At 58.1% G+C, this 63402-nt stretch overlaps 4 protein-coding genes across 4 annotated transcripts; 1 reads left to right on the top strand and 3 right to left on the bottom strand.

Moving 5' to 3' along the window:
- The first annotated feature begins 938 nt into the window (after positions 1-938).
- On the top strand, positions 939-21427 carry TMPRSS4 (transmembrane serine protease 4). Its single transcript, XM_084807091.1, has 14 exons — positions 939-1086; positions 2093-2164; positions 2267-2455; positions 2903-2952; positions 3624-3657; positions 13069-13182; positions 13529-13681; positions 13814-13943; positions 16543-16647; positions 17378-17455; positions 19559-19725; positions 19985-20083; positions 20649-20791; positions 21134-21427. Exons 1-14 carry the CDS (start codon positions 939-941, stop codon positions 21425-21427), a joined length of 1776 nt encoding a protein of 591 aa, XP_084663217.1.
- A 4230-nt stretch (positions 21428-25657) lies between these two features.
- On the bottom strand, positions 25658-29805 carry SCN4B (sodium voltage-gated channel beta subunit 4). The gene is made up of 6 exons (XM_084807092.1): positions 29800-29805; positions 28843-29015; positions 28299-28521; positions 26681-26927; positions 26159-26288; positions 25658-25748 (listed from the first exon to the last, which is right to left on the bottom strand). Exons 1-6 carry the CDS (start codon positions 29803-29805, stop codon positions 25658-25660), a joined length of 870 nt encoding a protein of 289 aa, XP_084663218.1.
- Positions 29806-45698: 15893 nt separating this feature from the next.
- On the bottom strand, positions 45699-53831 carry SCN2B (sodium voltage-gated channel beta subunit 2). The gene is made up of 4 exons (XM_084860606.1): positions 53583-53831; positions 50254-50420; positions 48193-48403; positions 45699-47874 (listed from the first exon to the last, which is right to left on the bottom strand). The coding sequence occupies exons 1-4, from the start codon at positions 53641-53643 to the stop codon at positions 47675-47677; spliced, it is 639 nt and encodes a 212-aa protein (XP_084716732.1). The 5' UTR covers positions 53644-53831; the 3' UTR covers positions 45699-47674.
- On the bottom strand, positions 45815-46759 carry LOC146340322 (uncharacterized). The gene has a single exon (XM_084860600.1). It carries the CDS (start codon positions 46757-46759, stop codon positions 45815-45817), a length of 945 nt encoding a protein of 314 aa, XP_084716726.1.
- Positions 53832-63402: the final 9571 nt, after the last annotated feature.

A 63402-nucleotide genomic window follows, 5' to 3' on the forward strand; every position in this document is an offset into this window, starting at 1 on the left:
TCGGCCGCCCGCCGCCCCGCGCTGACGGGGCCGTCCCTCGGGCAAGGGAACGCGGCCCGAAGCGGCCCGTAGGCGGCAGCAAAGGCCCCCGCTCCGGGCTGCCCGCCCGGCCCGCTGGCCGGGCCTGGGCGGCGGGCCAGCGAGGCCCCGTTCTCTGTCCCGGCCCCGGCTGGGTCTCCCGGACGTGTGAGGCAGCTGCGGATGCATCCAGCTGGAGCGGACCCTCCACCGGAGGAACTGCACAGCCAGGGCTGCCCTCCGGCCCCCTCCCCTTTCTTCCCAAACGTTGGCAGGGGTGCAGGATGCGGAGAAGGCGGCACCGTCCCGCCGTGTTCCCTCCGCAGAAGGGCGTTTCGACCGCAAGCCACCCTGCCCTCCCCGGCAGGTCAGCCCGCTCCACGTAGGGCGCGGGGGGGTCAGACTCTCTGGGCCCCAGATTTGGGGTCTGGGCATTGATTTATGTCTGTCTGCACAGGCAGGTTGCCTTCCTGGGGACGACACAAAATGAAGCTTTGGCACAAGAGACGTAGAAATAAGGGATGCTAGCAGCTAATTAATCACCAGCGGGAACTCAGCCACCCACCCAGCTAGCAGCTCCCGTGCAAACCCAGGCCCTTCCTTCGTTATTCTCTGCGCGTTGTTTGTTTATACATTTGCATTCTGCCTTTCAGCATGATGGCAAACAACACAATGTAAAAATACCAGTTTAAACCACAGTAAAACAATAACAACTAAAACGCAATAAAAATAGTATAAGCAGCAAGAGCCCATTGAAAGGTCAAGAAAATGAAATTGTCATCAACAGTCAGCTTAAGGCTAGTGGAGCAGGTGTCAGCGGAGTCTCCTGGGGAGAACATTCCACAAACGGGGGCATCACTAAAAACCCCACCCCCTATCTACCTGCCCCACTTCTGAAGTCAGGGCCACCTGGAGCCCCCATGAAGATCTTAAAGAATGGGCAGGTTCAGACAGGGGAGGTGTGCCTTCAGCTGCCCCAGCCCTATGCTGCTCAGGGCTTTCTTGGTCCAAGCCAGCACCCTGAATTGTGCCCAGAAACAAACGGGGAGCCAGGAGGAAATGTTCCCTGTGGGCAAACTTTGTTCCAGCTGGTCAGTTCCAGTCAATAATCTGGCTTCCCATCCTGAACCAGGCAAAATTGCTGAGCAATGTTCATGGGCAGCCTGACACACAAGACACGGCAGCAGTCAGTTCCAGATGTTACTAGGGCACAGATAGCTGTGGCTGTGCTGTTTCTAGTACCACTGAAGCCACGTGTGCCTCCAAAGCAAGGGCAGAATTAAGAGCATCCTCAGGTTGCAACCGTGATCATTCCATGGTAGGGTCCTTAAATGAGACCACCTCCTTCCTGGTCAGCTGACCCACTCACCAATAGCATCTTCATCTTGTGTGGACTGGCATGCAGTCTATTAGCCCTCATCCAGCCCATTACTGACTCAAAGGTACCTATTCAGCACATCGGCTGCTCACATGACTCCAGTGATGAGGGGAGAGAGAACTGAAAGTCCTCAGCATACTAATGACATCTCACTCTGAATTTCTGCATAGGTCCTCCCAATGGCTTCATGTAGATGTCAAGCAGCCTGGGAGACAAAAGTTGAGACCTGCAGGCCAACAAGTCTCCCAGTACCACCTTCCAGAAGCGAGCTGTCATGCAGGGACAGGATTGGTGGAGTGCCGTGCCAGCCAGCCAATTCCCAGTCACCCAGCTGGTCCAGAAGGGCAGCATGGCTGTGGCTGATGCTGGGATTGAAAGCACTTGAGAGGACCAGGAGAAGCCATGGGGTCACCCGCCCCCTGCCCCCTCCCTGCAGAAGTTGTCCATCCAGGTGGCTTCAGGGCCAAGCCCAGGTCAGAAACCACATCAAGATGGATTCAGATTGTTCTCCCATGCTGGGTGGTGGCGGTGTTCCGCCTTCAGGTGCCTGTTTGGCATCAACATGGGCCTCACATACAAATGCCAGGCCTCACCTGTCACGGCAGAATCCAAGGGTTGCAACCAGCAGGTAAATGAATGCTCTCGCCCAGGACCAAAAGGGACCCTAAAGCAATGATCGATGTGCTGTTTCTGCAGCAGCAGCAGCGCTGGAGAGGCTCTTGGCATTGCTGAGCAGCCAGTCTGAGCAGGATGTGCTCGGGCCCTTTGGTGAGCAGGAAGGGGGCTGTCCTCCCCAAGGGTGGGGGCATCCCTCCTGCGCCTTGCGGTGGTGTGCAAACACCTCTGTGCTCCAGGGCCTGCCTGCTGCAGGTGAGCTGACGCCGTCTCCTAGCAGCAGCCCTGCCTGCTTTTCTCTGGAGCGCTTGTCTCCAGAGCTCCCCCCGCTCTGCCCCCAGCCACCACTCTGCTCCTCCTCCTCCTCTTCCTCCCTGCTGCTCAGGCAACAAGAACCCATGATGGAGAGAAGCGGGAGACCCAATAACGGCCTCCCAGGCCAAAGTGAAGCTGGAACAAGGCAGCACCCAAGAAGCTGCAGCTTGCTGCTCAACCACCTGCCTGATCCACGTGGGCCTGGGGTACAATGTGGAAAATGGAGGGCGTGGCCTCCCTCTGGGGCAAGGAGTTGATGTCCAGGGGACTTGGCATTGCATGAGGTGAGAGGGGGAGACCTGGCTCGCACCTCCTTGCTATTGGTAGCCAGGAATCACAAGGCTGCAGCAGCAGGTGCTGGTCACAGCTGGAAGTGGGCAAGAGTGCCCTCTGGACTGGTTCGCATGTAACGACAACCCAGAGTACAGGTTGAGCATGAGCTGGTAATGAATCATGGGTTGTTGCTGAATTGTGGGATATTGCTGCAAAGCCTGCACTATGGTTTAACTATGGGTTGTTAACCACAAACAACCCAGAGTTCGCAACCCGACAATAAATCATGGTTTCTCTTCCTAGGTTGTTCATGGTTAACAGCCTATAGTGAAAACATAGTGCAGGGTGTGGATGTAACAACATCCACATTTCAAACAACAACCCAGTAAACGAGTCCAGAGAGTATTCTCGCTCACTGCCCTGCTGTGACCAACACTTGCTGCCACGGGCTCATGATTCTTGGCTTCCAATAACCAATACACTGAGAGCCAGTGTAGTGTAGTGGTGAGAGTGACGGACTGGGAGCCGGGAGATCCGGGTTCTAGTCCCCACTTGGCCATGGAAGCTCACTGGGTGACTTTGGGCCAGTCACAGACTCTCAGCCCAACCCACCTCACAGGGTTGTTGTTGTGAGGATACAATGGTGAGGAGGAGGATAATGTAAGCCGCCTTGAGTTCCTTGCGAGAGGGAGAAAGGCGGGGTATAAATGCAATAAATAAATAAATAAATAAAATACTATTGCTGCTAGTCCAACATATTCAGAGCAAGCCAGGCTGCTTCTCCCACCAGTACCCAACACAACCAGTCCAGAGCTATGCTCCGCCCTCCCTCCATCCCTCCACTGCAGCTTCTGCCCGAGATTTAAACTGACCCAAGGAGCCCCTTGGATTGCTCCACTTCATCATGAGCCCCACCCTGGAGCCAGCGCCTTTCTCCCTCACAGCCCGCCCTTTCCCTGGCTCTCTTGGCTGCCTTGCCCCTGATGGCCTCTCCCTCTTGATGGCCTCTCTTTCTGCTTTTCAGGACAAGGACACTGAGCAGCCACTCAACGCCAGAGGTAAGAACATCAGAGGAGCCCTGCAGGTGCATCAGGCCAAAGTCCCATCTAGTCCAGCATTCTGTTCACACAGAAGCCCCAATGGGAAGCCCACAAGCAGCACATGAGCAAAGTAGCCCCCTCCCAGTCAGGTTCCTCAGCAATTGGTATTCAGTGGACTCCTGCTTCCAATACTGGAATAATAACAGAATCATCATGACCAGCAGCTGCTGACAGCCTTATCCTCCACAAAGTTGTCTAATCCCCTTCTAAAGACATCCAAGTTGGTGGCCATCATTACATCTTAGAATCATAGAATAGTAGGGTTGGAAGGGGCCTACAAAGGTCCCCACCACAGACCTTTGTCGGTAAGGTGATGTCTCTGCTTCTTACTAGGGATGTACGAAAGTCACTTACCTTTCCGCGGATTATGTTCGGGGGGGGAGGCGTTCTGTCCCTCCCCCCCGGAATCCTCGACAGCCAGCTGTGCTCCATGGCAGCTCCATGGAGCAGCCAGCCAGGCCCAGGCCAGAGCCGTCCGCAGCCGGATTTACAGCCACAGAGGGCTCTGGGTAAAAAACAAAACAAAAAAAACCCGTGTACACACATGGCGGCGGCTACAGCCACCACCATTTGCATTCCTTATTTTTCGCCGTCTTAGTCTATGTAAATATTTACGTAGACTCTTATGGCGAAAATAAAGGGGAACGCAAATAGCATAGCGGGCGCTATTTGCGTCCCTTTTTGATTTGCCGTTTTAGCCTACGTAAATATTTACGTATTAAATTAAATAGCCCGTTCCCCTTTATTTTCACTGTAAGAGTCTACGTAAATATTTACGTAGACTAAGACGGCGAAAAATAAGGAACGCAAATGGCGGTGGCCGTAGCTACCGCCATTTGCGTGCGCGTTTTTTTTTTTGTTTAACCCAGCCATGATAGGCTACGTAAATCTTTACGTAGCTAATCACGTTTCTGTAAAAAAAAAAAAAAAACAACCCTCCAGACTGCAAATGGCAGTGGCAGCAGCCGGTTGGAAGACCAGCCGCTGCAGCCGCCGCCGCAACCGCCGCTGCAGCCTTCCGGAACATCCGCCCCAGGTAAGTCTCGTCCCGGGGGGGATTCGTGGGGGGGCGGCAGGACGTTCCACCACAGATTTTGGGGGGCTGAATACACTCGGCCTCACTGAGATCCATGGCGGAATTCTCTGAAATCCCTACTTCTTACTATGCTGTCTAGGTTTGCCATAGCTTTCCTCCCAAGGAGCAAGTGTCTTTTAATTTCATGGCTACAGTCACCATCTGCGGTGATCTTGGAGCCCAAGAAAATAAAATCTGTCACTGCTTCCATTTCTTCCCCTTCCATATGCCAGGAAGTGATGGGGCCAGATGCCATGATCTTCGTTTTTTTAATGTTGAGTTTCAAACCAGCTTTTGCACTCTCCACTTTCACCCTCAACAAGAGGCCCTTTAGATCCTCTTCGCTTTCTGCCATTAGGGTGGTATCGTCTGCGTATCTGAGGTTGTTGATAATTCTCCCGGCAATCTTAATTCCGACCTGTGATTCATCCAACCCAGCATTTCTCATGATATAGTCTGCATATAAGTTAAATAAGCAGGGCGACAATATGCAGCCTTGTCGTACTCCTTTCCCAATTTTGAACCAATCGGTTGTTCCATGTCTGGTTCTTACTGTTGCTTCTTGACCCTCATACAGGTTTCTCAGGAGACAGGTAAGGTGGTCTGGTACTCCCATCTCTTTCAGAATTTGCCAGAGTTTGTTGTGATCCACACAATCAAAAGCTTTAGCGTAGTCAATGAAGCAGAAATAGACGTTTTTCTGGAATTCTCTTGCTTTCTCCATGATCCAGCGAAAGTTGGCGATTTGATCTCTAGCTCCTCTGCATCTTCGAAACCCAGCTTGTACTTCTGGTAGTTCTCGGTTCGCATACTGCTGAAGCCTAGCTTGTAGGATGTTGAGCATAACCTTGCTGGCATGTGAAATGAGCGCAATTGTACGGTAGTTTGAACACTCTTTGGCATTGCCCTTCTTTGGAATTGGAGTGTAAACTGACCTTTTCCAGTCTTGTGGCCACTGTTGAGTGTTCCAAATTTGTTGGCATATTGAGTGCAGCACTTTAACAGCATCATCTTTCAGGATTTTAAATAGCTCAGCTGGAATACCGTCATCTGTGCTAGCTTTGTTGTTAGTAATGCTTCCTAAGGCCCACTTGACTTCACTCTCGAGGATGTCCGGCTCAAGTTCAGTGACCGCACTATCATGGCTATCCGGGACATTCAGATCTTTCCTGTATAGTTCTTCTGTGTATTCTTTCCACCTCTTCTTAATGTCATCTGCTTCTGTTAGGTCCCTGCCTTCTTTATCATGCCTGTCTTTGCACAAAATGTTCCCTTGAGATCTCCGATTTTCTTGAAAAGATCTCTAGTCTTTCCCATTCTGTTGTTTTCCTCGAATTCTTTGCATTGTTCATTTAAGAAGGCCTTCTTGGCTCTCCTTGCTATTCTCTGGAACTCTGCATTCAGTTGGATATATCTTCCCCTTTCTCCCTTGCTTTTCGCTTCCCTTCTTTCGTGAGCTACTTGTAAAGCCTCATCAGACAGCCACTTGGCTTTCTTGCATTTCTTTTTCTTTGGGATGGATTGAGTTGCTGCCTCCTGAACAATGTTACGGACCTCCGTCCATAGTTCCTCAGGCACTCTGTCTATCAGGTCTAATCCCTGAAATCTATTCCTCACCTGCACTGTATATTCATAAGGGATATGATTTCGGTCATACCTGAATGGTTTAGTGGTTTTCCCTACGTTCTTCAATTTAAGCTGAAATTTTGCAAGAAGAAGCTCATGATCTGAGCCACAGTCAGCTCCAGGTCTTGTTTTGACTGTCTGTATAGAGCTTCTCTATCTTTGGCTGCAAAGGACATAATCAATCTGATTTCGGTATTGACCATGTGGTGATGCCTATGTGTAGAGTCGCCTCTTGTGCTGTTGGAAAAGAGTGTTTGCTATGATCAGCGTGTTCTCTTGGCAAAACTCTATTAGCCTTTGTCCTGCTTCATTTTGTACACCAAGGCCATGCTTGCCTGTTGTCCCGGTGATTTCTTGACTTCCTACTTTAGCCTTCCAATCCCCTATGATGAAGAGGACATCTTTTTTTGGTGTTAGTTCTAGAAGGTGTTGTAGGTCTTCATAGAACCGATCAACCTCAGCTTCTTCAGCCTCAGTGGTTGGGGCATAGACTTGAATTACTGTGATGTTGAATGGTTTGCCTTGGATTCGTACTGAGATAATTCTATCGTTTTTAAGATTGTACCCCAGTACTGCTTTTCCCACCCTTTTGTTGACCAGGAGTGCTACTCCATTTCTTCTAAGGGATTCTTGCCCACAGTAGTAGATATTATGGTCACCTGAATTAAATTCTCCCATGCCTGTCCATTTTAGTTTGCTGATTCCCAAGATGTCGATGTTCAATCTTGCCATCTCATGTTTGACCACCTCCAGCTTACCTTGATTCACTGATCTGAAATTCCCGGTTCCTAAACAATATTGTTCTTTACAGCATCGGATTTTCTTTTCACCACCAGATACCTCCACAGCTGAGTGTCCTTTCGGCTTTGGCCCAGCCACTTCACTCTTTCTGGCGCGACTTGGAAATTCCCTCTGCTGGGAAATTCCCAGTAGTATATTGGACACCTTCCGACCTGAGGGGCTCATCTTCCGGCGTCATCTCTTTTAGCCTTGTGATACCTTCCGTGGGGTTTTCTTGGCAAGAATACTGGAGCGGGTTGCCATTTCCTTCTCCAGTGGACCACATTTTGTCAGAACTCTTCACCATGACCTGTCCGTCTTGGGTGGCCCTGCACGGCATAGCTTATGGCTTCACTGAGTTACGCAAGCCCCTTCGCCACAACAAGGCAGTGACCCATGAAGGGGAATATAAAAGTATGCCCTTCCCTGATTCTCTCCATTCTACCAGGTTTCCATTGTGTCCACTGTATCTCTGCTCTCCATTAAAACCAAGCACTCCAACCCCTTATCTTGGCTCGGAGGCTTCTGGCATTAGCACAGAAATGCCCGTACATGGTGTCCCTCTCCAAATGTCTCTGGCATGTACATCTTCCCCTTCAGCTTTTCCCCAGCATCTCCAGGTAGGGCTAGGAAAGAATCCTTCCTGAAACTCTGGCTCAGGACAAGGAGCTGCCTCTGTTCCTAAATGGCCCTGAACTGCACAAAACAGATTCGCCTGTCCAATCTTTGGAGGGCTGTAGCGTAGCGGGAGAGCCCCTGCTCTGCATGCCGAAGGTCCCAGGTTTGATTCCCCAGCTGCATCTCCAGGGAGGGCAGGAAAGGCCACTGCCTGAAACCCTGGGGAGCCATTGCTGCCAGCCAGTGTTGACGGTGCTGGGCTGAACGGACCAATGGTACGACTCGGTACAAGGCAGCTCCTGTGTCCCTTGCTTCCCTGCAGCCGTTTGGCCGGCTGGCCGGCCGGCTGGCATGCCCTACCATACCTTCATTGCTTAGTTCTACTCCAACCCTGTCTAAATGATCAGAAATATGCTAACCCTCATCCCCTGCGGGTGTTTGAGACTGGACACTCTCCGGCTCCTGCCAGCTTTCCTCCATGGGTGACTTTAAAAACTACTCTGCAACCTTGTTGATGTTAAGCACCAGCAGTCTGGTTCCAGCTCAGGTCAGTGGAGCCTGTCCTTTGTCTGTAGGCCCCGCTTGTTGCAAAATATTCCCCAGTGCAAATCCCTCCTCCCAACACCAACACCTCACCCAGGCCTTGAGATGCTCCTTCAGCTTCACCTGTCTAGCTAGCCCTGCGCCTGGATCAGGTGGCTATTTTTTTATTTGCCATATTTATGGACACCTGTCAACGTACGTTCTGTGGTGGCTTACAAAATGGCATTTCAGAGAAAGCCTCATTGGAGGTCCTGGATTTCAGCATCCTACAAAGCAACCCAAATTTTGCCTCCATGACTACATTTCCTCATGTCATTGGTGCTGACCACGGAATTCTCCCCAGCACTAACCACCAACCTATCTAGGAGAAGGCTAACAGCTGCTACCTTCATGCTAGGATAGCAAGCCACCAGGAAGTCCATGCTCCCAGCACAAACCATCTCTCTGTGTTTCCAGTGGCTGAATTGCCCACTACCAAGGAACCCTGTCCCAGCGCCCTGGAGGCATATCCTTGCTGTGAGAGGGCATCAGTTTGTCCCCCAAAGAACGAGACCCCTTCCTCAGAGGGACACATTTCTTCCCCAAGTCCCTCATTCTCCCTGACATAAAAGGAGCCACCACCCTGGGACTGGGATGTCCCTGAGGCCTCTCCCAAAGACCGCTTCTCTTAGCTTCTGCAGAGCTGCAACCTGGGCTGCAAAGGAACGACGCCTTCCCTCAGGGCCAGGAGCTCATTGTACCACACACACAACTTCTGTCCAGTGGGCAGATAGTTGTGCCTGTGGCACTTGGCGCAAAACAGTGGGTAGCGGCCCCCACACCTCTGCCAGCTTTCTGCTTTCATAACTGGTCTGGTTTATTGGGCTTTGAAGTTGAAGTTCTGGAAGCTCAAGATGGGGATGTTTGTTGGTTTCGACTCCTTGCCCTCTTGCTGAACTGCCCTGGTACATAACTCACCTGTCTGCTTACCTTCTTACCTCAACACTTTGTCGCTGGAGCTGAGATATGTCATCCGCTAGGGCTCCCCTCATGCTGGTAGAGTTGGGTTCCCTCTCAAGCCTCTCTGAGTTTGATGCCCCTGGCTAGTTTCCCTCAATTTGTGTTGTAGCCACTTAAATTAGAAGGGTCTTTAAAAACCAAGGGGGTGCATGGATCAACTACTGGGCCACACTATACCCTAGCGAGTGGAAATGTAAAGGGGGATTTTGGTCAGTTGAGCCTCCTGGGAGTGGACAATGAGTGGGGATTCAAGAGAAGCAGTGGGCAGTTTGTGCCTCTTTGGGTCTGTAACGTCTGCCTATATACCGGCCCCAATGTACACTTTGCGAAAATTACACTCTAGTTTTTAAAACTAAACTAAAAATGGTATTTTATATTGCCCCGAGGTCAATACTTTAGCTTATAAGATTGGGGCAGGGGGATCCAACCTGCAAGGAAGCCATGTTGTCCACCTGCAACCCACTTCTTCCTAATCCCCGACGTGTGTGTGGTGGTTGGGTTTACTCAGTGGCATTGGGAAAGGCACTTTGCACAGGCACAGACGTGGCCCCTTCTTCTTTTGTATTTCTTCACACATCCCACGGTTGAGTTTCGACACTGAAAATAAGTTCTGTCCTGGTTGCATGGGGATCAAGGCTGGAAGAGGTTTTAATGCAGAGTCAAAAGCAGTCAAGGGTCAAGCCAGTAGGGTTCACACAAGGAGCCCAGCAACAGGCAAAGAAAAGTCCATATTAAATCACAAGTTGATCTGGGGCCTACTCACAGGTCTGGCAAGGCCAAGGCCAGGCCAGGCAATCAGGGGACAGAGCTGATATAAAGAGGCTATTCCAGCAATGTGCTGAGGACTGAGGCTTATCTGCTGGAACTTCCAGGACCCCACCCAGGACTCAGCTGCAGCACATCACAGGCCTCTGGATGTTCCCCTCTACTCAGCACTGGTTATAGAATCATAGAATAGTAGAGTTGGAAGGGGCCTACAAGACCATCGAGTCCAACCCCCTGCTCAGTGCAGGAATCCAAGTCAGAGCATCCCTGACAAATGGCTGTCCAGCCTCGTCTTGAAGGCCTCCAGTGTGGGAGAGCCCACCACCTCCCCAGGGAATTGGTTCCATTGTCGTATTGCTCTTACAGTCAGGAAGTTTTTCCTGATGTTCGGCTTGAATCTGGCTTCCTGTCACTTCAGCCCATTATTCCGTGTCCTGCACTCTGGGATGATGGAGAAGAGATCCTGGCCTTATTCTCTGTGACAGCCTTTCAAGTACTTGAAGAGTGCTATCATATCTCCCCTCAGTCTTCTCTTCTCAAGGCTAAACATGCCCAGTTCTTTCAGTCTCTCTTCATAGGGCTTTGTTTCCAGTCCTCTGATCATCTTTGTTGCCCTCCTCTGAACCCTCTCCAGTTTGTCTGCATCCTTCTTAAAGTGTGGTGCCCAGAACTGGACACAGTACTCCAGATGAGGCCTAACCAGTGCTGAGTAGAGGGGAACTAGTACTTCCCGGGATTTGGAAGCGATGCTTTTATGAGTGCTGCCCAAAAGAGCATTGGCCTTTTTTGCAGCCACATCACATTGTTGGCTCATATTCAGCTTGTGATCGAAAACAATTCCAAGATCCTTCTCACTTGTAGTTTTGTTGAGCCATGTATCGCCCATCTTGTAACTTTGCTTTTCATTTCTTTTTCCTAGGTGCAGAACTTGGCATTTGTCCCTATTAAATGTCATTCTGTTGTTTTCTGCCCAGCGCTCCAGTCTATCCAGATCACTTTGAATTTTGTTTCTGTCTTCCAAAGTATTAGCTATCCCGCCCCATTTTGTGTCATCTGCAAATCTGATCAGCATTCCCTGCACCTCCTCCTCCAAGCCATTAATAAAAATGTTGAAGAGCACTGGGCCCAAGACTGAGCCCTGCGGTACCCCACTCGTTACCTCTCCCCAGTTTGAGAAGGTCCCATTGATAAGCACTCTTTGAGTCCAATTCTGTAGCCAACTGTGGATCCACCGGATCATTGTTTCATCTAGCCCACTTTGAGCTAGTTTGCTCATCAGGATATCATGGGGCACTTTGTCGAAAGCTTTGCTGAAGTCGAGGTATATGATGTCTACAGCATTCACACAGTCTACAAGGGAGGTGACTTGATCAAAAAATGAGATCAGATTTGTCTGGCAGGAGTTGGCTTCGAGTCATCACGGCATTGTTTTCAAGGTGCTTACAGATGGATTGCTTTCTGATCTGCTCCAGAATTTTCCCAGGGATTGATGTCAGACTGACTGGTCTGTAGTTCCCAGGTTCCTCCTTTTTACAGATAGGACAACATTAGCCCTCCTCCAGTCATCTGGCACTTCCCCCGTCCTCCATGATTTCTCAAAGAGAATAGACAGCGGCTCTGAGAGTTCTTCTGCCAGTTCCTTTATGACTCTAGGGTGCAGTTCATCTGGCCCTGGAGATTTGAGCTCATTCAAAGTAATTAGGTGTTCCTTGACCATATGCCTATCGATCTCAAGCTGCAATCCTGCCCCTTCATCCTGCACTTCGCCTTTGCCAGGGGGGTCATAGACCCTCTTTTGGGAGAAGACTTATATTCAACCTTTTCTTGCCTTGAGTGGATTTTGGTCGGCACTTATCCAAATGCTGGTAACCTCACTTTCCCTGAGGCAAATCTATCTCACTACTTGATTCAGACAGCACCCGGGGTCTCTTGCCCCTGCGGTCCTTTGCCAGTAACACATTTACACATTTACACTTCCGTAACTAAGGGGGATTCTTTCCACACCAATTCAACCAACAATCAATATAGGGGAATTGATCCCATTGCCCATTATTCACCACATTTTTATATACAGCATTTACAAGATTTACATCGAAGGATCCTATGTCTGGCTAACTAATTCCAAATGCTGGCCAGTCCAGTTGGCAAAAGAAGGTCAATTTACCCTTGGCCATCTTAACTCTAAAATCTCTTTTGAACTTCCTAAAGTTCTTGAGCATGCATTCCAGTGGGGTTGCGGAGTTTCCTTAACGGGAGCTACCTGACCCCATTGTGCCTACCTCTATTCAAAACCACACACGGAGCCTGACAAACCTCAGATGCTCCAAGGCAACTCAAACAGAAAGACACAAGGGAAATCAAATACTTACTCCGCCCAGCACCCTGGTGCTGTCCCTTTGGACCCGTTCAGCCTGGTTGACTCAATCAATGGAGTCCACGCCTTTAACCTCCCGGGTGTCCTGACCCCCATTCTCTGGTGCCGTGGCAGACCTCAAAGGCAGTCTGGCGCGCCCCATGGGCACCTTCGCTGGTCTTGTCGTTTGACCCCAGGGTGGTCCAAGGGGACTCCTGACTAGCTCGCCAGATGGTTGCACAAAATGCTAGTGTCACCCCCTGGAGGCTAGTCCAATTTGCCCCAAAGAGGAGAGTCCACTTCAGGCTGGGTCCAACTCGATTTTATTGTTTGCAAACAGTTCAACAAAGGAGCTCACGCTCAAAAGCAGAGTCGACTCTGGGCAACTCCTGCACTAGTTTTATCACCTCAGTTTGCATTCCTTAGCTAGCGTGTCGCTTTGATTGCTTGCTAGCAGTTTGCCTGGCTACCTTATCTTAGGGTTACTGCTCACTCATTCCAGGCATGCGCAGCTCTCACAATACTATGTGCTGCTTAAGACACATACAATGGCTTTTAGGTTACATTTTTACTACAGCCTCACCCCAACGGTTTCTCTCTGTGTTCACAGATGTTTCTGTCATGCAAGAGGCTCCGACAGCCAAGCAAGCGTTCCTGCACATTGGCGTCCCCGTCATTGCAGCCCTCCTGAGCGTCACCACTCTCGTTGCAGTCGCCTTCCTCAGTAAGGGCGTGCACCCTGCATAGGCAAGGCAGGCCTCCTTGTGCCTCTGCTGACAGCCCCTCCCCACCCCCTCGCCCATGCTGCCTTTGCTTTGAAACACGAGATGCAGAGAGAGCCAGCAGCGCCCACATATGCATTCCCCCTCGGGACCCATCCCACCCAGCCATGCCAGGCCACGCGCCCCGGCCTGTTCATGCATCATGTCACATGCCTCTCAGCTGGCATCAAGGTGTGGGGCCAGCCAGGCTTTCCAGAGAGTCTACATGGGGTTCCAGCCCTTCCCCAGACTTTAGAGTGTCCTAGGACACCCCCCCAAAGTCACTCACTGTTGCTCTCCTCCTCCTAGTCAAGATATCGGTGGGGTCATACTACTTCTTCTGTGGCCAGACCTTCAAGTTCATCCCCCTCAACCTTCTGTGCGATGGGCAAGTCGACTGTGCCTGGGGGGAGGATGAAGCCGGCTGTGTGCAGCAGGTGCCTGATGGCCCCCCAGTGGGAGGTGAGTCCTTGGCTTGGCCCCAGAGGGAGGGAAGCAGGTCTCTGGGCCTGCAGCTGTTGCTGGAGCAAGGATACTCCAGGCCAGGAAGCCACGGACTGACTGCCTCCTGCTCCTCTGCTTCTTTCTCTCCAGTTCGCCTCTCCTGCGACAGATCAAGCCTGCAAGTGCGGAACAGAGAGACAGGCGACTGGGCCTGGGCCTGCCATGATGCATTTGACTTCACCATGGCCAAGGAAGCATGCAAGCAGATGGGCTACAGCAGGTATGGGCAGATGGCCCTGAGGCCAAGGCCGAGTCAAAGTCTCCCCACCACCACCCTGCCTTCCTAAGCACAGATGTCCTGCAGAAGCATCCAGCCACATTGTGGCTGAACAGGGCAGGATCCTTCCTAGTTGTGCCAAAGAAAGAACTCCAGCAGGTGCAGTGGGTCTCCACCCCCCCACACAGACACATACAACAAACCTGCCAAAAGCCCTTCTTCTGCACAACAGTGAAGGACAGGGGGGTCGGGGACTCAGCTGTCCTCCCTTGGTATCAGGTAATTTTATTCTCCGCTATGCCTACTACATTTCCCAGAATCCCTCAGTTTTAGAACAACACAGTCTCACTTGGGACATGCTGGAATTCTCCCTGCCAGTCATCAAGCTGATGGCAGGCACAGCTTTGCCACACAATGCCCCCCCCCCCGATCCCGAGCTGTTAACAGCTGCAGCACAAGCAGAAACAAGCAGGGGTGGTTGGTGACTTCCGTCACCAGCTCAATGCATCTGTTCCCTTTCTCCGAGCAGCTAAACCCAGGGCAGGCCATGCAAACGGAGTCATTCCCCCGACGGCCCTCTTCTGGTCAAGGTGCAGCCCCCAGAATGTGCTTCCTTCTGGCCAGGACTGCAGTGATGGGGGGGCAGGGATGAGAGAGCAGCCCCCCTCCCCCCCCAATTGGAATGCAGCAGCCACCGCCTGTGGGTCCCTGCTGTCTCCTTCTCTGCACGGCAGCCTGCATTCTGGGGCTGGCTGCCTGACAGCAACTGCTGCAGCCCCACAGCTGCCGTTTTTGGCTGCAGCATCTCAGCCCAGCCAGATCCAGCCTAACTGCCAATCTCTGTCTCTCTGCCAGGCTTCTAAGGCATAGTGAGGAGTCTCTGAGAGACACGGACAGGCAGATTTTGCCTCACTTTGGTGCCCCGCACCATCTTGCAGCAAACAGAGCAGCCAGGGAAGGCTCCTAGTTGACTGAGGAGGCTTCCAGATGGAGGGCTCCTCGTGCGGACAATCAGAAGGCCTTGCGTGGCTCCTCTGTCACTTCCTCCTTAACGGATTTTCTGTGGGAGGGTTCTGCATAGAAGATGTCATCTGGACCTTTCCATGAATGAGGCATAGAGAGGGCACCATAAAAGCCTCATCTGGAACCACCTCTGGTCCTTCAGCTCTGGATCCTCCTACGTTTCCCAGATGAAAGCAGGGGCACCCTAGCACACTGTTCTCACCCCATGCATCACTGCCTGAGCTGCCCCCTTCCCCCTGCAATGACATGCTGCTGAAGAAGTCTGTCCTTGTCCTGTTGCACCTGGCCCACAGGTAAATCACCTGCACATTTTCTGCAGCCGAGAGTGTGAAACTGATCGTAGCAGTTTAGAACGCACGCAGCTTGATCCCAGGCTTGTTTACTTGGAAGTGATGTCCACAGAGTGGGATGGGATATACTCCCAAGTAAGGATGTCTCCAGACAGACGGCTCCTAGAACTACGGATCAAAAGGCATTGTGCAGTAATCCTATTGTTTCCTCTTTATAATTTTTTTTTGTGATAAGAAAAAAGGTAGAAGAAATGGAGGGAAAACATGGGAGGATTACAAGATGAAGACAATCTCGTCTGGACTTCCATAAAATTCCATGAATAAGGCAGGGCGATGGCAGGATGAAGGCCTCACGTGGACGCACCCTAACTGTGCATAGAACCACAGCCAAGAATCTCACAGTGGACCTAGTAGTGCTTTGGGCATAGTTGCCCAACTCGAGTGCATGGACTGTTTGGGTCGGTTTCTGGAGTATGGGAGGCAGGCATCTTGTGTCCATCTGCACGGATGCATCTGCACTTGCACCAGAAGGAAGATGTGCCTCCTCCAGAGAAGGGGCTGTTATGCGCATCAACAAAACTGAAGGAGGCATCCCCAGCAACTCCTTTCCAAATGGCAAAATAGACTGCCTTTGGCAAACAGGGACCCGCCGCCACCACCACGGGAGGGCCTGAAGTTAGCTGCTAGTGCCATGATGAAGTCAGTCCATGCACACAAATCTGGGGGTGGTGGGGAATCCTTCATCTGAGCCAGAACTTAGACCCAGATCCCATTTCAGCCCTGGAATATGAGAAGTAAAGAAATGTGCCTCTGAGCATATGCAAAGTCCATTTCTCTGGCCTCTGAGTGTGTTGAGCTGCTTCCAAGTCAGACCATTTCAGGGCCAGGGCCAGGGCCAGGGCCAGGGCCAGGCCAAGCAAGAAAGAAAGTCACTTCTTTCTATGGAGAGGAGGCTTTGCAATATCTCCCTCTCTTTCATCACTGAGTACAGCAGGATCCTTCTTGGGGAGCAGTGGCAGTGAGGGCAGGGGGAGCGGATGTGTGAGCAGCTCAGCCATAAGACTCCCTTCCCCAGCCAGCCTCTCTGGAAATGCACCGCGCTCTGGTCACCTGCTGTCTGACTGCAGCCCTCCAAACCGTGTGCCAGGCCCAGCAGATCCAGCTGCAAGGCAGAGGGTGGCCTACCTGCCCTCTGGTGTCCCTTACACCTATGGAAGTGTTTGCGGGGGGAGGCTACAAGCCCCTGGATCATGCCACTGTTGTCACCAAGCCCCTGGCCTGTTTTGCAGTGCCCCCACCTTCAGGGCTGTGGCGATTGACAACACACAGGGGCTGCCTCTCACAGAGGTTGTTCTGCAGCATGAGGAGCTCCGTTGGCAAGACTTCTCAGGAAGGTGAGGCACAGCAGCGGGGTTGGGGGTGCTGCTTTCTGGGAGGGGGGGCAGGGCCTGGCTTCTGCCTTCAGAACATTCGTCGACTAATCCTCCCCCCACACGCACTCACGCCCTGCCATCGTATTTCCCCTCCCTGCCCCTTACAGAAGAGGGCGAGTGCCTTGCAGAAGGCCACAGAGCCTCCCGGCTGCGGGCTGCCCTGGCCCTGCACCTCATCCCTCTTGTTCCAGCCAGCACCCAGCCTCCACAGGTAGCTGCCAGGGGCCCAGCAGGGCCCGCCGCGAATACATTCATGGTGCCACAACAAGAAGGTGTGCAAGCGCCCCTCGCACCTGTTGTGGTGGCACAACAGAAGTGTTTGCAAGCAGGTCAGCAGGACTGGGTGCAGGAAGGAGGAGCCCAATGCTGGCCAGCCCCACCAAGATGAGCCTGCCGGGGGAGGGCAGGGCAGGGCAGGGCAGGGGGCTCAGGGGCCACCTGGCTTTCAGTGGCCAAAACGTGACCAAGCCCAGGGGGCAACGGTCTTTCTCTGCTGTGCCCACAGAAGGCTGCACAAGGCCCAGCGTGATTCAAACTGTTTTAGTTGTCAGGGCGGAGGCAAAGGGATGGTGATCTAGGGTGACCAGGGGCTCGTACAGCTCTCCTTGCATGCGTGAGGCAGGCAGAATTGTGCAGCCTCCTGACCCACCAACACCAGGCAGTTGCTTTCAACCGGCCCTCTTTGTTGCAGGCAGTGCCTCTCCGGCCTCCTTGTTTCACTCTCCTGCTCCAGTGAGTATGACGACACTATTACTGTAATTACAGAACAGTAACCACACATACAGCCTCGATTCAGCAGCAGCCTGCAGCCCACAAAGCCAGCTCACCTGAAGACCCAGAGGGGGAGTGGCTGGATCTGTGGGGGCACCATTCAGGGTGCGATTTCATTTGGGCGGAGCTGCCCTGCCCAGCCACAACAAGGCATGGCGTGTCCCTTTCTGTATTAGGATCTCTGGGGGAGGGAGAGTACAAGTGCGGGGGAGATTGGGCAGTGGTGATGGAGTCAGGGCACCCATGGGGGGCACAGTAAAGGCCTGGGGGGTGCAGATTGAGCACCCCGATACAGAAGGACAAGTCTTGCTGAAAGAGACTCAACATGGCTTTTGCAAAGGTAAGTCCTGCTCTCACTAACCATTAGAGGTCTTTGAGAGTGTCAATAAACATGTGGACAGGGGTACCCCCTATGTGGGAAGAGGTATTTACTTGGACTTTCAAAACGGCTGTTGACATTGGAGAGCTGTAAGGACCTGAGGCCTTTTTGACCACCTCACGATCCTACTTCGAGTCACCAGGCCAGGTGCTTTGGTCAGTGTCTGTCCTCACACGGCCACCTTTAGGCCCTCACCCACAGCCCTCCGTTGGTGTATTGTGATGCTTCACCACTCTCTCAACTGTTGCCACCAAGAACCCTTTTAGAGCGGCTTTCTTCCTTTTGGGTAGCACAGACCAAGCAGCCGGCGTGTGGGGGAAATTCCTCAAAACCCTCCCTAACAACTAAAAAGGAAACAGTCTTTTAAAATTGAAAACAAAGCAGGCTTATTTGGTACAATAGGACTGGAAATAGGAACTGGGTTGGGATGAGGAAAAGATATCAGGAATGATGATTAAAATAAGGCAATATTATAAACTGCACAATATAACTCTTGCTTTTAGTTCTGTATTCAAAACCTCTCACACCATTTGACACACTCTCTAACCCACAGACTATCTCACTAGATATTCCCACTCTTTTCTCCCAATCTAATCTCAGACTTATCTACCCCCAGACTGATCTGACCCTCTAGAAGCCCCCCACCTTTTTCTGCCCGAGCTGTCCTCCAATCACCCTGCATTCGTTCAAACTCAGCCACGCCCCCTTTCTTCCACTTGCCAAACTGTCATTCTTGCCCCCACTGCCAAACCCCGCCTCGCACTCGCCTGTCAATCACTCCAGATGCATACTAGCTACCATACATGTATACAAACCTTTACTGTTGACATATTGTGCATGTGGAATTGCCACAAGAGCGATACCTGGGTCCTGCTCTCATTGGCCCAGCCAGCATCTGGCTGCCTTTGCTACTTTTTCTTCCTCTCGGCTGTTACCTAGAGGGGGCTGTAGTCTGGGGCAGGTGCTGGGGGCACTCAAGCATCCTGGGGCTTTGGGGGTGAGGTCCCAGGGTCCTTTTTGCAACAAATGCAGGTTTGGAGAATGACTCCCAGCTTGTGGAGGACCTCTACTCCCCCTCCGCGCCCCTCCCCCAGTTCTGTGTTCTCATTTGGGGAGGGCTCGGATCCTGACAAGCTGGGGATAGAGAGTTTCTCAGATTCTCTGTGTCCCAGCAGGCACTTTGCAGGGAAGCTCTCTTGCTCTCATCCACATCAGAGATCCAGCTCATGATGAAGTTTGCCAGCTTTTGCACTGGCTCCTGCTCCTGTTCCTTTAACAGGAGCTGGGCTGCAGCTGTGAGTCAGTGATGGTGCTCAGCTCCACTCACCTGCCAGTTCCCACAGGCCAAATGGCCATTCAGGGCCCAGGAACCAACCCAGCCAGCTGATCTCCTTTCCCTGGCCCTCCTGCCCATGCCAGCCACCCGGATTCATAGAATCATAGAATAGTAGGGTTGGAAGGGGCCTACAAGGCCATCGAGTCCAACCCCCTGCTCATTGCAGGCATCCAAGTCAGAGCATCCCTGACAGATAGCTGTCCAGCCTCGTCTTGAACACCTCCAGTGTGGGAGAGCCCACCACCTCCCTGGGGAACTGGTTCCATTGCCATACTGCTCTAACAGTCAGGAAGTTTCTCCTGATGTTCAGCCGGATTGTGTCCTGCTTAGCGCTCCTCTTGCCATTAGAGGGGAAGGACCCACCAGCAGCCTCTGTCTGTTCTCAGGAACCACCTCTTGACTGAGCAGTGGCAGGTGAAAGGCAGCTCTGAAACCCTCTCAAGCGCCACGGCTGTTCCTGTGGAGAAGGTCTTTGTCATCGACATCAAGTCCATGTTTCCCAAAGACACAGACATTGCCCTGGTCAAGCTGCAAGCCCCCTTGAGGGCCCCAGGTAAGAGAGTGTCGCTCTTGGCCCCTGAGCCGGGGAACAAAGGGAACTGGCTGGGGAAACAGCCACGCCCAAGGTGCTGCTGCATGAATGGAGCTGTGCCCCCCTCAAGTGCACATACAGGTGGCCACTCGTGTCTCTGGCCAGCCCGCTCAGCTAGGACAGGAATGCGTCGCCCCTGCCAGACTGAGCCCCCTGCAGGCCTGGCGTGGCGTTCAGGGCTCCCCCTTGCGAACTCCAATCTCTCCCTCTCTCCCTGCAGCCACGTCTGTGAAGCCCATCTGCCTGCCCTTCTTTGACCAGGAAACGGCCCCCGGAGCCTCCTTGTGGGTCACAGGCTGGGGGCACACCAGGCAGAACGGTGAGTTTGCTTCCACGCGTGCGTGTTCTCCTGACTGAGCAGAGGGATCCCACCTCTTCTGCGGTGGAAGGCCAGGCCAGGCATTTGGGTCTTGGCTGCAGCTCCCTTAGGACCAAGCGAGGAAGCAAAGCTCTCAATAAGACACTTGCCTTTGCCCCAGAGCTCCAGCAGTGTCCCCCATCTGGGTGCAGCTCCCCAGAGAGACCAGCCACAGAGACCAGCAGGTAGACAAGTGCCAGCCCAGCTGAGGCAGCCCCAGGTCTGCTTCAACAACACAGAAACGTTTGCCAGCCCATGTGAGATGAAGGGATTGTGGGTGCTCTGCTGCAGGGCGGTCCCCTCAAAGGCAGTGCAGTCTTAGTGGAGCAGGACCCCAAGGGGAGGGCCAGCTGGGAACAAACAGCTCTGACCATACATTTGGGAGTGGGGGTGCTGGGATGGGCAACCGGAACGTTTCAGAATGAAACGTGGCCTCTGGGCCACGGCAGCTCAAGCCCCTCCTCATAAATGGGCTTCCTCCCCCTCCACACTCAGGACCAGAATGTAAGGCTTGTCCCTTTCACAGGTAAGCTGTCCAAGATGCTGCAGCAGGCAGAGGTGGAGTTGGTCAGCATCAGCACCTGCAACGTAGCTGATGCCTACCAGGGGGAGGTCACGGGAAAGACGCTTTGCGCGGGCCGCAATCGGGGCAGGGCCGACACCTGCCAGGTAAGCAAAGGTCAAAGGCCTCACCTCTGCTCTGCATGTCCAGCTCAGCAGTCCCAGCAGGGGAGGTTTGGGGGATGCACCTGCTCCCCTTTTCTAAGAACCAGGACAGTGATGCTGAGCTGAGCTTGGAGTGTGGGTGGGGCTGACATGGGATGGGACGAGGCTCAGCCAGCCTTTCAGGCAAATTGGGAGGGCTGCTTGACCTGCAGAGCTGTTGGCCTCCCAGACTTCTGTCTGCACACACTTGAGCAAAGAGGGGCTCGGCTGGGTCTCGGCCACCTCTTACACAGAACCCTGCACACTGCTGGCAAGCAACGGCGGCCGCTCTGTCTTCCCACCCAGGGAGACAGTGGGGGGCCGCTGATGTACGAGCAGGAGCAATGGCACGTGCTGGGCATCGTCAGCTGGGGCCATGGCTGTGGAAGCCCCAGCACCCCAGGAGTCTACACCAAAGTCCAGGCCTACCTCAACTGGATCTACACCATCCGCAGGGTCAGTAGCATTCCTCTGCTGCCCTGCACCAGTGGGGCGGCTCACGGCTGCCCTTGCACTGGGAGCACAGGACGCCAGCGGGTGGCTGCAGGGGGCAAAGGGATCCTCCGAGGAGAGGCTTCTTATGGCTGCCTTGGTGACTAGCAGGCCAGGGTGACGGGTCTTCCTCTTTCCAGTCAGAGCCCTGAAACATCCTGCACCAACCTTTGGAGCAACGTGTGTAGGCGAGGGAGTCCTTCCAGCCATGCTGCAGCCTCCGCTGGGGACGCAGGGAAGCTCAAGGGGCCAGCTGAAGGGAGGGGCTCTCGGCAAGGGGCAGGCGGGGTTCCCAGAGAAGGCCTAACCGTAGGGCTGCTGCTGCCGCGGTGGCAGAGCAGACCGAGACAAGGCCACTGGGAGCCCTTTGCCAGCTGCTCTGCTCCCTGGCCTGTTTCCTGCCAACTTGGCAGAGCCTGGGCAACAGGCACCACTCGTTTCCCTGGGACCGGACACGGACAGCAGGAACAGCTGCAGAGTGGGCCGGGCCCAGGCCTGACCAGGGGCACGCAAGCGGCATGGCCAGTGCTCTGCCCGCCTCTGTGCCTTTCCACTGTCTGTCTGCAACTCCTGGCCTCAGACCTTTTGGCTTCTGCTCACTTCCGCTTGAACCAGTCCAAGGAAGCCCAGTCCAGCCCAGCAACCCTTTCTCCTGTTGCACACGGACAGATGCCTCTGCCCCAAATAAATCAAGGAAGGATTTGCACTGTAAGGCTGTCGAGTCCCTGGCCAGACGGGGCTGGGCTAGGAGTGCTGGTGGTTGACTGTGCCTCCGTTTTGGCATTGAGAAGAAGTGGGGGCTTGGCACAGCTTGAGGGGGAACTGTTGTGGAGGAATCCCCCCCCTTTCCTCCCTTGGCAAAAGCACATCCCCCTCTTCTCTGGGGAGCACCTCGTGCACCTCAGCCATAAGGAGAAGCGGGGCTTTGAAGCATCGGACACAATGGAGAAGCCAGGCCAGCTGGGGCTGCGGACCAGCAAGAGAGGGCAGACGGCCCAGGCTTGGGGTCAGGGCCCAGGAGCCCAGCAGCCCCACGTGCCCCTGTGCTGCCCCCCAAGAGATACAGTAGCTGCACTGCCTCCAGTTCTCAGCAGCAGCAGGAGGAACAGAGGACAGGTGAATGCAGCACCCCTTCCCCAAGGGCATGGAAGACAGCAGGAGTAGCTCTTGCGGCCTGGCCAAATCCAGACCAGCCCAGGTCCATGGGAGGGGGGTGGGAGTGGGCTCCTCTGGAAAGTCTGGCTCGGGGGGTTGCCCCACATTTGGTGGGGCCAGGTGATGCCACGTGCCTGTCCCCACTCAGGACCAAGAGAGAAGCTCCAGGGCGGCTCCCTGAGTGTGGCATGCTCTAACCCAGGGCCTGCACTTTGCACGCACATCCACACAAGCGCACATTCATCTCCCGCGCCCTTGACTCAAAAGGAAGGCAGCCTGGAGGAGTCTCAGCAGTAAACACAAACTCTTTATTTTATTCACGGCAAAGAAGCCACCTACAGCTCCAGGGTGCAAGGGAGCAGTCCTGAGGACAACACTGGCTGTCCAGGGGCCCCTGCGTGTGGCCCAGTCTTGGGGCTGCCCTGCCATGTGCGCACATGCAGACGGAGGCCCAGCAGGCTCCAGCAGAGGCAGCTGACCAGGCGCCTCTTCAGCGGGATAGCGGAGAGGCGGCTTTTCGGGCAGAAGCAGTAGAGCTCCGCACCAAACCACCCTGGGCAACTTTCTTCTATTCATGGAGCCTGTGCAGGGCGGGGGCATGCTCATGATAAGAGGGACAGGAGGGCCCTAGCACAAGCCAGCTTGGCTATGCAAAGCCTTTCCAGGCCTCTCCACCCAACCCTCCGCCTAAAATCCAGCAAGGGGTGGCGGGGCACTCCCACTCCGGCCTGGAGAAGGGTCTCCGAAGGCAGCTGTGGGCAGGCGGGGCAGCGCCCAGCATCCTCCAGGCAGGGAAAGAGCCAGGCCACGAGGAGGCGGTGGCAGCCGCAGGAGGGCCTGCCTGCCTGGCCGCAGCTCCCCTAGCGGGCCCAGGCCTGGCACTGGAGCAGCGCTGCCCCCTCTCCCCAGCAGGGCAAATGTGCAGCTTGAATCAAAGCACGGGGGGTGGGGTCTGATAGGCAGCCAGGAGCTCCCCCGCCCCCGACTCTGCTATGGCCGACGCCTGCCTAGCTTCTCCCTGGAGGAACTGGAGCGGCTGCGACAGGAGAAGTGGGGGGTCTTTCTCTGGATCTGGCGTTGCCCTCGCGGCACCCGACTCCATGGCCTGTTGCCGGCTCAGGCTCGGCTGTGCTGCTCTCGCCGCCGTGCGGGGGGTGGGGCGGAAAGGCAGCTGGCAGCGGGGCAGGCGTCGTCTGGCCAGCGCGGGGGGGGGGGGGGGCTGCCTGCAGTCGGCGGGTCCCTGGCGTGCCGAGCCGCGGAACTGCCGGACCGACGCGGCCCTGCCCCCGCCGGCCTCTTCGCCCCGCCCACGTCGGGAATCACGCCTCCTTATGCCCTCCTGCGAGGTAGGTCAGGATTATTACCCCCAGTGTGCAGCTGGGAGACGGAGGCGCCGAGGAAGCCTGGGCCTGTTTCAAAGGCGCCCCAGAGCCAGAAGGCGCGGCAGGAACAGGCCTCTGCCCAGGCAGGGGAGCGGAGGTCCGGCCGGTCCTGCTCCCCGAGCGGGGCGGCAGCGCAGCCGCCTTCCCGCACGTACACGGGCGCGCATCTCCGGCCACGCACGGCCTCGAGTAAGCCGAGCGCGAGCGGGGCGCGAGGGCGAGCCGCCTCCGGCCAGAGGCCGCGGAGGGCGGGGCTCCCCCGCCTGCCGGCGCTCAGGCTCTGGGAGGGCCGGGCCGGGCCGGGCCGGGCGCCGGCGCACAGCGGGCGCTCGGGCGGGCCTTGCCGGCGCGGCTTCGTGACGGGAAGGTTCCGGCCCGCGGGCTATGCGGGGCAGCGGCCAGAGGCTCAGCCAATCCTGCCGCAGGCGGGGGGTCAGCGGGCGCGAGCGCCGCCCCGCCCGCCCTCCAGCGGGGCGGCAGCCGGCCTCCGCGGACGCCGGGCGGCGCTGAGGGCGCCGCGCCGGAGCTGCTCTCCGCGCGCCGCCCCGCGCGCCCCGCCTGGCCGCCTCCGCGCAGCTTCGGCTTCCGACAGCCCGGGCCCGGGCCTGGCGGGCTTGCGCGGCGGCCCCGCCGGGAGGCGCCGGAGGAGCCGAGTGCTGCTCCCGCGCCGCGCCCGCGCCCCAGCCGCGACAAGGGGCCGCGCAGGCACGGCCTCGCAGGGCCCCCCGCCCGCCAGCAAGCCGCCGGGGCGGGGCGGGGCGGGGCGGGGGGGGCGCCCGGGGGAGGCAGTCAGGCCGCCGCGCGGGCTTGCTTCGCGGGGAAGGCGGCCCGGGCGGAGGGCAGCTCCGAGGTGCCAGACCGCGGCCACGAAGCGGCCACGCCGCCGGCTCCCCTTTCGTGCTCCGTCTTGCACCCCCGCTCCAGGAGAAAGAGCCAGGCCTGCGGACGGCGAGCGTCAGGAGAGCAGCCCAGAGCTTCAGTCCGGCAGGATCCGGGGGCTCACCTAGCCCAGCCGGGCCGGAGGAAAGGAACCAAAGGGCCTGACGGGGGTGGGGGAGGCCCCTCCACGCCGCAGCTCCAGCCACTGCACTGGGCACTGCCTTTCGAGACCGCCAGGCGGATTCCTCCCCTCCTGCCGGACCGTGCAGGCTTTGGACCCTCACCAAGCAGTTGGGGTGGGGGGAGAAGAGCAGGTTTATCCCTCCCCCATCAAGTTGCAGGAAAGACAAAACAATCCAGTGGACGTTCAAACCAAAAGGTAATGGGTACTAGACATGGCAAAAGCCCCCGGCCCCCTCTGCACGGTTCCTAGCCCAGCCGCCTCGGCCTCCAGGTGCTCTAGAAAGGCAACTTAAGCTCCACAGCCAGGCAAGCAGGCAGGAGCCCCCCCCCCCCCCGCATTTCCAGAAAGGATCTCTGCCCATTCACATCCTTGGGCTGCTCCGTGGCCAGGAGGGCCCAGTGCCCAGCACCTGCCCGCCCAGTGCCATTTACCAGCCTGTTGCCAGGCTCACATTGGCTGAGCCCCACCTGGCACAGCTGCAGCCCAAGGCCTGCTTGAACCACAGCCCCCCACCACCACCTCAGGCTGTGGGCAGCAGCTCCTGGCTCGCCCACCTGGTGTCTACAGTCTTATCTGAGAAGCAGCGCTGGTTGCAGCCAGCTGTGCAATATAGTCGTATCTCAAGCATCCATCATCTGGAAATGGTTGATTCTCCTCCCCCCCCAGGCCTGGATTTCAAGGCCCCACAGGTCACTGGATCCAGGGGTGGTGGGTTTCTGAGCCCTGCTGGTCCTGGCCTCAGGCCTTCGGGTTGGATTTTTGCTCAGCTTTGGAACCAGCCAGCCCGTTCTCCGTGTTGTCGTTTCCTGAGGAGCTCACTAGACACTCCCTGCTGTAGGCAAAGGAGAGACTGGCTATGCCTGTCCCCCATTCCATCCCCCCAGCCCAGCCCAGCCCAGCCCTGGCTTGTTCCAAAGGCAGTCGTGGGGTGGATGTGGCTCCCAAAGGGCTCCCCCATTCAGCAGGCAGGCCAGCTCAGGAGCTGGAGCCACTGAGAGGGTAGGGGCTGGGCAGGAGGTGCAAGGCAACCCAGGGCAAGAGCCAACGGACCCCCCCCCCCGCTGATCCTTAAAGGAAAGAAGCCCAGACCAATTCTCTGCCCCCGTGCCCAGGCAGCCGTGCCTGGAGCACCAACGTGGCCCCACTACATGAAGGGGGCCTTCATCCTGACCCGCCTAGCCCAGGAGACGCTGCCCACACTCTAGGAAGGCGGGGAGTGGGGTGACAAGCCACACTCACTTCTTCTGCCGTGTCTTCTTGAGGATGAAGAGGGTGACTTTCTTGATCACCATGATGAGGCTGAGCAGCCCAATGACGCCCCCCACAATGGACAAGAGGATCAGCGTCACGGTGTTGTCAACCTTCTCCACTGGGGGAGGGCAGAGAAGACATGACGGGGGGAGGCCAGAAGAGCCCCACATGTGGGGGGCAGGGATGCAACAGCCCTACCTGCACCCCCATGCCAAGCCAGGCCATGAGCCAGCCCAGGGTCTTAAAAAAACCCACCCAGGGAACTTGAGTTACTGAATGATCTAAAAGTATAGTTAAATAATTTTTAAAAAAATATCGCAGCACTGGGCTTAGGTGATCTGGTGCCTTGGAGACAGACCCAGACCAGTCCTGTCCCCCACCTCCCCCCAATTGCAGGGCCCGGAACGTGGCCCAGGATGGCTGCACCCAGGGCTGGAGGCTTAGCTAGTGTAATGTGGTACACCGTGGCTCTGGGGGCGGAGCAGGGGGCGTTGCCTGGCTGGTACTCACACTCCACAACCACATTGAGAATGATGGTGTCGCTATGATTGGCGTATTTCTCCCTTGGGTTCTTGACAAAGCAGGTGTATTTCCCTGAGTCGCTGAATTCTGCATCCAGGAGCTGGAGGGAGATGTTGAATTCCCGGTTGTCCTTGCTGGGGGTGACATCAGGAGGCAGCCTATACTTGAAGATTTGTTTGTAGGCCGGGTAGGGCTCTGGCTTGGAGTCTTTGTTCCTTACAACCCCTTTAAATATCTGCAGTAGGTAAACGCCAATGAATGAAAGATCTCAGCAAGGAGAAGTCTCCTCCGCACCATCACATAGATCAGGCAGGAAAGGGTGGTACTTCCCAGGGGAAGATCTGCCTGATGCAGCTCACAAAACACAGAACTTAGAAGGGGCCCCTGGCTCAGCTAAGGGCAGGAGGGCTTTGCAGCAAAGACCGCCTCTGGAGGAAGTGCCTCTGTAGGCCCAGACAGAGGGAGGAGAGGTCTCCCCATCAGATGCAGGAAAAGATGTGGGAAGCTCCACCTGCTCTGCGTCCTGCTGCCACTTTGCCATGGCCAAGCAAGCCCCTTGTCTCAGAGCTCCAGCGTCTTCCCTCCCCACCTCCCACCCCACATAGAGACACACACACGGGGCCCGTTCTCCTGGGCAAGTTGTGGCAGTGACTCTGCTTCCTGTCAGGGGCCAAGAGTCATGACTGGTGGCCAGAGCTCACAACTGAAGAGGGACGACTGTGGGATGAACCTTCTGCTATCTTTCTCATGCCCCAAAACCTGGATGACCCTGGCTCCAGACGGTGACAGGTAGGGATGTCAGAGAAATCTGCAACAGAACCAAATGAGTTTGGATTTTCATGAATCCAACCCATGGATTCTGCAGCAGGCTGGCTTTTCCCCTGACAGGTGGATTCTGCAGACTTCAAGCTGGCTTTTCTAACATTCCTGAATTTTGTGAAATCTCACCATTGAAAAATACGCAAAATCAAAAATACTCTGGCTAAAAATGCACATTTCCTCCATAGGCTAAAGTGTGAAAATGGCCCCCTGGGGGAATTTGCACATTTTTGCATGTGTGAATTTGTGCAAATGGAAATTTGTGCCATTACGAATTTGCACAAATTTGGGAACAAAACATCTGATTCCATTGACAGGCAGATGGTGGAACGAAAGGCCTCTGACAGTCTGCAAAATATAGATGGAATGGATTTTACACAGTCTGTACATCCCTAGTGACAGGGTGACTGGCCACCATTTCCAAGCTTCAGAAACAGGAGGGCTAAATGGGGGTGAGCCATCCCTCCCTGACCACAGACAGCGAAAGCAGGAACAAAGGGACAGCTCACCATGCCCCAAGGTGGCTGAGAGCTGGTCAGGTGCACAGCCAGAGTTCTGTGGGGCTGCCATACAGGGATGGGATGAGGTGGGAGACTTGGGGGGGGGGTCTTTATTCATCATTTATTTCTTAAAATATGTGTGCCCTATCTTGGTGTCTCAGGACTGGGACCTCAACTGAACCACTGCCCCACCAGCTGGAAAACAATGTCATCAGCAGTTAATGCAACTGGGAATGTCCTTTGGCTTTTCCAGCCAGCTCAGCCCCAAATGGTTGCAGGAGACACACCTCTGTGTGGTTGCGGATCCATGAGAAGTTGGCCCTGTCAATGCCGATGCAGGAGGTGAAAGTGCAGGGCAGGAGGACGTCGGTTCCGTTCTGTACGTAGATAACCCGAGCTTTGCCCACCGAAACCTCCAAGGAGTGGGCCACAGAGCAGAGCTGAAGGCCTGAGAGGGGGAGGACAGAAGCGCACTCACAGCCATGGCTGGGCAACTCTGCTGGAGACCCTCTGGGGAGGGGGGGGGGCAGATGGAGAGGAGTGCAGAGCAGCCATGCTTCCTCAGGCACGCTGTCCCTACTTGCCCATTGCCATCACTGCCTGCTCAGCCACCACGGGAAAACGGGAACCTCCTCCAGGAGGGATGCAGGGAGCTGCCTCACCCCAGGCTGCGAGACGCTTGGCCCACCTGGGCCAGCATTCATGCCCACAGCCAACAGCTCTCTGGAACAGAGGCAGCTGCCTTGTCCTGAGCCATCCCCTCCATAGTCATCCAGCCCAGCGCTGCCAACGCCTGACCGACAGCAATGGCTTCCCAGGCAGGAGCCCTACCTGGAAATGCTGCTGGGGACTGAGCCAGGGACCTTCAGCCTGGAGAAGCATGTGCTCGGCCACCATGCCATGGCTCTCAGGGCCTCCGCCTGGCAGAAGGGGCCACTTCCATCACCTGCAGCTGCCTGGTCACTGATGGAGATAGCCAGGATTCCACCTGATACCTTCTCAGACTAATGTGTCATGGGGTTCTGCAGGGTGCCAGCTGTGCAACTGCCCCATAGAGTAGCCATGCTCTCACACAACACGCGGCAATTGTCATGGATGGGAATGAGCGGAGCTGGTTCGTTGGAAGTGGTTTAATCCAAGACAGATGCTGCAGCCAGCACTGGTGGGGCAAGTGGCATCTTGCCCAGTGGCTACTATCCACAGAGCCCACCGTGCGCCGGACTCCCTTCAACAATGCAGCTCCACTGCTTCATTCTCCTTGTGTGGGGACTGCAATCCCATCTGAATCCAGCCATCGTTAGTGCTTGGATTTGTAGAATAGCCCTGAAGTCCCCAAAGACCAGCATGCCTTACATCTGGAGGTTTGCAGCCACGTGTGGGGTGGTGTCTACAAACCTCTGGCATCAAAAAGGCCACCCAGATGTCACCACGGGGACTTCCCGGCTGTACACAACATTCCCACTTCTTTCCCAGAATGTGTTTTCTGGTCAAAGTGTAAGCACACTTTTGTCAGAAGAACTTTGAAGGATGGGACACTTTGTTCACAAAGGAAATGGTGCGTATAATGGAGGGTGATCAGACACCGTCTTCTCCTGTACCAAGAACATGCCCTCAGCTGAACATGCATGCATCTAAACTGGGCAGATGCAAAACTAAAAGTTGACCTGATGCCTCCACCAAATATGGATATGGAAACATGTTGTGACCTCTTGACCACCAACCAGCAAGATAACAGGAAGACCAGAGATCCATCAGAAACCTGCTTAGCAGAACATTATCTAAACCTACCAGCATGGTGGACACTTGTTCACCAAAGGGTATAAAAATTGATTAACAGACCAAAGATGGATGGGCAGGAAAAACACTCACCACCTCAAACCACCTGCTGTCTTGGCCTGCTTGAACACAGGTTGCAGCTCAAGTACCTTCCAGAGCAAGAGGCCACTGCAAGATGTGGAGACTGGGGGTTGAAGAGCAGGGACCATTGGGCTGTGGGGGGGCAGAGAAGCCAAGCCATCAGCTGGGCTAAGAAGCCGCCTCATCAGGCTTTGCCTCTCCTCCAGCAGCCATTCCATCAGGCTGCAGCAGAGGGAGAGGCAGGAGGCAGCAGGACCACTCAGTTGGCTCAGCTGAGAGAGCAGCAAGGGCTGGTTCCTCCGCTCTTTGAGCTGTGTCCACTCCCAACTGGTCGTGGTAAGAACTGTGTAGCTAAACAAGTAGCTAAGTGTCTGACTTTGCTTTCCCCCGCTTCCAATCCCTTTTCCTTTTGTCATGTCTTTGAAATTGTCAGCCTGAGGTTTCTTTTTTGCTGAAGAGGCTCCAATTACATAAATAAATAAATTGAAAGTTCAAGGAAGGCTTCACTGGATCATTGTTAAACCAGTCCGTAGGATGTGTTCCAAGTAAAAGTACTGTAAAATGCAATGCCTTTAGTTATGCAGACCAGAGGTGGGCAACCCATAGCTTACATTTGCAGCCTCCAATGCCCCGAACAGCTTTTCTCACCCAGCAGGGGCTGCTTGCCTTTGAAGAGCCCTTTGGAAGTGCAGATCCCACTTGCGGGGTGCAGGTGAATGGACGGGTGTCCAGGGGTGGGGTGTGTATATGTCTACATGTATGTGTTTGGATGGATGCATGGGAGTCTGGCCCCACCCAAAGGGTGGCCCCTGATTTCAACTGAGGAAATCCTCATTTCCTCCATGGTGCAAAGGCTCTCGTGATAAAAGGGCTGCCCTCTCCTCCCCTCTCCTCTGGGAAGGAGTTATTGGGACTTTAAGAAAATGCTGACTGTTTAAACTTTCAAGCTGACTCAGCAGTCTCTGCTTCTCTTCACTGCTTAAAGGTTCTGAATATGCAATTTCAGCATGAGTCCTAGATCCAAACACCATTCCAACCTAAAGGGCTGGGGGCCCTAATTCGGCGGAACGGGAGTAGAAGAAGCGTCCCTTGGAAAGGGAGCTGCATTGCCCCAGGGAGGGGGAACTTCTGCTTTGCCCAAGGTTCTTCTGAACAGCCACTGGGGTCCTTGGGGGCAGGGTGGTGGTGCTGTGCATTCCGAACACACTGAGAAGGCACCACAGAGGCCTCTGCAGAGGGTTGCTAGGAGCATGTTTAGCTGGTGCTCAGCCGGCCTTCTTGCTCAAGGGCCCCCTCTGAGCTCTGTAAAATGGGCACAGGTGGCCTGCCAAGGCATACTCATCCACCAAGGGGAGCGTGGAACCATCACACGGGGGAAAGCCAATGGCCGCCTCCTAAGACCAGCCGAGGGGCAAGCCCCAAGTCCTTGGCTTGCCTTCCCGATGCTCCAGGGAGAATGACAGAGGACGTAGAGCGGCACCTCTGCGAGGGATGTGCAAATGGTAGGATGAAGTGGAAGAAGCGGCAGGGGGAGCCCAAAGACCCCTCCAAGCTCCTGCTCAGTGCACTTGCCTGCCACCACATACCTTCCCTGATTTCCACCAGTCATGCTCTTGCCCAGGCAGGGGGGACCCTTTCCCACTGGGATGTTTGTGTCCCCACAAAAGACCTTAGCCCAGGAAAGCCCAGCCTCTTCTGCAGAAGCTCCGCCTCGCGCTGCAGCTGACAGATGACCTTCGGGCTGACGGCTCCAGAGCTGCTGCATTACACCTCCCTCCCTCCCTCGGACAGGGAGGAAAAGCAAACACCGATGTGATCCCATCCAGGCCTGAGCAAAGGACCCAAGTTCCCTCTCTGGCCTGACAGAGCTTTGGCGCTGAGCTCCCCCTCAAGCGGGGCTCAGCCAAGGACTCCAAACTCCTTGAATCTGAGCGTGCGCACCGCCCCCCCCCCCCGGCATGAGCTGGGAACAATGGGGTGCACAAGGAGTGCAGCCCTCCCCCGCTGCTCTGCAAGCCCCAGTGCCAGGCCAGAGTGCTTTTCTTCCCCACGGCCTCCTGGCGGGATCTGCAACCCCTCTGGCTGGATTCCAGGCTGCTCCAAGAAGATAGCAAAGCGGATGCAGAGGCTGATGCAGCAGCCCCACTCCATCCGAAGCCCCGGCACGGCACCAGCCGGAGAATCAGCACCATGACAGCTCCATGGCTTCCAAGCCCAGTTCCCCCTGAGGAGGAGCCCAGAGGAAGGAAGGGTGCCCCCTGCTGCATCAACCAAGCTGCAGGAGTTTGGTCAGCCATGGTGGGCCTCAGTGCCTTGGCCTACTTGCTATGGCTTTGGGGGAAGTTGTCAGAAACCCAGATTGCTGCAGCAGCTCCGGCCAAGGGCCAGCAAGAGGCCCTCATCCATCTGCAGGAGGGAACGCAAGCAACTGGCTTTGGATCCGCGCTCTGCAGCTGCAGGAGGAGCCCAGTCTGAGGCTGGGGTGAGGGAGCCAAACTGCAAGTGAAGCCTAAACCCTAGGGCTGTGCAGATTTCGTAAGGTCCGTCCTGTCCGTGTTTTACAGATCTCCAGGCGCCTTTTGTTCCTTTTCCCACTCGCTGATGAAATCGAATCCCCCTTTCCTAAATTTGTGCAAAATTGCACTTCTGCAAATTTGCACTTGTGAAAATGGGCAGATTCCCCCCAAATGCACATTTTCATGCTTTAGCCTATGGGGGAAATGCATGTTTTTTGGTGGTGTTCTTTATTTTAAGTATTTTTCTATGACTAAATTTGCATACAATCCTGGATTTTTTTTTAAAAAAACCAAAAAATGGTCCATGCAACTTGGGAGAAGCTGGTCCACTGTGGAATCCACCGCTTCTCGAGGCCCCTTCAGGAAGCAGCAGCAGGAACCCCAGCTGGCCCACAGTCTGTCCCTGGAATGCATGATGACGGGCTGCTGCATGCAAGTATCCCACATCAGAGGAGAGGAGGGGTGCGGCGTAGGTGTGGGAGGGAGGACTGGCTGGAAGCTCCCCTCAGGCACCTGGGAAGGGCACTGGCTCAATGGGTCAAGGGCTCGCTTTGCATGCCAAGGGCCTGCGGTCCAATGGCCGGGGGGCTAGGAAAGGCTTTCTCTGCCAGAGACCTGGGGAAGCTGCTGCTGCCAGCCCATGCAGCCAAGTGCAGCTGAGCTAGATGGACCAGAGTCCGACCCTGCCTAAGGCAGCCTCCGATATTCCATCATGTCCTGTGCCCTACAGCACATCCTAGCACAGGGGGCAAAGCCCAAAGATCTGGCTGATTCACCACCAGCACATCCCATCTCCCACTGCTGACTCTGCGTTTGGGCAAAGGAGTCCTTGTGTCCGTCTCCCTGCCCTTTCGCACATCCCCAAATGAGCCTGGGGATGCTCTCCGGACAGGACTCGGAGCCTGGTGCGTCGGACACCTGCACTGCATGAGGAGCAGCCTTTCCAGAGCTGCAGGCTCCCAGAGCCGCCAGAGGGCCACGGGAGGCGCCATGTCTTCCTGGAAAGGGCTGCTGAGCAAGCAGTCCCATTAGGAGCAGCCATGAGCTCAGACCTGCTCCGGCAGGCGAGAGCAGTGCAAGGAAGCCTCTTGAGGCTTCATTGCCTCCTAGAATAGCAGGCGCCTCCCGTGGCCCTCTGGCAGCTCTGGGAGCCTGCAGCTCTGGAAAGGCTGCTCCTCACGCAGTGCAGGTGTCTGACGCACCAGGCTCCGAGTCCTGTCCGGAGAGCATCCCCAGGCTCATTTGGGGATGTGCGAAAGGGCAGGGAGACGGACACAAGGACTCCTTTGCCCAAACGCAGAGTCAGCAGTGGAAGGGGCCTACAAGGCCATTGAGTCCAACCCCCTCTTCAAATGCAGGGACGCCTCCTCACTTTAGCTCCTGCCAGAAAGGCACAGAGAACTCCCAGCCTCCCGAGGCACATCAGACTCAGGCCTCAGGCCCCCCAGAAGGGTCAGCCAGCCAGCCACAGAGCATGGGCACATGCCACCAAAGAGCAGGGGCATCCTTGGGGGGCATCCATGAGCCCCTGGACAGGACGCTCATTCATCCGGACAGGGAGACATCTCTGCAAAGCCTGCTCTCTGCCCCGGATCTAAATCCCCAGAAGCTCAGCTCTGAGGGCTGCTATATTTGGTGCAAGCAGAAATCAAGTCCCCACCCCCAGGTAACCCTGCCTGGCCTCCTCTCTCTCTGTTTTCTCACATGGCACCCACATTTAGAGTGTACGCTGTTCTGTAAAACAGCATCCCAGACGGCGAGGGCACGCTGAATTCCTCACTGCAGCTCCACTTGCAGCTTCAGGGTGGCTGAGTGAACATCTTCTCTGCTTAATTTACAGCACAGGACAGGCAAAGATCGAATGAAATGGGTGTGGCAAAGGGCACCACTTTACAAATTCCATAAAGAATTTTAAATAATCACAATGAGATGTATGCATTTGATGACCTCTGTGTCTTCCTTCCTCATCCCAATCCCAGGAGGCTGATGGAGAGGGAGCCCAAAAGTATGCACCTTCCCAATGACCTTGCCAGGAAATGTACCATGCAGAATGAGTTTAAGAAAATGTATGAATGGCAAGATTAAGCGGGAGCTACCATTAAATACATTTTAATAAAATAACACATCTGTAATGCAAAGTGTAAAAAGTAGTTATAAAAATTTAATTATCTGACAAACCTTATAAAATGATACCAAAATGGAAAATTGACAGTCCCAAAGCTTATTTAACATTCCTGATTTGAAATAATCACATCGTAGGTTATACTGATACACATCAACCTGTCCCAGATCGTATAATTTTATATGGTTTGTCAGATAATTAAATTTTTATAACTACTTCTTGCACCTTGTATTACAGATTTGTTATTTTATTAAAATGTATTTAATGGTAGCTCCCTCTTAATTGTGCACTTCATACATTTTCTTAAACCTGTTTTGCTTTGTGTATTGATTTTGGTTTAAGATAAGACCTTTATTAATATTTGATCAGGAAATGCACCATGCCAGCCAGAATTTAAACTCCAGGGTCCTGGGACCAAGTGCTGTTCTCACGTTTGTTTACTTACTAAAAAGAATGTGCATTGCACTTTCCATACTAGATGCCCATGGCAGTAAACAGTCACAAAACCACAACATTACATTACAATAAGACAACATATCAAAAATACAAGGAGAAAAAATAAAAATGGAAAATGAAGCAATAGAAGAAGCAACTACAAAGGCCAAAGGCAGCATGACTTTGCATATCAGCAGAAGGCCACCAGAGAGGGGGTAGGTGTGGGCCTCACTGGGAAGGGGATGCTTGAACCCGGCTGCAGCTGCTGAGAAAGCTGCCCCATCCCTGCATCCCAGCCAAACGCACCTCAGGGCTGGCAGGATGCAGGGGAGAGCCGCTCTGGGCAGGTTCGCAGGGGAGGACACAGCCCTGCAGGTAACCTGGCTCTAAAGTGATCTAGGGCTTTAAAGGTTGGAAGCAATACTTTGAACTGGGCTCAGGAACAAACTGGAAGCCAATGCAACCACCCCTGGGAACTGGAAGCTGACACACTCCCTTGCAGGAAGCTGATCCTGCCCTCCACAGTCCAGCTGCAGCACCCTGAACGAGCTGCACTCCCCAGCAGTTTCCAGCTCCAGCCCCAGGACATGTTTGGCCCACCCAGAGGAGACGTGGCTCACACCGCGGCTGGAGCTGAGGGAGCAGGTGCCGCTGCTGCTGCTGCAGCCTAAGGTGCACAACAGCACCCCTGGCGGCAGCCATCACCTGGGCCTGGCGCAGCGCTGAGTCCAGGCGCAGGTGCTCAGCCCGAGTCCTCCGAGGCAGTGGAGCACTCTCCAGCCAAGACCCCTGCACGCCCTGCCTTGTCTGGATTCTGCTTCCATGTCTCATGTCAACCAGACCATGGCCTGCCCTCAGACACCACCAGCACCCTGTTCATCCTTGCCTAGAAACTAGCTGTGTGGCCTGCTTGCTCTGGAGCAGCCCGGGGGGGAGTGGGGGGGAGTAATGGAGGCTGCATGGTAGGGATCCTGGCCCCTTTCTTGGTGAGCCAGAGCTAGTCACTGGAGGCACCTATCCTGCACCAGCCCCAAGAAGCCAGGAGGAGAGAGGCAGCCCCTGCTGCCCTGGAGCCAGGAGTCTGTAGATGGCGAAAGGTGGAAGAGTCCCAAGTGAAGTGGTGGGGGGCGTCTCCCCAGGTGAAGGCTGCAGAGGCCTTCCTGGGAGTGAGCTAAGGCCGCAACAGGCCAGGCCTGCCCAGCTCATGGGGGAGGCAACCGGTGCCATCCGGATCTTTCGGGCTACAACTCCCACAATCCCCAATCACTGATCATGCTGTCTGGGGCTCATGTGAGTTGAAGTCTCAAACATCTGGAGGCACCACCCTGTTGGAGCTGCCGCGGCAGAGCACCTGTCAAACATACAGCAGGCAGGCTAAGAGGGGGGGACTCCTGGGTCCGCAGGTGTGCCATGAGGAAGAAGCACCTGTCTTAAAAGACGCTGCCGGAGAAGGGCCAGGAACCCTGGCCAGATATTACGATGCCCAGGGGAGTAGTTGTTTTTCTTGCATCAAAAACAATGGAGAGCGTTGTGGCACCTTAAAGACCAACACATTTATTCTGGCATAAGCTTTCATGGACACTCCACGCTTTGCTGGATCCATCAGATGACACGGCAGTGTCTGCAAAAGCTGGTGCCCAAATACACATGCTGGTCTTTAAGGTGCCACAACGCTCTCCGCTGTTGTTTTCTGGTACTATGGAACTCTTTGGGTACCAGAAGCATTTGGCACATGTGGAAGAAAAGTCCCGTGACTGACACTGGGTTCAGGGAATACATTCAGGTTCTTAAGTAGAATTTATTCAACCTTCCTATTATCCAAACTTGCACTCGCACCAAGTGGAGGGGCCAGCTCCTTGTGCTTATTTTTGCTCCCCCACGCCCCCCCCTTCTTTAAGAGAAAGGCGGGGGTCAGGAATGGCAGCAGTTGGGCTCCTCCTAACTCGGCCATTCCTGCAGAGTTTCACCACAGAGATACCACAGTCACAAGACTGGGGAGAGAGCAGCTTTTCTGCGTTATGCTTGAACAACCCTTTTATGTGTAAGAGTTCTTTCTCCTGAAGGCAAATGTATATATATGTATATACTTGTTGTATTGAATCTAGATACTTTTTCGCATCGCCTAAGACACAATCATAAGTTCAAGAATTTAAAAAGAAAGAAAAGCACGACGTCCATGCCGCTGGGCTTCCGCGCGGATTAGAGCCCCAGCAGGAGGGGGCGGGGAGGGAGAGGCCGTGGCAACGCAGAGCTGGCGCAGGTGCGCCGCCCCCACCCCAGCCGTTGCCGCGTCTCGGGCACTTGCGCTCGGGACGGGCCGGAGCCTCCAGCGGGGCTACGGAGCCGGTGCGGCGGCGGCAGCTTCTGCCTTGTGCGGAGCGCAGGCGGCAGCGCGCGGACTGCGGGGGCGGAGGGAGAAGAGATCCTCCCGGGAATCCCCACCTGCAGCCCCCACCTGGGATGCCCCCCGCGGGAAAGGGCGCTTGTCCACGGGCGGGGCTGCCTGAGGCAGGGCCCCGCCACCGCAATTGCGCGCGCGCTCCGCCTCGCTCCGGCCCCTGCTGGGGGCGAAGCCGGCTGGGTCCCCGTCCGGGCCGGGATGTGCTCTTCCTCGCTCGCCCCCGCTTCGCCGGCGGCGGAACCGGCCGCTTCGCCTCTCCCTTAACCGGCCGGCCAGCGCCGGCCCCAGCAGGACCTGCCGGCTTCTTCCCTCGTCGCCCGCCACGGCCCGCCACCACTTACCCAGCAAGACAGCCCGCAGGCAGCGCCTGGCCCTGCCGGCGCCCTCCGCCATGTCTTCGCCGGCTGCAGCGCCGCAGGGCCGCCTCGGCCGGTCCCGAGAGAGCAGGCCGCGGCGGCCGAACTTCGCCTCCTGCTGCTGCGCCGCCGCCGCCGCCTGCCCTTGCCCGCCGCCGCGCTTCTCCGGCTGCAAAAATTGCCGCGCGCGTCCCGCCCCTCGAGCAGCCGCCTGGCCAAGGAGGCAGCGAGGGGCGGAGGCAGGCAGGCAGGCGAGGGGGCTGCCTGGCCTCTGCGCGCCGAGGGCCGGAAGGGGGAAGACCCCTCGTGGCGGCGCTGTGTACGTGTGTGGGGGGTCTGTTTAGGGGCGGTGGGAAGACACGCGAGATTCTCGGCCCCACACCTGGGTCAGCCCTATCCTCCCCCGGGAAGAGAGCAGGGCGGGGCAGTCCCCTTGATTTCAGGGGGCTCCAAATGCGCCCCGAGAAAGAGGCGCGACAGCTGAGCTTGCTCAGGCCCCCGGAATGCCGGACCTCTCGCCTAGCTCGCTTGGCGCGGACTCGGGGCCCCGCCCCGCCGGCCGCCTCCCGCACATTCGCCGCCAGCTGGCGGAGGCTGCAGCTTGCGGAGCCGCGGGTGGGGGTGGGGGTGTCGGGTCCTTTTCCGAGAGTGCGGCCGGGTCATCCGCCCATGCCTAAAAGCCCAGCACGGCTTGGCGGGCCTCATTCCGGCGGGCCCCTGACCTGGGCTAGGAGAAGAGCACGGTGTCCAGGCCGGCCTCCGGGAGTCCGGCGAGGGGTTCGCAGGCCTCTAGGGGCCTCCTAGGAAGGCGCCTCGCGCCGAGTCGGGCCCGCCTGGGTCCGTCTCGCCCAGTTTGCCGACAGTGACTGGCCGCCATGGCTCCGCGGGGGCTCAGCCAGGGGCCTTTCCCAGCTCTGCCTGGAGACCCTGCCGGGACCGAGCCGAGGACCTCTGCAGGCAGAGCTGGGGCTCGGCCGCTGAGCCACGGCCCCTCCTGTCGAGGTCGGGATGAGCAGAAAGGGGGACCCGCACGTCCCTCCGAGGGCGCCTCCATTAGCAAAGACCTCGGCGGCAGAGGGACGGGGCCCCGAATGGAGGGGGCCCCCCGAGCACTGCAGCTGCATTGCCCCGGCGCATGATCCCCCGCCCGCTGCCAGCCCGCCCCCCCCCCCCGCAGAGCTCCGCCTCGGGAGACCAGGGGCTGGCCAAGGGGAGCCCGGCCGGAGCGGGGCTCACGGTTTGCTCGGAGCCTCAGGGTTAGGGCAAGCCTGAAGCACGGGAGCCCGCTCGAAGCGGGATGGCAGCATTCCCTCGGGGAGAAGCCGCCGGCACTCGCCCCGCCCTGCGAGAGGGTTTGCTGCTCCGTCTCCGCGAACGGGGGGAAGACGCGGAGGCCCTCGAGGCTCCGGCGCGCTGCAGTTCGAAGACGCTGCGGCCCCCGACAGGTCCGGAGGTGCGCGTCGCTGTCGCCGGAAGCCGTGCGGCCCGTGGAGGGGTCCTCTCGGCTGCTGTTCGGGGGCCTTCGGCACGGGGCTGGTCCGAGCCCCATGGGCGCCGCACGTGCGGCAGCTTCACACTGACCCAGCCCCGCCCCACGCAGAGGCCGGGGCAGCGGCGCTCGCTTGGCGCGGGCGGGCCGCTGGCTCGCCTCGTCGGGCCGCCGCCGCCGCCGCCGCCGGGGCGCCGCTCCTGGGGAGGGAGGCTGCAGGGGGCTGCGTCTCTCGGCTGCTTCGCTGAAAGGTGGCTGAGGGGCCGGGCCGGGCCGGGCGAGCTGGGCGGCTGCTGCTGCTGCCGCAGCTCTGAAACCTGCAAGGAGCCATGACTCAGGGATTGTGCTGTGAACGAAAGAGCTGCGCCGCTGCCAGAAACGCACTGCAAGCGCGGGGGGGGGGGCGCTTCCATCCCGCGGTGCGGGATTGCCGCTGCGGAGACTGCGGGGCGAGCAGGCCGGCGCCGTCCAGGGAAGGCCGTCCTGGGGCTACTGCTCCGCCCCGCGCGAGCTGGCCGGGGGTTCAAGGGCTGATGGGCCCAAATACCCACCGTTCTGAAGCCAAAGGCGCGCGTCCTGCGCGGGCTGCCGTTGGGGCCCACAAGGGTCCTGTGCTGCGGGCAGGAAGGGGGCCCTTCGGGGCACCCGCTGAGCAGGAAGTGGGTTGAGCGGGCAAGGTTCCCCCTCCTCCCGCACGGCTGCCTTTCTCTCTGAGGAGCCCTGCACCGCTTCAACCAGGATCCCAGTGACCTCCCATCCAGGAACTGGCCGGGCCCAGACTGGCTTGGTTGCGTAGAAGGCGGGGCTGCATCAGGGCCGTCAGAGGACTCTCTGGACGTGCAGCTGTTTGCTCTCGGTGCGCCCGCTGACCCGGCGTCTGCACTCTCTGCGGCCTGGACGACAGAGGTTCATGTATTTATTTCTTCACTTTAGTAATAATACTTATATACTGCATAATATAATAACATATAAGTGGTTTGCATATAAATATTAAAAAATCACATTTAAAATATACTGAACTGCCGACCGGAAGGTCGGCAGGTCAGCAGTTCGAGACCCGAGTGCCGCGTGACGGAGCGAGCTCCCGTCTTCAGCCCCAGCTCCTGCCAGCCTAGCCGTTCGAAAGCGAGAAAGTGCAAGTAGATACGTAGGCACCGCCTCGGCGGGAAAGGCGGCAGCGTTCCGTGCACCTCGGTGTTCAGTCCTGCCGGCCACATGGCCACGGAAGCGTCTTCGGACAGCGCTGGCTCTTCGGCTTAGAAACGGGGATGAGCGCCGCACGCTAGAGTCGGACACGACTGGCTGGGGACACCTTCACCTTTTACCTTTATTAAAAACAATGCCAACTACAATAACAATAAAAAGCAATCCGTGGTGCTGGTGCAGACCAAAGATCTGCCTAGCCCAGCGCCTGGGCTCCAACCGTGGCCAGCAGCCAGCCAGACCCCTTAGGGAGGCTCCTGAGCAGGGCAAAAGTGGCCAGACGTCCCCCCTCCTCCCCCCACCTGTCTGTCCCCAGGTCCTGCCCAGAGGGGCTCACAGGCCATCTCTCTCTGGCTCACGTGGAGGTGGAGCAGGCCGGGAAGTTGCCGGTCCTTCCACAAAGGAATAAAAGCCGTCTCTGCTGGGGCGGTCACGACATCCAGTGGCGATGTATTCTGTTGTTGTTGTTGTTTATTTCTGTACCTCCCAATAGCCGAGGCTCTCTGGGTAGTTACAACAATTCATTAAAAAATGAATAATAGTACTTTGACAGATCACTGTGGAGTGGGTCCTTCCTTTGAGCAGAGTGGGGAGGGAGGGCTGTTGCTTTCCAGCGCTTTGATTTTCTGATCCGAAACGGGGGTTGATAGCACGGAAAGAGCCTCCCCCCCCCATGCACCATGAGGGTCTCAAATGCACAGCGACGCCAAAGCCACCCATTGGGAAGGGGGCCCTCTAGGCGGGGCTCCCTTCTGCTCTCGCTCCAGTTTTGGAACTCAGTTTGCACCTTGACGGGAGACGCGGGCTGTGTGCATCTCCTTGGAGCCAGGTTCAAGGGTTGATGCATGACATCAGCCAGGGTGCCTTCCATGCTCTGTCTCTGACTGATGTTCACAAGGTGCAAAAATAGAAGTGGCCAAGGATTAAGTCCAGCAGGTGTTTCAAGAAGCACTGACTGAGCAATGTCCTCCAAAGGCGTGGAAATCGGGACATCCCAGGATGTTTGCAGGGCTAACCGGACGTTGGGCACCTGCAGAGGGCCCACATCCCAGCAGGGCCCCCAGGCAAGAGCCCTCTGGTCTTGGTCCCCCTCTTCGCCCTTGCGGCCTGCTTGTTCTCCTGCCGCCCACTTTGGCCCAGGCAACGATGGTGGCGACAAGGAGGAGCCAGAGGTGGCGACAAGGAGGAGCCAGAGGTGCTGTGGCCTCCGGGCTCCCTGTGCTCTGCCTGTTAACCAAGCAGGTGAGAGCGGTGAGGAGAAAGAGGAGGAGCCAGAGCAGCTGGTGGCAATGGCAGTGAGAAGGCGGCCTCACTGGGGGGGCATTGAGGGAGTCTCACCCAGGGCCCCCAAAACCTGGAGCTGGCACTGGATGTTTTGGTCCTTGCAGGATTATGACTCCATTGGTGCAGTTAGATTTCCCCGGGGCAGGGCATAATGTCAAAAGGACGTTAATTCCAGACGTTGGAAGGAAAGGTTCTCTGTGCATGCTCAAAGAAACAACCTTCTTTATACTCTGGGCCCTAGCATGGGGCTGTGCCCTGACTCAGGTAAAGTCCCCTGCTGGGCCTCCCATGATAAGACTCTTCGCTGGCTCACGAGGACTTGGAAGCAACTGCTCCCACACCCTTTCCTGCACACTGTGCCTCCCCCCCCCCCAGAGACTGCCCCTCCCTTCACATCCCTTCCTGGGAGATGTTGGAAGACAGACACTTTTGCAGGGTCTCTTTTCTGCTGAGTCGTGCACCAGGCATGGGTTTGATTCCAGGACAAGCCAAGCATCTCTGGATCGGATGCTCTCAGCTTCTGAAGACAGCTGTCACCTTCCCAGTGCTGCAGGAAACCAGAGACCTGGGTTCCTTCCGGCTGGAGTGGGGAGTGGGGGAGATGGGAGGCTCATGTTTCTAAGGCTATTCTGAGAGCAGGGTGGCGGGAGGCAGGGAGCAGTGTCAATCCCGGGTGCTCCTTCCCTCGCCTTGGTTTTGAGCCACCTCCGCCTGCCCCCCTCCCAACTCAGCCTAATTCTCATGTGCAACTTTTTCCAGGCCAGAAGCAGTGCCCCGCCGCAACACACTGGCGTGAGCAAAGCAGCCCCACCTCTCTGGAGAATCTCTTCAGTGCGTAAGGCTGGAAGAGGTCACCGTGCCTCTGCTCCGGCTGGGCTGGCATGGGTCCACCGGGCGCCCGGAGCAGAGCTTTTGTCGTGCCACCTGACCGCGCTTCCAAAGGCGGTGAGGAGCAGGCTGGTGATGCCTGCGGGCTGAACGGCTGCACTCAAGGGCCCTCCTTAGAGGCCCTCCCTCCGCAGCCTGGCATGGGGGGGCACACAGCAGGCAGGCCTGCCCTTGCAGGAGGAGCACTTCTCAGCTCCCCGCCCAAAGAGGGTCCTAGGCGTCCCAAACACCCTCGCCAAACCTCCAAAGAACAAGTACGAGGGTAAAGCTTTTAAAATGTAAACACTTTTTCAACTCCCTTCTTCAAAAACCCTCATCCAGTCTCTCAAAAACCAAAACACCAACTTCCCTAAAACGGAAACAACCAGTTCTTTAAGCCACTTGAGTTAATTTGAGCCGGGCCTAACAGAGCCATGACTTGGTCCTGGAAATGAACAAGTACCTTTCACCGGCTGAATAATCTCAACCAGCCTTCTTCCGTTAGAAGGGGGGGAAACCTATAAAGACGATCCAGGCAAGGAGAAGGGCACAAGCCTCGGAACGAGGACAGCCTCGAGCCGCAGCGCACCCCTCCGAGTGCCATGGGTGGCCCTCCAGCGCGCCTGGGAGCTCCTGGAAAGCAGGGCGAGCCCCAGTGTAAAGGACACAGCTGGCGCCTCCGCTGGGCTGGGCTGGGCTGGCGAAAACGGCTCCTTCTCCCCATCCGGGTTGGTCTGCGGGTGGCGGGACGGAGCTTGGCCCTTCCGTACTCGGGCCCCCGCTGTGGCCGGGGGGGGGGCTCATCTGATGACAAAGGCTGCGCTGCTCCTGCCGCGGCGAGCTGGGGACGCTTCAAGGCCAGTCAACGGGGGTGGGGCAGAGGAAGCCGCCTGCCGCGCATGGAGGGCTCTGACGGTTGGCTCTCCCTGCGCGCCGGGCGGGGCTGTCCCTCGGCCTGCTGATGAGGCGGAAAAGGCCCCCCCGCGCGAGCAGCCCGGAGCCCCGCCTGCGACAGTCCAGCGGATCCAGCAGGCGCACGTGCACCTTCGGCGGGGACTTGTCCTGAGACTCTGCCTGGAAAGAGAGAGAGCGAGCGAGCGAGCGAGCGAGCCCGGGCGAGGGAGACGCGCTAGGCCGGGCCGGGCCAGTCTGGGCCGGGGGGCACTTCCTACTCCGGCCGCCTCGCTCTCGCTCCTCGTCTCGGGCTCCGCACAGCCTCTTCTCTTCGGCGCGGGGAGAGAAGGGGCCCGGGCAGGGACGCCCCCTCCGCCGCCCGCCGCCGAGCTGCCCTGGCCCGTGCCCGTCCTCGAAGCAAAGGGCGGCTCTGCCAGCAAGCTCTCCAAGCCGCGCGGGAGGCCGGGGCGAGGCGCTGGCTGGCCGCGGGGAGGGAGCCGGCCGGCCCGCCCAGAAGCAGCAGCGGGTGAGCGGAGCGCTCAGCCCGCCGCCTTCGGCCTCCCGCGAGCGGAGGTGCGGCGCCCTGCCAGGACCGCCCCGTCGGAGGCGACCTGGAGCGCGGAGAAGGGCGCGCCGCCCGGGGGCCGGGACCTCTGTCCCGTCCTCCCGGGGATCTAGCCTTCCCTAGCCCCGAAAGGGGGCAGTCCCCCCGCCCCCGCCCCCGGGGTCGCGCAGCCTCGCTGGGGCGGCCAGACAGGAAGCCCGATCGGCAGCGAGTCGGGGCGGGGTCGCGCTTCCCCGGCGCCTGCTTGCCTGCCTGCCTGCCGCAGGTCCGAGCAAGACCGGCGAGCTCGCGGAGCAAGCGCTCCCCGAGGCTCCCTGAGCGAGTCCCTCCCTCGACGGCGGAGCAACGCTCTCTCGCTCGTCTCCGTCGTCCCCGCGGTCGGGAGAGTCGCTGGAACGGCCGGAGGGGGCGGCCGGCCGGGCGGGCTGTGACCTTCCCCGAGGGAAACCTTGGGGCCGCATTGCCTAGTGGCTTTCCTGAAGGGCTGCCCTCGGGAACACGACCGGCTGCTCTGGCGGAGAGAGGGGTGGAAGAAGGGGCCGGGCCGGGCCGGGCCGGCAGGCTGGGTTCCTCACGTACCCTTCACTTCTGCTTTCAGGTGGTTTTAAGCGGCGATCCTAGACTCGCGGCGGCGGCGGCGGCGGCGGCGGCGGACAGTGGCTCCTGGGCAGGCAGGCGACGTGCGGCCTCCACGGCGCGGGGCAGGCGGGGCGCCTCCCAGTGCCGGCTGCTGGGGCCCCTGAGCAGGAGGCCCTGCTCGCGCGGGTGTCTGGCCACGGTGGGAGCGGACCGCCGGGTGAGGCGGCCTCGGGTCTGGCCCACTCGGGCCCGCAGGGCGCTTGTCTGTTCCTGGAGTCATCGCCCGCCCGCTGCCCCCTTCTCTCCCTCCCTGCTCTGTTCCAAGGCTGCTCCCTTCCTGCCTCCAATTGTGTCTAATAATTCCACAAGCGCTTAACGAAGAGCAACTGAACCGGCCGCCCGGCATCCAGGGGCTGCCCCGGCTGCAGAGGGGGTCTGTCGGCCTCCTCGGGCGTGAGGGAAGAGCGCTCCTCCCGGCACCACCCGGGCCCCAGATCCACACGAGGTCCCCTGCTTGGGTTTTTGCCTGACATTGTCCGGGACGCAAAACCCGGCGTCCGGCGGCTGGCGGAGCGGAGGCTGGTGTCGCTCCTGGCCGGCGCCAGTTCAGCAAGAGGCCGTGACCTCGCTGCCCTCCCCACAGCCGCTTCCCGAAGTCCTCCAGGCTGCCCTTTGTCAGGTGCTGTGTTTCCAAGACAGAGGCCGATGGCCGCCTTGGCTCACGAGCCCGGTGGGAGACCCGAACAAGCGGTCGAGACTGGCCCAAGCAGGGCTGGGCTCTGGCAGGACCCTTCTGGCACCACCACAGGAAGATCCCCTAATCCTAGATGTGCAGGGGAGGCTGTGATTATTCAAAGGCACTCTGCACCTGTTCAGAGGCACTATGAACTTTATTGTTTCATATGCTCTAGAAGTAAGGCCTTCTGTTCCTCTTGCCTCCCTGTGGGGCGGGGTGGACCAGATGGCCTTCAGAACCCTTCCACCTGAGATTCCACGAGCCAGGCGTCCCTGGGAAGCCCCCAGAGGTCACCTCGTCTACGCCACTCAAGCTGAGGGAGGGATGCATTGGACTCGCCCACTGTACAGTCGCCCCAGGAATGAAAGGGAGTCACATCTGTTCTGAGAGGCGCGTTCTGCTTTATTTCACGCAACTCCTTGATTCCCCTGGACAGACTCAGGCGGAGAAATAATTCCCAATACATCGCAGCTCAAAAACCAGTCAGTGCAAATTGTAACTAAACTGCTTCCTGTGTATGCACAAAGAGCAATGAAGCCATTCCGTATTGAGGCTTTTGTGAGAACCGAACTGCAGATCTGGCAAAACAAGAAAGAACAGAAAGATGGCACAGCATCGTCGAGCAGGAGGCGCGTCCTCGGACGCCGCTGGCCAGACCAGCAGGCGGTAACGTGCAATTCCGGGAGGGAGCCGGAGCCGGAGCCGGAGCCAGAGCCGGAGCCGGAGCAGGAGCCGGAGCCGGAGCCGGAGCCGGAGGCAGCTCAAGGGAGGCGAGGCCGGGCCCTGACACCAGCCCACGCGCGGAGCCCCTTGCCTGCCCTGCAGGGGCTTCCCGGGAGAAACGACCCTCCCCGCCCTCCTCTGAAGGGGGCCAACCAGCCGGCCCCCTGGGCAGAGGCGGCGGCGGCCTTCGCAGGGCTGCTTGCCACAGAGCTACGCCAACCAAGGGCAGCGACAAGGCAGCCCAGGCGGAGCGGAGCGGGGGGAGGCATGCGCTGGCCGCCAGGACGGCGGGCTCTGGGCCTCGGGAGAGGCTCGTCGCCATTCCTTCGGTTCCCAGGACGGGCGGCGCGCGGGAGGAGCCCGGCAGGCGACAGCCGCTTGGCCGAAGGTCCACCGGCCTCTGAACAAGAAGGGCGGCAGCAAGGCCAGGCAAGGCCGAGGTTTCAGGGACGGCTGCCAGCCCTCGAGCCCAGCTGGCGCTGCACGTCAGGAGGAGCAGAGGGGTCAGGACGGGACTGCTGGGCCGAGAATGCACCAAGCAGCGAGGCGGCCTGATCCAGCCCTGCCATGCCCAGAGCCCGAAAGAGCTTCGCTGGCAGCAAGCGGCTGGCGGACCTGCCCTGGCCAGGTGCGCGCGTTCAGAGGCCAGGGCAACTTCTGGGGGAAGGGGTGTCCAGGAAGAGGAGCCGGGCCCTCCGTTCAAGCTGGGTCCCTGGTCCATCTCGGGGGGCCTTTAGCGATGATCGTTCCCATGGCAATATGCAGAACTACCTGGGAACCCACGCAGGAAACAAACCAGCACTCTTCATCCCCCCTCTCCAAAAAGACCCTGTCTCCCTCCCAGCTGTGCGTGGGGCATATCAGCAGGTGGGGGGGAGGGGAGGGGATAAGCGGATCCCGTTCCAGCAGTGCCAGGTGTGAGCTGGCAATGCCCGGTTCGGGGGCAGTCACCTGGGGATGCACAATGTGCCCTGCAGGGCGGGCCATCATTTTGCCCCGCCCACCCTCCTGGCAGTGAGTTGTCTTGGCAGTTGTGGGTTGTGCTTGGCTCTTGTAGGGGAAGGCGAGAAGTGGCAGTTTCTGCGTCGGAGAGGAAAGCCCCCCAGCCCCCGTCCTCTCCCAAGCGCGAATGCTCCCGTCCCCCCCGCACAGCTGCTCTTCCTCTCAGCACCGCTCCCACCCCATGGCATCGGGATCGGCCCTCCTCAAAAGACCCCCCCACACACACACTCCTTTCGGCCGAGCTTCCTGCGTGGACGCCCCTGTGCCCGGTCTCCTGGGGCCAAGGAACAAGCCTTGAAGACTCCACGGGGAGGCGAGGCGGGGCTAGAGACCCGCAGCAGCAGCAGCAGGGGCAGGGGCAGCCAGGGCGCTCCCGCTAGGAGCCCTGCGCCCAAAATGGGACCCATCCCGCCCATCTGCAGCTGCGACAGGGAGCAGCTGCCGTTCCGGGGCTCGCCCGCCGGCGGCTCCCTTCCCGCCTCAGAGGGGCGCAGCGCAGCGCCCGGCCGCGTCCAGCTAGACAGCGCGAGGTCGGGGGGCACGTGGGGGGCGCAGAGGGGCCCCCGAGCTCTCTGGCCCGTGGCGGGGATCCTGGCTCCAGAGGCGGGGGCGGGGCTGGCCGGGGTGGGCCCCGCTACTTGGCGCCTTCCTCGGGGTTGCCTTCCCCGTCCGTCTTGCCCTCCTCCTCCGTCTTCTGGTCGTCCGTGCTCAGCCGCTGCTGCTTCTTCCGCCGCACACACTTGACGCCGACCAGCACCAGGGCCACCACGGCCAGGAGCCCGCCCACCGTGGCGCCCACGATCACGGCCACGGTGGAGTCGCGTTCCGGGGGCTCTGTGGAGACACAGCCGGGGGGTCGGCGCCACTCCAGGCGGGAGCACGGCCGCAGCCAGCGTCTCCAGCAGGTGGGCTCTTCCCCAGGTGTATGCGGGGGCTGGAGGACTTGCCTGGGGAGCGGGGGGGCTTTTCCCCTCTGAAAGCGGAGGGAAATGCGAGACCATGGAAAGCAGCGGGGGGGGGGGCTCCCGCGGGGACTGCGGGAGGCCTCGCTCGGCAGGAAGGACAAGCGTGCTGCGGTAGCGGGCGAGTGAGGCCGCGACTGGGCCTGGGGCCTGGGGGCGCAATCGGAGGGGCCCCAGCCTGCGCACTGACCTTCTGTGATGACTCTGAGGCTGATCTTGCCGTGGCCTTTGTGCCGGTCGGGTGGGTTCATCACGTAGCAGTGGTACATCCCCTCGTCGTCCAGCTGCACGTCGTGGAGGGTGAAGGACACGTCGTTCTTGGTGGGGTTCCCGGTGAACTCCACGCGATCCCCAAAGCGATTCAGCTCCATGGGGACAACCTTCAGTTTAAACTGCAAGAACTGGGGGGGGGGGTGAAAAGGGTGCCTCTGAGCAGCTGCGAGGGTGCCTCGCCGTTGATGCGGCCTGGCCAAGGGCGGCGGCGTCGATCCGTTGCAGCGGGGCAGCGGCAGCACCGTCAAGGCCGAGCCGGTGCTCGCGGCAATCCCCTGCGCCCGAGCGCCTTGCTCGGTGCTTCGGGTGCCGCAGGACTCTGGGCTCTCGCCGAGACTGGGTGGCTGCTGCCGCGCCCCGCAACCCGGGAGGGGCGAAGAGGGCCTCCAAGGAGGGGCTTTAGCTTCTAGGCAGGCGTTCCGCGTCAGCGCCACCGCCCGTCTCTGGGCGCGGTCCACAAGCAGGGCGGGGGCCTCCGGCCGGCGTGCGGGAGCGCGGGCCGAGGGCGAGGGCGGGCCGGCGTGCGGGAGCGCGGGCCGAGGGCGAGGGCGGGCCGGCGTGCGAGGGCGCGGGCCGAGGGCGAGGGCGGGCCGGCGTGCGAGAGCGCGGGCCGAGGGCGAGGGCGGGCCGGCGTGCGAGGGCGCGGGCCGAGGGCGAGGGCGGGCCGGCGTGCGGGAGCGCGGGCCGAGGGCGAGGGCGGGCCGGCGTGCGAGGGCGCGGGCCGAGGGCGAGGGCGGGCCGGCGTGCGAGAGCGCGGGCCGAGGGCGAGGGCGGGCCGGCGTGCGAGGGCGCGGGCCGAGGGCGAGGGCGGGCCGGCGTGCGAGGGCGCGGGCCGAGGGCGAGGGCGGGCCGGCGTGCGAGGGCGCGGGCCGAGGGCGAGGGCGGGCCGGCGTGCGGGAGCGCGGGCCGAGGGCGAGGGCGGGCCGGCGTGCGAGAGCGCGGGCCGAGGGCGAGGGCGGGCCGGCGTGCGAGGGCGCGGGCCGAGGGCGAGGGCGGGCCGGCGTGCGAGAGCGCGGGCCGAGGGCGAGGGCGGGCCGGCGTGCGGGAGCGCGGGCCGAGGGCGAGGGCGGGCCGGCGTGCGGGAGCGCGGGCCGAGGGCGAGGGCGGGCCGGCGTGCGGGAGCGCGGGCCGAGAGCGAGGGCGGGCCGGCGTGCGAGGGCGCGGGCCGAGGGCGAGGGCGGGCCGGCGTGCGAGAGCGCGGGCCGAGGGCGAGGGCGGGCCGGCGTGCGAGGGCGCGGGCCGAGGGCGAGGGCGGGCCGGCGTGCGAGAGCGCGGGCCGAGGGCGAGGGCGGGCCGGCGTGCGAGGGCGCGGGCCGAGGGCGAGGGCGGGCCGGCGTGCGAGGGCGCGGGCCGAGGGCGAGGGCGGGCCGGCGTGCGAGGGCGCGGGCCGAGGGCGAGGGCGGGCCGGCGTGCGAGGGCGCGGGCCGAGGGCGAGGGCGGGCCGGCGTGCGGGAGCGCGGGCCGAGGGCGAGGGCGGGCCGGCGTGCGGGAGCGCGGGCCGAGGGCGAGGGCGGGCCGGCGTGCGGGAGCGCGGGCCGAGGGCGAGGGCGGGCCGGCGTGCGGGAGCGCGGGCCGAGGGCGAGGGCGGGCCGGCGTGCGAGGGCGCGGGCCGAGGGCGAGGGCGGGCCGGCGTGCGAGAGCGCGGGCCGAGGGCGAGGGCGGGCCGGCGTGCGAGGGCGCGGGCCGAGGGCGAGGGCGGGCCGGCGTGCGGGAGCGCGGGCCGAGGGCGAGGGCGGGCCGGCGTGCGGGAGCGCGGGCCGAGGGCGAGGGCGGGCCGGCGTGCGAGGGCGCGGGCCGAGGGCGAGGGCGGGCCGGCGTGCGAGAGCGCGGGCCGAGGGCGAGGGCGGGCCGGCGTGCGGGAGCGCGGGCCGAGGGCGAGGGCGGGCCGGCGTGCGGGAGCGCGGGCCGAGGGCGAGGGCGGGCCGGCGTGCGGGAGCGCGGGCCGAGGGCCTGGCGGCGCAGAGCTCCAGACACTCACCGGCTCTTCCGAACAGTTGTCACATCTCTGGTAGGTCCAGTTGAGGGAGAACTGCTTCTTCTCCACTTGGTAGCAGGAGTTGAAAGTGCAGCTGAGGCGGACGGAGGAGCCGTTCAGGGCGTAGATGGTGGCGGGAGCCATCACCTCCATGGCCGGGCTGCTCGGCACTGCCAGGGAGAGACGGCGGCGGCCTCACCTCGGTCCTCGTCTCCTGCTCCACCACAGGCAACAAGCAGCTTATCCTGCCCCGCCCCGCCCTGAGCCCAGCCACATCTGGCCACCGCTGCAGCCACCCAGCCCTCGGGCATACCGGGGGCACAGATGCTGGCTGCAACGGTGCCAGGCAGCAGCTCCGAGGAAACACTGCAGTCTGGAAGCGGTGGGGTCCCCCAGAAACCTGAGTTGTTCTTGCTGGGTTGTGTGAAGATGATCTGGAGCTGTGGGGGAGGCGGCCGCATTTGCTGACAACGCCAAATTATCGGGAGTGGTTAAGACAAAAAGGGACAGCCCAGACCGCCAGCAGGATCTCCCCAGACGCGGGGGATGGGCACTGAATGGCAAGCGCAGTTCAATGTAAGCAAGTGTAAAGTGATGCACCTTGGGGCGAAAAGCCCTGCTTCATGTTTGCGCTGATGGGGTCTGAGCTCGCCAGGAAAGGGACCTTTGGACTAAGGTGGAGAGCTCAGTGAGAATGCTGACTCAGCAGGGCCAGTCCTGCCCTTAGGCAGAGTGTGGCAGCCACCCAAGCAGAAGATTTTTGGTCTCACAAAAAGGCAACGAATTGTTCATTATCAATATAATATTATTATTATTATTATTATTATTATTTATTGTACTTTTACTGCTGTGGGGGTGGGGGCAGGATTTTCTGCTTCAGGGTGCCAAAATAGTTTTGTTAGCTTTGAGTCCTATGCACCTTAATGGGGGTGGGGGAGGGCCCCATTTGCTGATCCGCCTCATGCAGGAAGGTGTCTTGGGCCAGTCCTGCAACCAGTGTGCGGCTGCTGTGCAAGAGACGAATTCCAGGCTGAGGATCATTACGGAAGGGACTGAAAAGGAAACTATCAAGCTCGCGTTGCCCTTATGCAAATCTATGATGCGACCACACGTGGACTACTATGTACAGCATCTCACCACAAAAAAATGTATTGTTGAGCTGGAGAAGGTCCCGAAAAGGGCAACCCGCGTGATCAAGGGACTGGAGCAGTGTCCCTCTGAGGAAAGGTCACAATGCGCGGGGCTGTTCCGCTTAGAAACAAGGTGGCCGGGGTAGGGTGGGGGGAGCACGGAGTACAACATGATGCCTGGTGTGGAGAGAGTGGAGGGCCTTCGCTCTGATCCAGCTTCAGGGCTTTTCTGAGGTTCTTAACTCCTTGCTCTGCACCTTTGGGCAGGGACTCCCCAGAAGTCTGTTTGACATGTGGGGAGACTCTGCGGTCCAACAAGGAATTCAAAATGAAGCTCAGACAGGATCCCGGCTGCAAGCACGCCGTCCACCGGTATTCTGGGACGAGCGCTGGAGCGGTGGGGTGGCCGCCCTTGGCCCACGGCCTTTGCCAGGGGCCCCCGCCCGCGCCGGCGCCGGCCCTGGCAACAGGCAGTCCGCCTCCCAGGCCTGCGCGTGCCTCGCCCCCGTCGGGCTGTGGCTGAGGCTCCGTCCCTTGGAGGGGGCAAGGAGCGGCTCCCGCCCTGCTTTTCGTTCTGGCGGGGGAGACGGTCCTTCGGCCCGCCCAGCGTTCTCGCTCCGCCCTGCCGCTCCCTCCCTCCTGGGTGCGGGCGGCCGGGGGGCACCCGGAGGGGATGGGCTCGCTCTTGGCGGCGCGGGGAGGAAGGGATCGCCCTCGCCTGGCCAGAGCTCCGCTTCTCGACCTCCACCGCCCCCGGCAGTGGCGCTGAACGCCGCTCTGCTCCGGTCCGAGACTCAGCCGGCGAGGCGGAGCAGCCCACGGCTGCCCCCTGGGGAAAGGGCCGCTGCCTCCGCGGCGGGGCGAGGGGTGGCGGCAGGCGGGAGGCCGCTCCCGGGGCGGCAGGACTCGGGCTCGCCATCCCACGCGGGCTCGCTTTGGCCTCTGCCCCAGCAGCACCAGCCGCTCTCCCAGCGGGGCGGCTACTCCGGGTGACCGGCCCAGGGGCAGCGGCGCCGAGCGCGTCCCTGCGGGGGCCTCCTGCTCTCAGCCTGCCTTCGCAGCCCGGCGCCACGGGCCCGTCCGAGCCAGCCCGGCAAGGGGGCGGCCGGGCGGGGAGGCGCTCTTCGAACCGGCCGCGGCTCACCCTCCCTTCGCCGGCGCCAGCCCCCGCCCCGCCCCCCGCCCCGCTCAGCCGCACATGCCGCTGCTCTCCGCGGTGCCGAGCGAGTCTCTGGCCGCGCCGCGGTGACTGCAAGCGGGAGCGGTCCCTCGCAGGGGCATGCGCCCTCCTCGCGTTGCGCTTGGATCTGCAGATGGTCGCCTGAAGGGGCTGCCGGAGACCTCGCCGGACTCCCAGCCAGGCAGAGGGGTTACACCCCCCCGTCTCGTCAGCCTTTGCAAAGCCATCGCGCGCTTCTCTTTCTTAGGCGGGGGCAGCCAGCGGGGGGGGGGGTGGCAGGCCAGCGGGGTTGTGTGAGCCGAGCCGGGCGGGGGGCTGCCCCGTTACAGCCGAAGGCCTGGGAGTGGGAGCTCTGGACGGGGCAGGCCCCGCTTCAGTCTTGCACCCCCCATGACCACACTCGGGGCCTGAGCCAAGCCCTTCTCTCGCCACCTCTGAAACCGGGGCTAGGAAGGGGCTGCGGCTGCCGCTGAACGAACCCCGAGACCCCCCCGGCCCCAGGGGGGACACCGAGAGACGGAGAGAGAGAGTCGGGCTTGGAGCGGGTGGGCGGGCGGACCGAGGCTAGCAAGTCGGGGAAGGCGAGCGGACGCCCCTAGCCAGTGGTGGCCGGCAAACGGAGCTTCTGGTGGTTACAGGTGGCCGAGTGGCCGGCTCGCCCAGGGGAGAGAGGAGCCTCGCGGACCTCCGAGCCCACCAGAAGTGCCGCCCCCGGCACCGCGTCCGCTGGGCGGGCGGCTTCTCTGCGGACTCGCAGCCAGCAAAGGCACCCGGGTGGGCATCATGTCAAGAGGAGGCCCTCCCCAAAAGAACCAGTCCCTTCCCCAACCACCACCCCGTGCGCACACGGTCTTGAGTCCCAGCCGCCGCCGCGCAGCTGCGCTCCCCCGCACAGGGCAGCAGCCCTCGGCCCCAGATGTCCCCCAGCAGCAGCAGCCCCAGCCCACCCCCGCCCTCACCGTGCTGCCGCCGCTCGCGGGCCAGAACCTCCACCCTGCCCGGCCTTGGCAGGCCCGACTCACCCAGGGCCAGGAGCAGCGCCAGGAGCGGCGTCAGCGGGAGCGGGGGGTCTTCTCGGCGCATCCTGGCGGCCTGGCCGGGCGGGGCTGTGCTGCTGGGCTGGAGCAGGAGGCCGGCGGGGGCGGGGCGGGGCTCAGATGCGCGACAGGGGCGGCTGCAGCGGCTGCGGGGGGGTCCTGGCGGAGGCGCGCATAATACTGGGGCCGCCGCTTTATTTCTAAGGCGCCAAGATGGCCGGCTGGAGGATCCGCTGCCGCTGCCCAAAAACGGGAGGCATAAAAATTCTCTGGTTGGTGAGTCTCCAGAAAGGAAGTGGGAGGGCAGGAAGCCGAGCTGCTCCCGGCGGCTGGTCGCGCGGATCAGCCGCAGCCGGCCGCGCCCTAGGCTCTCGGGGGCTGCCTGCTCGCAGGAAGGGGAGGGCGGAGCTGGGGGGCCGGGGCAATGTCCAGGCCCACCCCCTGGGAATTCGCTCTCCTTCTGCCCAAACGGCATGCCGGAGCCTGTCCTGGAGCTGCCCGCCCCAAGGAAGGGGGCGCGGCTGCTCCCTTGGCCGGGCCCCCCAGCGTGTTGAGCAGGGCGAGGGTGCCGAGGGCACCAGCCGCGGCCCTGGCGCCGGCGCCGGCGGACGGGGCTGCCGCTCTCGGGGTGGCCGCGTTTCTTTTCTTTCGTCGGTCTCCGCGGGGTGCCTCCTGCCCCCAGGGAAGGTTGCAGTGCATCAACACGAGACGGCGAACAAAGCGGAAGGACAAAGCCAGTGAGCCTCTTCCCAGTAGCCGGCCGGCCACACCGGGGGCGCCCTGGATGAAGCAGCGCGTTGCGCGCTCCCTGTGCAGTGCCCCTCCCCGAGAGGGAACGCAGCAGCTCCCCCCGGCGCTTCCGGGCACGCCGCCCCTCCATCTCGGCAAGGCCGGCCCTTCGGGGCCCTCGTCCGGGGACCCCCACCCCGACCGCGGCCGCCGCCGCAGCTCCTCCACCACCCCGACGGAGCAGAAGCGGCGCACAGGCAGCGGCGACAGGGGAACGGGCCGGAGCTCGGGTCTCCCGAACTCCTTCCGAGGGCGACCCTTCTCCTCGCCGCCGCCCGCCAGGGCGCAGCTGGCCAGGGCCTCCCCCGTGCGCGCCGGGGCTCCCTCCTGCGCTGCTGGCCCTGCGGGTGCTTCCGCCGGGGTTGGAGGCGCTGCGCCGACCGGCCAGCCAAGGGAGCCAGCCGGGTGCCCGGGGGTGCCGGCCATGCTGCATGCGCGGCAGAACAAGCCACCCCGGGGCAGGCCCTGCACGCCTGGGGACCGAGCACACTCTTCTGCGCGGGAGGAGGGCGGCTGTGGGAAGGAGCCGCCGCCCAGGCCCTCTTCTGCGGCGAGCTCGAACTGTGCGCCGTTGCCGCCTCCGGAAAACCTGGTAGGCTGGCAACGTGAAACACGAGATTGCAGCAGACCGCGCTGGGCTCCCCCCCCCCCCCCCGGCCTTCCCAGCAGGCTCAGACGGCTGCAGCTGGAGCTGTCAACCATCTGTGCAGAGGGAGCTGGAGGCCCTGCTGCAAAGGCTTCTCGGAGAGGTTAGGGGGCCCAAAGTGTGGGGCACTGGCCAGAACTGGCTACGTGCCTGGCCACCGGTGGGGAATCTGGCAGGCCGGCTGTTCACCTCCCGGACAGGCCCAGCGCCGCGCCCTTCCCGGCGCTGCTGTCCATCGTCCCCCCGCCCGCCGCATCCCCACTGTAGGCTTCTTTCTGCAGAGAGGAGGAAGACGCGCCGCGCCGGGCCGGGCCGGGCCGGGCCCGAGGACGGCGCACCGCGGGAGCGCGGGAAGCGCCTTCGACGGAGCCCGACCCACGGAGCCCGGGATCAGCGACACTACTGGCAGCGGCGGCTGCCCCTGGCGGGTGTCGGGCTGGGCGCTCTCCTGGAGCTGCCGCGGCGGCGGGGGCGACTGAGGAATCCGGGACCTTCCGCAGGCAGGCGGGGGCGGGGGCTCTGCCACGCCGCCGCAGGTGCAGGCGCCGCTTGCAGGCGCCGCTTGCGCTACAGCCCTGTGGGCGCGGCTCTGTCGAACGGGCTGCATCTCTGTCTCGGTGAACTCGAAGGTACCGCGGGAGCCCTCGCCCCTCCGAAAGAGGGGTCTTCGCTTCTGGGTGCCGCAGATGGTCCTCGTGCCCTCGGGGAGCCAGGCCAGGGGAGGAGGGCAGCGGAGCCCGCGGGAGCAAGGACTAAGTCCCGAGGCGGCCATTCCCTGGGCCCCGCGCAGCTGCCTCCCGCCCGCCCCCCAAGGAGCTCCCCAGTGGTAAGGAGCTGGCAGCAGCGAGGCGCAGCGCTCTGTGTTTGCATGAAGGCTTCCTGTGCTCACAAGGGCTTTCCCTCACTACTGCTCTGGGCAGGTTCGGACTGGCCACTCTCCCACTGGATGAAGGCTTTAAGGAGCACCCCATCAGTATTTCAAGGCACACTCCCTGCATGGGACAAGGCCTGGTTCTGCAGAGTCAGAGGAGCCCCGCTGCTGGGTCAGTTTCTTGTGCTCTGCTAAGCCGCCTTTCTCTCCCGAGAGGCTTTCTTTGCATCTATCTTCACTGCAGAAAATGTAGGGCAGTTGCCTGTGCCCAAACACATATGTTTTCAGGAAGGGAGTCTGAGGAACTGAGGGAAATAGTGCTGAAAAGAGAAGAAGCAGGGAATGCTTATCAAATTTGCAGATGATACAAAATTGGGTGGGATAGCTTACATCCTGGAAGACAGAAACAAAATTCAAAGTGATCTTGAGAGGCTGGAGCACTGGGCAGAAAACAACAGAATGACATTTAATAGGGAGAAATGCCACGTTCTGCACCTAGGAAGAAGAAACCAACTGCACAGTTACAAGATGGGGGATACTTGGCTCAACAATAAGCAAGAAGGATCTTGGAATTGTTGTTGATCACAAGCTGAATATGAGCCAACAATGTGATATGGCTGCAAAAAAGGCAAATGCTATCTTGGGCTGCATTGATAGAAGTATAGCTTCCAAATCCCGGGAAGTACTAGTTCCCCTCTACTCAGCACTGGTTAGGCCTCATCTGGAGTACTGTGTCCAGTTCTGAGAACCACACTTTAAGAAGGATGCAGACAAACTGGAGAGGGTTCAGAGGAGGGCAACAAAGATGATCAGGGGACTGGAAACAAAGCCCAATGAGGAGAGACTGAAAGAACTGGGCCTGTTTAGCCTTGAGAAGAGAAGACTGAGGGGAGACAGGATAGCGCTCTTCAAGTACTTGAAAGGTTGTCACAGAGAGGAAGGCCAGGATCTCTTCTCGATCATCCCAGAATTCAGGACATGGAATAATGGGCTCAAGTGACAGGAAGCCAGATTCTGAACATCAGGAAAATCTTCCTGACTGTTAGAGCAATACGACAATGGAACCAATTCCCTAGGGTGGTGGTGGGCTCTCCCACACTGGAGGCATTCAAGATGAGGCTGGACAGCCACTTGTCAAGGATGCTTTGACTTGGATTCCTGCACTGAGCAGGAGGTTGGACTCAATGGTCTTATAGGCCCCCTCCAACCCTGTTGTTCATTCACTCAGTCGCTTTTGACTCTTCATGACTTCATGGACCAGCCCACGCTAGAGCTTCCTGTCGGCCACCGCCACCCCCAGCTCCCCCAAGGTCGAGTCCGTCACCTGCAGAATATCATCCATCCATCTTGCCCTTGGTTGGCCCCTCTTCCTTTTGCCTTCCACATTCCCTAGCATCAGCATCTTCTCCAGGGTATTCTGTCTTCTCATTATGTGGACAAAGTACTTCAGTTTTGCCTTTAATATCCTTCCCTCAAGTGAGCAGTCTGGCTTTATTTCCTGGAGTATGGACTGGTTTGATCTTCTTGCAGTCCAAGGCACTCTCAGAATTTTCCTCCAGCACCACAGTTCAAAAGCATCTATCTTCCTTCGCTCAGCCTTCCTTATGGTCCAGCTCTCGCAGCCATAGGTTACTATGGGGAATACCATTGCTTTAACTATGCGGACCTTTGTTGTCAGTGTGATGTCTTTGCTCTTAACTATTTTGTCAAGATTTGTCATTGCTCTCCTCCCAAGAAGTAAACGTCTTCTGATTTCCTGGCTGCAGTCAGTGTCTGCAGTAATCTTTGTGCCTAGAAAGACAAAGTCTGTCACTGCCTCCACGTTTTCTCCCTCTATTTGCCAGTTATCAATCAAGCTGGTTGCCATAATCTTGGGTTTTTTGAGGTTTAACTGCAACCCAACTTTTGCACTTTCTTCTTTCACCTTTTTCATGAGGTTCCTCAGCTCCTCCTCGCTTTCAGCCACCAAAGTGGTATCATCTGCATATCGGAGATTGTTAATGTTTCTTCCAGCGATTTTAACTCCAGCCTTGGCTTCAACAAGCAAAGCACATCACATGATGTGTTCTGCATACAGGTTGAATAGGTAGGGTGAGAGTATACAACCCTGCTGTACTCCTTTCCCAATCTTAAACCAGTCCGTTGATCCGTGGTCTGTTCTTACCGTTGCTACTTGGTCGTTCTACAGATTCCTCAGGAGGCAGACAAGATGACTTGGTATCTCCATACCACCAAGAACTTGCCACAATTTATGATCCACACAGTCAAAGGTTTTAGAATAGTCAATAAAACAGAAATAGATGTTTTTCTGAAACTCCCTGGCTTTCTCCATTATCCAGCGGATATTGGCAATTTGGTCTCGAGTTCCTCTGCCTTTTCTAAACCCAGCTTGTACATCTGGCAATTCTCGTTCCATGAATTGCTGGAGTCTACCTTGCAAGATCTTGAGCATGACCTTACTGGCATGTGAAAAAAGTGCCACTGTTCGATAGTTTGAACATTCTTTGGTGCTTCCCTTTTTTGGTATGGTGATATAAGTTGATTTTTTGTTGGCCATTCTTGGGTTTTCCAAATTTGCTGGCATATGGCATGCATCACCTTGACAGCATCATCTTGCAAGATTTTAAACAGTTCAGCTCAGATACTGTCATCTCCTGCTGCCTTGTTATTAGCAATGCTTCTTAAGGCCCATTCAACTTCACTCTTCAGGATGTCTGGCTCTAGCTCACTGACCACACCGTCAAATCTATCCCCGATATTATTATCCTTCCTATACAGATCTTCGGTATATTCTTGCCACCTTTTCTTGATCTCTTCTGCTTCTGTTAGGTCCTTGCCATCTTTGTTTTTGATCATACCCATTTTTGCCTGGAATTTACCTCCGATGTTTCTAATTTTCTGGAAGAGGTCTCTTGTCCTTCCTATTCTATTATCTTCTTCCGCTTCCACGCATTGCTTGTTTAAAAAGAATTCCTTATCCCTCCAACCCTACTATGCTATGATTCTGTGAAATTCTAGACCATATCGGCAAATTAAAAGTAAACAAATGACTAAGTCCAGATGGCATCCATCTGAGAATTTGTCATCAGCCATGCAAGATACAGTCAGGGCCAGAAATATTGGAACAAGGATAACTGTTTTGGCAGTTGGCCTCTGTACACCACGATATTGAAGTTGAAAGGAAACACACCCAGATGGGAGCAAAGTCAGGACTTTCAGCTGTAATTCAAGGGGTTTGACAAAAGTGGGGCACTAACCATTCAGGAAGTACAGCCAATGGCACACACACACACACACACACATCGTTGGTGGCTCGTAAGTAATGGAAGGAATGGTTGAGAAGCAGCTGCATGGCCAGGTGTGGCCTGTTTCCTGGGTGCCCCATGACCAATCAAGCAGATAAAAGGCCTGGAGGTGGTTCTGAGTGTTACATTTGCATTTGGTAGCTGTTCACAGGATCTCCCAACATGAGGCCCAAAGAGGTGTCCATGCGAGTGAAGGAGGCCATCATTAGGCTGAGGAAACAAGATAAACACATCAGAGAGATAGCAAAAACAGTGGGAGTGGCCAACACAACAGTTTGGAACATCCTGAAAAAGAAGGGATTAACTGGTAAGCTCAGCAACAGCAAAAGGCCTGGAAGACCAAGGAAGACAACTAAAGTGGATGACTGCAGAATTCTGCTCATGGTGAAGAGGAACCCTTTCACATCTAGCCAGGTTAAGAACGCTCTTGCAGAGGTAGGCGTGTCATTGTCAACATCTACAGTCAAGAGACAGCTTTATGAATGTAAATACAGAGGCTTCACAACAAGGTGCAAACCACTGGTAATGCTCAAGAACAGAAAGGCCAGATTAGCCTTTGCCAGCAAACACCTAAAAAAGCCTGCCCAGTTCTGGAATAAGATTCTTTGGACTGATGAGACCAAGATTAACTTGTACCAGAATGATGGGAAGAGAAAAGGAGAAGGAAAAGAACAGCTCATGATCCAAAGCATACCACATCATCTGTCAAACATGGTGGAGGCAGTGTTATGGCATGGGCATGTATGGCTGCCAATTAGGGATGGGGGAGAATTTCTCCCCGAAACTTTGGGGGGCCAAGTGCCAACGTATTCGGCCCCCCAAAGTAGTTTCAGGGAGAAATTCTCCGCACCCCACCCCGCACCCCCCGGGATGGGACTTACCTTTCCCGAATGTCCCTCCCGGCGGCGGGTCCCGGCAGCGGTTCGGCAGGTCTTCGACAGGGGCAGAGGTGGCAGCCGGTCTTTTGACCGGCTGCCGCTGCTGCCGCCATTCCAATAAAAGTAAAAAAAAACACAACGCCCCCGTGATAGGCTATGTGACGATTAACATAGCCTATCACGGCTAGATTTGCAAAGTCAGCCGTGATAGGCTACGTTAATTGTCACGTAGCCTATCACGGGGGTGTATTTTTTTTCTAACTTTTTATTTCGTGGCCGGGCGAGGCGAGGCGCCTCCTCCCTGGCCTGAATTTCGGCCTGACGAGGCGGGAAGCCTCCCCCCCCCCGGCCTGAACTTCGGGGGGAGCAGCGAAGCGCCTCCCCCCCACCGCGAAGCAAGCTGCGAGACCAGGTAAGTGGCTTTCGTGCACCCCTACTGCCAATGGAATGGGGTCACTGGTGTTTATTGATGACCTGACTGCTGATAAAAGCAGCAGGATGAATTCTGAAGTGTATCGGGCTATACTTTCTGCTCAGATTCAGCCGAATGCTGCCAAACTGATAGGACACCGCTTCATCTTGCAGATGGATAATGACCCAAAATATACAGCAAAAGCTACCCAAGGGTTTCTCAAGGCAAAGAGGTGGGATGTTCTTCAATGGCCAAGTCAGTCACCTGATCTCAACCCAACAGAGCATGCTTCTCACTTGCTGAAGACAAGACTGAAGGCAGAAAGACCCACGAACAAGCAGCAGCTGAAGGCAGCTGCAGTAAAGGCCTGGCAAAGCATCTTGAGGGAGGAAACTCCACATTGGGTCATGTCCATGGGTTTCAGACCTCATTGGCTGCAAAGGATTTTCATCCAGGTATTAAAGGCGATCCTTACGTTTGAAATGTTGGTTTGTTCCATTACTTTTGAGCCACCACCGATGGGTGTGTGTGCATGCCACTGGCTGTCCTTCCTGAGTGGTTAGTGCCCCACTTCTGTCAAACCCCTTGAATTACAGCTGAAAGTCCTGACTTCGCTCCCATCTGGGTGTGTTTCCTTTCAACTTCAATGTCATGGTGTACAGAGGCCAACTGCCAAAACATTTATCCTTGTTCCAATATTTCTGGCCCTGACTGTAGTTGATCTTCTAACAAAAATATGTCACTCACATGCCCCTAAGAGCAGACTCTGTACCAGAGGACTGAGTGGCCAATGCAACCCCAATTTTTTAAAAGGGACCCAGGAAATTACAGGCCAGTTAGCTTAACATCTATTCTGGCTAAATTGGTGGAATGCATTCCTAAAGATAAAATTAGTAAGCATAAAGGACAAACTCTTTTTTCTCTGCCCCCCCGCCCTGCTCTGCCAGCCTACCGATTTCCCCATCTCTTTTTCGGAATCCCTCTGGGTCGCCAGCCACACACGTGCTCCCTCTCAAGGCTGTTTCTTGAAGGAGGAGCAGGGACAGAAAGGCACCTTGGTGGGCCCCAAGAAAGGCGCCTAGGAGCATGGTGGGGCCTGTGGGCACCACTTTGCTGACCCCTGAGCTGCAGAGAGTAGCAGGTGATGAGGGCAGTGGATTAGCAGGGCAGCAAAAGCAAACTGTTTTATTCCTGTTGTCATCATAGTGCTATGATTTAAGTGAGTTTAAATACAAAACTGCACATGCTCAGAATGTATATATTTAAAATCAGGCAAACAGTTTTGTTCTTATTATTGTTCTAACATAACAGGAATGTGAAGCAAGGAATTGTGTGGAGAAGTGAACTGTTAGCTCCATCTTTCACAAGAAAAATAATACATGTGGTCATCTAGAGATGGGCCCCGTAAGACTGGGGCGAGCAGTGAGGTGGACAAGTTTGCTGACAATAAATTATTTAGGGAGATAAAACAAAACAAACTGTGAACCGCCCAGAGAGCTTCGGCTATTGGGTGGTATAGAAATGAAATAAATAAATAAATAAATAAATAAATAAAACAAGGGACAGCAAAGGGTCCAGAAGGACCACTCTGAACTGAGGGAATTAGCATTAAAATGTCAAATGCAAATCAATATGAACTGTAAAGTCATACACACTGAAGCATAAAAATCCTAACTACACACATGTTGAGGCAGTGACTGACTGGGGGCCCGTCTGCATGGCGTCGCTTTCCACGTTCACCCCATTGGAACTGCGCAGCACTGCAGCTGCAAACGAGCTTCTGCTGTGGTACACGTATGATTTACTACGGACTCCTCCAATGGAAAAATCCGCTGTGCCCTGACATATGGCTGCTAAAGCAAAGTAACCTGTGGCAGTTGTGCTGCTCTCCTTTTTTTACCATTACATTTAAATGCGCAGCTGTGGAGGCATGTGAGGGTGGGGGTGTGACACTTTGGGTTTTAGTGGATGTTTTGTATTTGGAGGGTTCTGTTGTGTCTGTCCATTCCTCTTTGGCAAGATGTGAGTAGTCTGCTCTGTTACCATGCCAACTGTTTGGCATGGTAACTCTTGCGATGGTTTCCACATGCGAAGGGGCGTGCCCACATGACAGGTACATGCCTGCCCATCATTCCAAAATGGATACCTCTGTTACTGCACAGTTGCAAAGGAACAGGGAGGAATGGCAAAGAGTGGAAAGGCATCACAGAGTGATGCAATCACTAAGCATGCCTCTCCCCGCCCACCACAAACTGAGAAGTCAGTTCGAGGAAGGGACAGAGAGCTCAGCAACCGCAGTAAACCTGGAGCAAGCTAAAAAAAAATCACAGCAAAAGGCCTCTGCAGAAATCTGCATTTTCCCTGTGAAAACCACGGTTAAGTTGCAAAGTGGCGATTGTGGCATATGTCCCAAGTCTTTGGATCACAGCAGCCCCGCAGTAAATGGCTCACGTAGATGGGGCTCAGGTAAGACAACTTGGGGCTCTGGTGGAAAGCTGGCGTAAAATGTCAGCCCAGCATGCTGCTGCTGCGGGAAAAAGCCAGTTCTGTTTGGGATCATTAGGAAAGGAATTGAAGATTAAACTACTAATATCATAAGGCCTTTATATAAATTGATGATATGACCACACTTGGAATACCATCCACAGTTCTGGTTGCAGCATCTCAAAAAGGATATTGCAGAGCTGGAAAAGGTGCAGAAAAGAGCAACCAAAATGGCCCAGGGACTGGAGCAACTCCCCCATGAGGAAAGGTTACATTGGAGGACTTTTAGCTTGGAAAAAAAGGAACATAAGCAGGGATAAGGTAGAGGTGTACAAAAGCATACCTGGTGTGGAGAAAGTGGATAGAGATATGTTTTTCTGCTTCTCTCATAATACTAGAACCCAAAGGGGTCACCCCATG

The sequence above is a fragment of the Heloderma suspectum genome, chromosome 6 (assembly GCF_057233095.1).
Source record: "Heloderma suspectum isolate Gila_16-S chromosome 6, 16-S_ref, whole genome shotgun sequence".
Classification (NCBI taxonomy): domain Eukaryota; kingdom Metazoa; phylum Chordata; class Lepidosauria; order Squamata; family Helodermatidae; genus Heloderma; species Heloderma suspectum.

What these genes read in the sequence shown, in the direction of transcription:
- TMPRSS4 (XM_084807091.1), top strand. Translation starts at nt 939, where the DNA reads ATGAAGATCTTAAAGAATGGGCAGGTTCAGACAGGGGAGGTGTGCCTT. An exon ending in AAGCAGATGGGCTACAGCAG is followed by an intron (nt 13,944 to 16,542) that starts GTATGGGCAGAT and finishes CCTGTTTTGCAG; the next exon opens with TGCCCCCACCTTCAGGGCTG. An exon ending in GCAGGGCCGACACCTGCCAG is followed by an intron (nt 20,792 to 21,133) that starts GTAAGCAAAGGT and finishes CTTCCCACCCAG; the next exon opens with GGAGACAGTGGGGGGCCGCT.
- SCN4B (XM_084807092.1), bottom strand. An exon ending in GGATCCGCAACCACACAGAG is followed by an intron (nt 26,928 to 28,298) that starts GTGTGTCTCCTG and finishes TACCTACTGCAG; the next exon opens with ATATTTAAAGGGGTTGTAAG. An exon ending in AAGAAGACACGGCAGAAGAA is followed by an intron (nt 25,749 to 26,158) that starts GTGAGTGTGGCT and finishes TGCCTACAGCAG; the next exon opens with GGAGTGTCTAGTGAGCTCCT.
- LOC146340322 (XM_084860600.1), bottom strand. Translation starts at nt 46,759, where the DNA reads ATGGACCAGGGACCCAGCTTGAACGGAGGGCCCGGCTCCTCTTCCTGG.
- SCN2B (XM_084860606.1), bottom strand. Translation starts at nt 53,643, where the DNA reads ATGCGCCGAGAAGACCCCCCGCTCCCGCTGACGCCGCTCCTGGCGCTG. An exon ending in ACAACTGTTCGGAAGAGCCG is followed by an intron (nt 48,404 to 50,253) that starts GTGAGTGTCTGG and finishes CCCCCCCCCCAG; the next exon opens with TTCTTGCAGTTTAAACTGAA. An exon ending in CCTCAGAGTCATCACAGAAG is followed by an intron (nt 47,875 to 48,192) that starts GTCAGTGCGCAG and finishes GTGTCTCCACAG; the next exon opens with AGCCCCCGGAACGCGACTCC.